At 41.4% G+C, this 71395-nt stretch overlaps 3 protein-coding genes across 7 annotated transcripts in view; all 3 read left to right on the top strand.

Annotated features, from left to right (window-relative positions):
• The window catches only part of PABPC1 (poly(A) binding protein cytoplasmic 1), a 13705-nt gene extending 6398 nt beyond the window's left edge, over positions 1 to 7307 (top strand). For 2 of the 4 annotated variants that reach the window (XM_063299569.1, XM_063299566.1), the window contains exons 5-15: positions 879 to 973; positions 1227 to 1364; positions 1453 to 1548; positions 2746 to 3018; positions 3297 to 3387; positions 3495 to 3605; positions 3969 to 4123; positions 4533 to 4617; positions 5346 to 5476; positions 5576 to 5669; positions 6876 to 7307. In XM_063299569.1, the coding sequence (XP_063155639.1) occupies positions 879 to 973; positions 1227 to 1364; positions 1453 to 1548; positions 2746 to 3018; positions 3297 to 3387; positions 3495 to 3605; positions 3969 to 4123; positions 4533 to 4617; positions 5346 to 5476; positions 5576 to 5668 (1268 nt within the window). In that variant the 3' untranslated portion in view covers position 5669; positions 6876 to 7307. Of the gene's footprint in view, positions 1 to 878; positions 974 to 1226; positions 1365 to 1452; positions 1549 to 2745; positions 3019 to 3296; positions 3388 to 3491; positions 3606 to 3968; positions 4124 to 4532; positions 4618 to 5345; positions 5477 to 5575; positions 5670 to 6875 lie in introns of all 4 variants that reach the window. The other 2 variants (XM_063299567.1, XM_063299565.1) reach the window with 1 other exon arrangement.
• Positions 7308 to 18104: 10797 nt separating this feature from the next.
• On the top strand, positions 18105 to 40448 carry SNX31 (sorting nexin 31). Its single transcript, XM_063299556.1, has 14 exons — positions 18105 to 18239; positions 19706 to 19780; positions 21144 to 21258; positions 21954 to 22018; positions 24854 to 24964; positions 27109 to 27199; positions 28047 to 28134; positions 28916 to 28985; positions 30084 to 30176; positions 32774 to 32977; positions 35092 to 35190; positions 36161 to 36238; positions 38325 to 38381; positions 39564 to 40448. Exons 1-14 carry the CDS (start codon positions 18174 to 18176, stop codon positions 39660 to 39662), a joined length of 1311 nt encoding a protein of 436 aa, XP_063155626.1. The 5' UTR covers positions 18105 to 18173; the 3' UTR covers positions 39663 to 40448.
• Positions 40449 to 49299: 8851 nt separating this feature from the next.
• On the top strand, positions 49300 to 60470 carry ANKRD46 (ankyrin repeat domain 46). 2 transcript variants are annotated; one of them, XM_063299555.1, is made up of 4 exons: positions 49300 to 49668; positions 52947 to 53105; positions 58479 to 58697; positions 60001 to 60470. In XM_063299555.1, exons 1-3 carry the CDS (start codon positions 49358 to 49360, stop codon positions 58693 to 58695), a joined length of 687 nt encoding a protein of 228 aa, XP_063155625.1. In that variant the 5' UTR covers positions 49300 to 49357; the 3' UTR covers positions 58696 to 58697; positions 60001 to 60470. The 2 variants fall into 2 exon arrangements, with proteins under 2 accessions (XP_063155625.1, XP_063155624.1); XM_063299554.1 differs by having other exon boundaries at positions 58479 to 60470.
• The last annotated feature ends 10925 nt before the right edge of the window (positions 60471 to 71395 follow it).

The following is a 71395-nucleotide window of genomic DNA, read 5'->3' as shown; positions in this document are numbered from 1 at the left end:
TATATATTGCCTTTCCACTGAGGACTAATCCTGAAGGCTGATCACAGTAAAAAGAATAAAGTACCATATTTGAACATGCCATATATACTTGTAGATAAGCCGACCCTTGAATTTTTAACCAAAATACCATGAAAAGTACACCACCTGTGACTAACCCAACCCACATTTTTCATGGTATTTTTGTCAAAAACTTGAGGGTCTGCTTATCTATGGATGAGCTTATACATGAGTATATGTGGTACATTCAACTAGTTATGGCACCTAAAATTCTCAGCTTATCCACGAGTAAATACTGTAAATGAAAATTTGTTAAATATTATTAATATTTGCTGTCATAAACAGTAGAACCAGAGCTTTAAAACTAAGGTTCCAGAGTGATTGCAGGTCTTGATTAGTTCAGATACATTAAAATTATACCTAATGAACACTTAACTTCAGAGTAACCCAGAATTGTTTGCCCACAGACCTTTTTCTGACTTTAATACCTTTAAAATAAAAATGCCTGATGGTGCTTCATTAAACAGCCATGTGTTTTTAACATTGGGTACAATAAGTATGTGAGCAACACAGTCTTCCCCAAGCTATATCATAGGTGTCCTGGCTGGGATGCTTGGAGCTTTAATTGAACCCATTTGGAGGGTAGTAGATAGGGAAGGCTCTCTAGCATAATCCTTGAAATAATTTGTTCAGTCCATAATGCTAATGGTCATTTTCTTATGGTTACTATAATGTATAAGAAATCTAAGCAAGACAGATGGGTTTACTGTTGGTCTTCTGATGGTCTCCCAACTGGGAGAATCTTTGTAAACTGTGGGATAGGTTCTCTCTAAATGTGGGTGAATGGCAAATATATGTAACAAATTCTGTGTGCTTTGTAGGACCTGCCTTGAGTGTGAAAGTTATGACTGATGAAAGTGGAAAATCCAAAGGCTTTGGCTTTGTCAGTTTTGAAAGACATGAGGATGCCCAAAAAGTAAGTCTGTGTATCACTTTGTGGAATATCATTGTTGGTGACCAGTTTAGTTTTGGACCCTTTATTGTTCTTTGTTAGTACACATCAAGCTATGTTAAGTCTGTGTTTTTGTGCTTTTATCATTCTGCTTTTACACAATATTGACTCCAACTTCATATATCTAATCTTATATAAAATTGTTTATGCTATTTTAGTGGAAACACGTTCTATATTGAGTTACAGCATTTTAAGATACATTTTTTTATTTATAAAGGCTGTAGATGAGATGAATGGAAAGGAACTCAATGGAAAGCAAATATATGTTGGTCGAGCTCAGAAAAAAGTTGAAAGACAAACAGAACTTAAACGTAAATTTGAACAAATGAAGCAGGATAGGATTACAAGATACCAGGTAAAATTTCAGATAGTTACGTTTTTGCTGGATTTTTACATTCTTCATAGTTTATCACTTGATTCTTTTCTTTTTTTCCCTCCCCAAGGGTGTAAATCTTTATGTGAAAAATTTAGATGATGGAATTGATGATGAACGCCTACGCAAAGAATTTTCACCATTTGGCACAATTACTAGCGCAAAGGTAAACACAGTTGCAAGAAGTTGTGCTTCTGTGGTAATTTGGAGGAAGAGTAAGTTTGTCTAACATTTCCAGAGGAATTGTCCATTGTTTCAGTGAAAAACTGTAGCCAGTGTTTAAATAAAATATGTACATAGGGGCTTTGTGTATGATGCATACATTTAAATTAATTTAAATTTAATTAATTAATTAATAAAAATTAAATTAATGGCACCTCGTGTCCCAGGAACTTGTCATCTTTATTGCTGGATGGGGTCGCACTGCCCCAGACAGATCCAGTGCGTAACTTGGGGGTCCTCTTGGACTCACGACTCCTGCTTGAAGAGCATGTGGCAATCGTGGCCAAGAGGGCCTTTGCGCAACTTTGTGTTGTGCGCCAGTTACACCCTTTCCTGGACCGAGTGGCCCTCTGAACAGTCACTCATGCCCTGGTCATCTCCCATATAGATTACTGTAACACGCTCTACATGGGGCTACCCTTGAAAAATATCCGGAAGCTACAGCTGGTCCAGAATACGGCCGTGCGGACAATCTTGGGTGCTCCAAGATCTGCACACACACCTTTGTTGCGTGAGCTCCACTGGGTCCCAGTTTGCTTCCGGGTCCAATTCAAGGTGTTGGTTATCACCTTTAAAGCCCTACATGGCATGGGACCAGGATATCTGAGGGACCGTCTCATCCCTATTACATCGACCCGCCCCATCCGGTCATGTAGGGAGGGCGTGTTATGGGCCCCAGCTATAAAAGAATTCCATCTAGCAGGGTCTCGGAAGCATGCCTTCTCTGCTGTAGCTCCCGCCTTTTGGAACATCCTTCCCCCAGAGGTGAGGCAAGCCCCCTCGCTCCTGGACTTCCGCAAAAGATTAAAGACGTGGTTTTGCAGGCAGGCTTGGAATGGGAGGGCAAATAATTACACCTGGGGATGGCTAGCACCATGAAGTGATTGGGAGGGACCTACCACACTGAAGGACTGATTAAGATCTCTTCGCCATGTAGATTTTATTATATTTATATTTTTATTGTATGTTGTAATTGTAATGGTTTTATATTTTAATCTTGTTTTATTGTAAGCTGCCCAGAGTCTCCCCCCATTGGGGAGAGATGGGCGGTGAATAAATTTATAAAATAAATAACTTCAGAAGAATTTGTGATGTGGTACTCAGAGATACATTTTTTAAGCTTGTGTGTTTCTTTTGACAGGTCATGATGGAAGGGGGCCGCAGTAAAGGGTTTGGGTTTGTCTGCTTTTCTTCACCAGAAGAAGCAACCAAAGCAGTTACAGAAATGAATGGTAGAATTGTGGCCACCAAACCACTATATGTAGCTTTAGCTCAACGTAAAGAGGAACGCCAAGCTCACCTCACCAACCAATACATGCAGAGAATGGCAAGTGTGAGAGCAGTGCCCAATCCTGTCATCAACCCTTACCAGCCAGCACCTCCTTCAGGTTATTTCATGGCAGCTATCCCACAGGTATGGCTTGAACCTCTCCCTATTACATTTAAATTCATTAAATATACATAGTTGGTATAGCCATAGCTTTGTGCTAGACACATGATAGCTATTTAAATAGTTAAGTCTCTGTCTCTATTGCTTTAGAAAGCCTACACATTTTTTATATAGAACAGTCCAACAGTTAAGCTTGAGTGGAATAATGGTAAATTTCATAATGCTGCAGTGCTGTGTATACTGGCTTGAGCTCCTGAATTAAAAGCAGGATATAAATCAGATAATTGTTTTTTCCCTAACAGACACAAAACCGTGCAGCTTACTATCCTACTAGCCAGATTGCTCAACTTAGACCAAGTCCTCGCTGGGCTGCTCAGGGTGCCAGACCTCATCGTAAGTGACTTCGTTTTCTTACAGAATATAGGGCAATGTGGGCTTGACTAACAAAAGTCTACTTTTGTTAATTTCTAAAACACATACTTAAATTACCTTAAAAGCAGCTTTCCAGAACATGCCAGGTGCCATCCGCCCTACAGCTCCCAGACCACCATTTAGTACCATGAGGCCAGCTTCATCACAAGTTACACGAGTAATGTCAACACAGCGTGTTGGTGAGTTCTGGAGGCTTTTTAACTTTAATTTTTAAACAACAAAGGACAAATAAAGTAAGCAAAGGAAGCAGGGATAGAAAAGTACAAAGAGGTATAGTGAGTGGTGTGCCTAGGTTTTCTTTAATTCCTCTTTTTATTTGTCATGGTTTGTATAATGTTGCTTTTACCAAAAGGGAGTAGCATGATGGATGTGTGTGCACTCTAGTTATATCAGTATAGTTCATTAAATATATGCAGTTCAGTTGTACCTACAAGTTTGAATGTCATATATTTTTAAAAACACTTAAGCAAAAATTATGCATGGAGATCCTCTAGTACTGTTGAAGAGAATTCTCTCTTAGCTTTAAATCATTTTCTTCTCAGCAAACACGTCAACACAGACCATGGGTCCACGTCCAGCAGCAGCAGCTGCTGCAGCCACTCCAGCTGTGCGCACTGTTCCACAGTATAAATATGCTGCAGGTGTTCGCAATCCTCAGCAGCATCTTAATACACAGCCTCAGGTTGCTATGCAGCAGGTAAGCATGAAAACTGGGGCAGCCTTAAAAGTTGGGGTAGCAGCTGGAGCCTTTGCATGGTTAAGAATATCTAAAATATATTGAAATAAATTGTGAAAGCAGGCTATTAGTCTAGTATTACTGAGCAAGACACCAAGAGTGGACTTCTGTTCAAACCATTCAGAATTTCATTGTATTCAAGGAAACGATGAACTTGCTGGCCTTAGATTGAAGTAAATTAGTTTGTCACTAAACACACTTGTATCTCCAAGTAGGGTCTGTTGTACTTTAATGAATTGTTTGACACTCACATGCAACATTCTTGTCTCAGGTATTCAGCTCAGAGTGACTGAATGAGAGTAATGCAGATATAATCAGTATATTGTTTGATGTAAAATTAGTTAACTTACTCATTGTTCTGAAATTCTAGCCTGCTGTCCATGTGCAAGGTCAGGAACCTTTGACTGCTTCCATGTTGGCATCTGCCCCTCCACAAGAACAAAAGCAGATGTTGGGTAAGTTACTATTTGATATCAGGTGAAGATGGGGAGAATGGGGCAGCAGGTTTTGGTGTGTCATGTTGAGAGAGGAAGGCATGGAAGGAAAGCTACAGCAGAATATTTGAATCATACACAGAAGAAGATAACTGCTGGTGGTAAAACCTATTTATCGGTACTCCTGCCTACTTGCATAAAGCATTGCAAGCAGCTCAGTTTTTCCTAATGCATTACCTAGATGTGAGGACTGAAACTGTGTTTCCATAAGCAGAAGTCTTAGATAAGCAGGCATGCACTTTGGATTCAGCCCTCAGAAGCTCTAAAACGTGGGTTGTGGCTCCCTAATGGGATTATTTTAATAGTGCAAATCTATTCCCACTATTACAAGTCCAGTTAACTTAGCTGAGAGTTAGGTAGAGGAAAGAGAATGTGTGTTAGAGGAAGAAGCTGTTCAGAGCGTTTAAGATAGATTTTAGGATGGAGGGAGGATATCAAGAGAAGCAGTTTCTTAATAGTCCAGACAATTTTATTGATAATGGCATTGGCTGTTCAAAACAGCAATGTTTGTTTAAGATACTACTGCTATGTACACTTTTTAGTTTATTCTCTTAACCAGCTCTGGTTCTGCTAAAAGAAAAACTATTTTTAGTATATTAATGGCTGTCTGAGGCTTGTTAAAGTAGTTCCATTTAGGAGAGGTACGCGGATCATTATGCAGTCTTGTAAACCTGTGAATTGTTTTCTAGGAGAACGTCTGTTCCCTCTTATCCAAGCCATGCACCCTACTTTGGCGGGTAAAATAACTGGTATGTTGCTAGAGATTGATAACTCTGAACTTCTTCATATGCTTGAGTCTCCCGAATCTCTTCGTTCGAAGGTAGGCAGTTTCTTCTGGTAGTGTTGGTTTTCCTTTTGGAATCCAGCTTGTTTTACTTTTTAACAGAAACAGCAGTAATTCCATTTTCCCCTTAACTAGGTTGATGAAGCTGTAGCCGTACTGCAAGCCCATCAAGCTAAAGAAGCTGCTCAAAAAGCAGTTAACAATCCAGCAGGAGTTCCAAGTGTCTAATGTGAGTATTTATGAGAACAGGCTTCATAGGTGAAATAAATTGTATTAGGGATTGCGTTTCATTGCCAGCAGTAGGTTTTGCTGCATCATAACAGGCTCTAATGGGAGGCCAGTTAAGAGTTTCATTCATGCTGAATTTCCTTGGCAGCATTACTACTGTATTCATAATCTGAGATCTAGATAACTAGAGATAAGAATTTCCATGTAGAACAATGGGAACCTTCTTACTTGGCAAATGGCAGATTACTTCTATTATTGGATTTCTTCTGTGAGACTAGGATTCAACATGCATTGGTTTTGGGCTCAAGCCTGGGGTTATCAGTGATAGGAATAAGGCCATAGAAATTGCAGTCACAATTTTGTCACTACTGCTGTTCCAGAATTGTAAAGTATACATTGCTATGTATGAAAGCTATAGACTAGTAGGATTAACTCAGAAAACAACATTCAGCAAGCCAGTGGAACGGATTCTGCTTCCAGTCCATTGTTAATGGAAATATTTTAACAGAAATATTGCCAGTTGCCATTTTTGCTTAATTTTTGTTCATGCTTGTTGTTTGCTGTCCAGAGTACATCAGGATTGGAATAGGTTATAAATGTTAAATGAGCCACTCCTCATTTAGCAGCTACATTGTTTAGCAACTATTGGCAAATATGATGATAATAATAAAAAAATTCATTTTCTGACCAATTTGTGCATTTGCAGCCAAATTTCCTGTGCCTGACAACAAAAGCCTTAAGTGTGAAACTGATTAAGATCTGGTCAGCTTCAGGCAGCAGAGGGAGCTAGCAGGAGGGCTCTAATCAGCTCATTAATGTCACGGAGCTGAGCTTGTTAACTTGCAGTTAGCACTTTTTAAGGCTGCGCTGCACTGCTGAGAAAAGCAGCTCCGGAAGAGACAGCTTGTATAAGCAATCTTTCCGCCCTACAAGGGGGCAAAAAAAGGGTGGGAAAAGGGGTCAGGCACAGGGCACTGCACCAGAGAGCTTTATCTGAATGAGACAACAGCAAGCAGTGATCTCTGCAGCCCCCATCACATGTTCACTTAGTGACCATTTTGCTTCCAATTTAAGGAACAGATTGTGGTTGTTAAACAAGGAAAGGGTGTAGAGTGCTTTTGGGGCTCAATAATAAACTTTTTACTAACAATGAAAATGGGCCTCAAAATAATGTTGTTTCTATATTCTTATATTTTCTTGATTGCAGAAGACCCAGGACTACGTATTACAATATCGCTTCACCGAAGAAAAAAATCTAAACATGGAAAAACTACTAAATATTGAGAAAAACATTGCAAAATATAAAATAAATAAAAAAAGGAAAGGAAACTTTGAAGCTTATGTACACAACAAATGCCAGGACTAGCAAAACTGCTAGTCCTAGATTACCTATTGATTTAAAATACAAAAAAAAATAGCAAAAGTTAAAAAACAAATTAATGTTTTATAAACCCGGGGAAAAGAATTTTCAGCACAGTACAAAAAATTTAAAGCATTCCTTTCTTTAATTTTGTAATTTACTGTGGAAAAGCTCAGAATATCACTACTGTTGTAGTTAACAGTAAGGATTGATAGCTGAGCAAAGAACCATAATTTGGATTATAAAGTTCTTGCTTTAATAAAAATTCCTTAAACATTGGCATTTGAATTTTCTTTTTCTTTGTCTAATGAGCTTTTCAGATAATAGCAGGAATTTATAAAGTTCAAATATGTTTATATTATACTATTGGTTAACAGGTTGGCTGTAAGTTTGAAAATGGGCTATAAACAGCTACTTTTATCCTTAATAATTCTGAACCTTAAAGGGAAAAAGCTAGCTGTTCAGTTTATTTAGATAATGGTATTATCTAAAACTGAATGGGCACTCATTGACTATTTCTAATTTAATTAATTTCAGTAATGTGGTTCATACATTTTGCCATTCATATTGGGGGCACACTAAAATGTAATATAAATAGGTTTAAATTAATTCCTCATTGCTATTTTAAAAGGCTACCAGACTTGGAAATCAGAATAGATCGTTCATAACGACAGAAAACCTCACAAAGGAGAACAGATAGATGGGGAAGTAGGGCAGATACTGGCAATGAAGCATACTGCCTGAATTGATTAAATGAGGTAATATACAAATATCTGTAAGAAGTAACAGGGAACTGAACTGAATGCACCGGTTCTTTTTGCAAATCAGTATTTTCCCATTGTTGCATGGTTTACCAAGATGGGATTAAATAATTACTGGCTTATAGAAGCAAAGTAATAGAACATAGTAACTAGACACCCAAAACAATTCTTTGGTATTCATTTGTGAGGCATCAAGCTATGCTATCTGGTGTTTGCTGCTTGGCTGTAGTAAGGATAAATGGCATTTATTTGGTTATCTATCCTGCAGAATGACATAATGTTGTCAATTCTTACGGAAATGGACACACATTTTTAGGTTCAGCAGCAGACATACAGTTAGCATCTAAGTTTTGCTCCCTAATGCATATATTTGTATGCCACTGGGTAGTAGTATAGTCCTGAAAATAGTTATGAAATAATGTTATATAAATAATAGCTGTTAGTTTATTGCTGACCACTCTAATCTTAAATTGTGAAGATTTAGCATGTACTACTTGAGGGGATCGATTCCTGCCTGGGGAAGGAGGAGGGTGGGAGTAGCCTGTAGTGCTCTGGATGTGCTGACTCTGGATTGGCTGAACTCATCCAGAGCTTGTGATGAAGATTCCAGATGTGAAGAATGGAGCAGAAGAACAGTTGACATACAGATGCTTGCACGTTCTGTAGTGGAAAAGTCTATGGTTGGTTAGAAGACTGGCAGTAAGTTGTATCGTTTGAATTGGGTTCCACTTTTTAAGGATAACGCTTCAGTCTCTCCTTGATTCAGGCACCTGCTTATTGGTAGGCTCCTATGGACCCAAATGGGTCTTGTGGAGCGTTTCTGTGGCTGGCAGGCATTATTGGCATATTTTAGAATGATGTTGCCATGTATATTCGTTTATTCATCTTGGGGCTTTTGACAACTACAGCATCTTTGTTTTCCAATAATTAGAAGAAACTACTGCAGCAAAGGTCTTCAGCGTTCTGAGGCTGTTTGGTGTCTGATAAAACAGCACCTTCATAAAATGGAAAATTTTCTCAAGCTATTTAGGAGAGTGGGAATCTGGATTATGCAAGGACCTAAACGTATTATATAAAAGATTGAAAAGCAAAGAGGCTGGTGAACAGCCCTGCTTTGACCCCTTTCCAAGTTGGGATACAATTTAAGTTACTTCAGTAGGTTGTATCTTACTTTGAAGCTTACATATGGAGTTTATATAAAAAGGCCTATATCTGCTTTAAGCCTTAAACTTTTCCCCACAAGATTAGAAAAAGCACACTCATAAAGTTGACAAAGGTGATTTGTAGACTGCTCTGGGTTTACTAAAATATTTTTTAAAAAATATGCTGTAACATCAATACTCGGTCCATAGAAGAATATCCTGCTCTAAAGCCCACACGTTCCTTGACCAGAAGGCTCTAGCCAATCCTGAGGTTTCCAATACAGATGCCTCGCATATAATTCAGGAACTCTGTTCAGGAGGTTACAGGTTGGTAGTTCACTGAATGAAACAATAATAGATATGCTGCAATTATTAGGAATGTCTTGATAAAAGGAACGTCAAGACGAACTCAGTATTCAAAGCTTGCCTTAATGAGCTCAGTGGGTATATGGTTACCTCTTGGGGCCTTGCCAATGCTATCAAATTTTAAGTTTGAGGTGGAAATAGGTAGCCAATGAAGTAGACAACGTGGTCATTAGTAGGAGCCAAAGATTGTCTGATAATTATAGAAGAGTTAAAAATAGGGCACCTACACATTAGAGGAAAACGTTACAGGCAAACCTGCACTGAAATAGTCATTACGGTGCCCAGAAAAGGCTGTATCCCTTAAAGGAACAATCTATATAATCTGTTAGGTTAAGTAACAATCTTGGGGAGAGGGTTTGTTTTTGTTCAAAAGGCATGTCATACAAAGGCTATCAAAAGACTGGACCTGCAAGACTTCTCCATTTCTATAAAACCATTTTTCCCCTCTATACATTCTTGATTAAACCAGCTTTCAGAAGTGAACTTTTGGTAGGACAACTTTAGTTTTTACTTTTAGATGCTCCAGCTTCTGAATAATTGTACTAGAATGATAAGAATGAGATTTCCTGAATGATCCTGCCAAATACAACTATAATTTTCCTGGAAGGCCGAAGAAGCATTTTTTGCTGCTCATTCCACTAGACCTGAGCAAATTCAGAATATACCCGGAAACTGTTGAAAAGGAACAGTCTGAGATCCTCACTAGGAAGCCTGCAATTTAGACTTAGTGGCAAAAGGCTGCTGTTTGACAGAGCTTAACCTCTAAGTGCAGATGTAGTTTACTAGATTGTGAGATGCCAGCAGGTCAATGAGATTGTCATTTTGCATCAAGACCAAAAGGGAAAGTCTCCCAGACTATCATTTCCCATTGTGCCATTTAGAATAATCAAGTCCAGCCAATTAGCCATCTGGGCCAGATTAACCCTATCAAATATTTATCACTTTATAAGAAGCATAATAATCTCTCAATGGCCAGAGGGCAGCTCTGGTGTTTTGCATATAAAGCATTCAGGTCTCTCCAGTACTAAGCTACCCATATGATTAAGCAGTGTTCTAACAGCATGATTTATGTTTGAACACGGGGTTCTGTGGGCTGATACACATTAACAAAAAGATTGTCTAAACTTCATTAATGCTGCAACAGCCCAGTGAACACAGGGTTGGGCTGAAGTGGTAAACTCTGATCTCTTCTTGCAAGCTTGTAGAGAAAAAACTAGGCCAACCCTTCCCAAGTTCTTTCCTGCTTTGAGAGGTATTAACTGAATGCAAGCAGTATCCATCTAACTCAGTTTCTCTAGTGACCAACATCTATACAAACAAGATGTTGAACTAACTAACTAAATTTTAAAGGTGACAGAGCTTTTACCCAGCCAACAATGCTCCATGAAATCAGAAATCTCATGTGCTCTCTGAACATCAATCCACTTTCTTCCTTTGCTGGGTCTTTCTGTGGAACTCAAAAATCGTTGCCTTTTACTCCGACTCAATCCCTCAACTTGATACTGGGCTCCTCCAAAGCTCAAGCTTTTCTATCACTGAACAAGTCTGATAAGGAAGCTTGCTGCACTCACCTTCTCCCTGTATATTATCTGCAACTGGTTGGGTTATGTGACAGGTACCACGGGATTGTACAGCATGCTTATGAGAGCAATTGCTATAAATTTTGTTAATCGGTTTCCGCTTCAACACTATTCTGAAAGTGTCATCTCTTGGCTAGTTTCTCTTTAGCAACAAATATTCCCTAAAATTCTCAATCAGGAGTTAACTTTTTCTCTGTGATGGTCATTTAGTTCTTCACTGCTGTATTTCCCTCCTTGGGTGGGGACTTCATTGTCAGAATGTAACAATTCAAGCCTCTGGTCAGTGATGGAATACATCATTCTGCATCAGTCAGCCTCAGTGCTAGTTACTTGCAGAATTCTCCTCAAATTGGTCCAATCCCCTTTGAGCTTCCACCATTTATTTATTTATTTACAGGATATAAATGGCTACCTATCTCATATAATGACTAGGTGGCTCACAACAATCCATAAACATGGTTAAAAACACACCCTTTCCCCCCACATGCCAAACCAAACATTTTCAACACTAGCTAAAATAATAATCAAGATCTATTGGGAAGAGACATGAATGCTTCTCGTTATTCCAAAGTGGCCTCACCAAGCTATATTTTCTATCTTAATTTTTGCCCATGGGCACCACCACAGTACACCATATCATAGGGACCTTTTCTGAATGGCTCAAGAAGTTCTTCACTATCTAGATTTTCAGGCTTTATCCCCTACAGCATGGAGGATCAATGTGGTCCTCTGACACCAGCCATTTTGGTGTATAGGTCATCCATGTGGAAAAAGGCATTACCTGAAATAAGTTTTCTAAGTTTGCTTCTGCTGAACATTGCTTTATATTTGATGCACAATCATCTTGATCTGTCAGTCTGACAAGCTTCTACCACTTTAAGTATTGGGACTCTTTGAGTAGGATCCTCAGCAACTTCTGCTTGGTCACAGATTTTGACCTACATAAGACCCTATTGCCTAGAAACGGACTGATCTGATGCTAGTTGTCAGACTCCTTTACACAGCTTAGACAGGAAACAGTTAATTCAAGAAACAAGTCTGAAAGATCCTCAGATAAGTGATATTAGAAGGAGGGATATGGCTACAAGACAAGAATTCCAGAATGCTTTACTTTCTAATAAGGTATCTATATGTACACAATTATAATGGTAAAATGCTTGAAATTTTCTCCTGCTGTTATGGTGGCTGGAAAGGGGAGGAGGCCTGATGCTTTTGTAAAGGAAGGGCAGCCGCATCTGCTCTTTGTTTTGATGATTGCCAGTTTCTTTGTCAGCCTGCAAGCAGATGTTCACACAAGGTATGGACTGGCAGTACTGTCATCATTAATCTGCTCACTCCACCTCCAGTAATTACAGCTTGTTCCTCACCCATACATAAGATGCACATAGATCACAGGCAAAGAACAAGATGCTGTAACTGGTTCTTCAAGTGGTCGTTATTTCACACAACCTCCCATCTTTTCTGCATAAACAATCTATCATGCTAGTTTCTGTGTTGGTCTCAGGGAACCGAGGTAGACCACTGAGGGAGCCTGGGGCCTGCTAAGATGCAGCTCAGCCTTAGAATCATCATATGGAATGGTATGTGGGAATGACCTTGGGAGACCGGATGAGACATAACAAAGGGAACAGTCAGATGAAAGGCAGCTTAGCCCACAGCAGGAATGTGGATGGGGCCAGAGGCTCAGAGGAGACCCTCCCTAGTTTTGGGGCCATAAAAGGGATGTGAGGAGAGAACTACTTTCAGATTTGCAAGATTGATGTCAGCCTTACAAGGTAGACCAGACATGAAAAATAACCAGATGAGCTAATTCTATTTTATTGTACAGTTACATAAACAGAAGCATGCTGGCTAGGGGATTTTGGGAGTTGAAGTCCACGTATCTTAAAACTGCCAAGTTTGAAAAACACTGTCCTAGATCTTTCTGCAACTTACAGTATTATTGACCAAGGTATCTTTCTGGACTGCCTGGCAGGTTTCAGAACTGGGGGCACTTTTTTGCAATAGTTCTTTATGTTGGAATGATTCTAGATGGAGATGGCATTGCTACTGGACTAGCAACAACTCCACAAAGTGGGAGCTGGTATATGGAGTCCCTCAAGGCTCCTGATGTTTTTAACTTGCATAAAACCCTTGAGAGCAAGCATCAGGAGATATGCTGATGGCATTCACATCTCTCTTTCTGTGGCAATGTCATCAGGCAATGGTATAGCAACCCTGAATACTTGCCTAAGGACAGCAATGGGTTGGATGAAAGAAAATAACTAAAATAAGATGGAAGAGCTTATTGTAAAAGGTCATAAATCTAGGTCTATGGTTGATCTGCCTATTATGAAGGAGGTCATGCTCATCTTTCCCTTGTCTTTTAATCACTGTTGTGAAAGATCTATGTTGCAAACCCTCCTGCTGCCTTTTATGATGCGCTCAATAATCAGCATTTGTTTTCAGGCTATTAACCCACTTACATTGCCATTCCTGTTCCTTTTTGTTCCATACTTCCAGATCACTGAATTATATTCAAAGAATCCTAATCTGATGGTTCTGGTATTATCTTGTAGATTCTGCATAGACAGACATCAGCTAAGGGTAAAGGTCCAGGATATCCTAGCTACATTTAGTCTTCTCAGCCTTCAGTACCATCAATCATGGCATCCTTCTGGACTGATTCTGAGAGTTGGGCATCAGAGGCCTTCTTCTGCATAGTTCTTCTTCCTGAGTGGACAGTACCAGTTGGAGAGGTTGTCCAGGCAGTTGCTGCTCTCATGTGGGGCACCACAGGATTCATCTCTCTCCTCTATTATTTAACATGACCAATGAAGCTGTTGGAAGCCATTTGTCAGTTTGGGATACAATATCATCAGTATACTAGTCACAACCAATAATACATCACCACCCCAGGCTGGGCTGTAGTGGAAGTCCTGACTCAGGGTCTGGAGGCCGTTAGAGAATCAGAACGGGAAGAAACAAGTTGGGATTGAATCCTGCAAGTGTGTTGTCCATTCAGAAGACGTCTGGCAATTTGCCTGCCCCAGTGATGACTCTGTATGGGGATGCAGTTCTCAGAGAAGCAGGTCTGCAACTAAGGGTTCCTCCTGAACAGGCATTTGAGGCTGAGGCTACGGGGATTTTTTATGCTCGTGGCCCTTCGGGAGCATGTTTCCCTGGCAATGGTGATCCATGCCATGCCCTTACTCTCAAATCAGCTACTGCAATGCCCTTTACCTGGGGCTGCTTTAAAGAATACCCCAAAGCTGGCACTGATGGAGAATGCAGCAGCCTGTCTGCTGGCAGGTAAGCGCTGCTAGTTAGTGTCATATAAAACCAGTGTTGCTGATGCTACATCGGCTTTCAGTACAACTCAAAGTGCTTCTTATGACCTATGAAGTTCTCCAGGAGTCCTTAAAGAGAGCCCTTTATTGCAAGGACACAAGATCTCTTAACACAAAGCAAAACAGGGTCCCGTACCTAGACTTGCATCTGCACAAAATTACCACTGAATTGTTATGCTGAGGTAAGCCTTTGAATAAATTCAGTCGCAAAAGGAGCCCCTGGACTTCCTACTCTTTGCCACCATCAACTAACATGTCTCTCCTCTTCCTCCTCCTCCCCTGGTCAGGTGGGTCTCACAGATCCAGGGCCACATTCTAACCACCATACCAACCCGGTTCCCAAAGTATACTTTCTTATTTTAGGAAATACAGGTTTTACAAAAGCATAACCTGGAGGCCTTCAGCAAAGGATCGTTACCTTGTCGTGGTGCTGAAGCTTGAGCACCTCAATGATGCCATGAGCTAAACCGTGAAGGGCCACCCAAGACGGGAAGGTCATGACAGAGAGGTCAGACTAAATGCGATCCCTGGGGAAGGTAATGGCAACCCACCCCAGTATTCTTGCCGTGAAAACTAAATGGATCAGTACAACCAGAGATATGTTGGTATACCATCGGAAGATGAGACCCCCAGGTTGGAAGATGGTCAAAATGCTACTGGGGAGGAACAGAGGATGAGTTCAGCTAGCCCCAGACGTGATGATGCAGCTACCTCAAAGCCGAAAGGACGGCTAGCGGCCGACGGTGCTGGTGGTGAACGGCGAATCCGATGTTCTAAGGATCAACACACCATTGGAACCTGGAATGTAAGATCTATGAGCCAGGGCAAATTGGATGTGGTTATTGGTGAGATGTCAAGATTAAAGATAGACATTTTGGGCATCAGTGAACTGAAATGGACTGGAATGGGCCACTTCACATCAGATGACCACCAGATCTACTAGTGCGGACAAGAGGACCACAGAAGAAATGGAGTAGCCTTCATAATTAATAGTAAAGTGGCTAAAGCAGTGCTTGGATACAATCCAAAAAACGACAGAATGATCTCAATTCGAATTCAGGGCAAGCCATCTAACATCACAGTGATCCAAATATACGCCCCAACTACAGATGCTGAAGAAGCTGAAGTAGAGCAGTTCTATGAGGATCTGCAGCACCTACTGGACAACACGTCTAAAAGAGATGTTATTTTCATCACGGGAGACGAATGCTAAGGTGGGCAGTCAAATGACACCTGGAATTACAGGTAAGCATGGCCTGGGAGAACAAAACGAAGCAGGACATAGGCTGATAGAATTTTGCCAAGACAACTCACTCTGCATAACAAACACTCTCTTCCAACAACCTAAGAGATGGGTTTATACATGGACTTCCCCAGATGGACAACACTGAAATCAGATTGACTGCATCCTTTGCAGCCAAAGGCGGCGGACATCTATACAGTCAGTAAAAACAAGACCCGGAGCTGACTGTAGTTCAGATCACGAACTTCTTATTGCACAATTTAGGGTCAGACTAAAGAGATTAGGGAAGACCCACAGATCAGCTAGATATGAGCTCACTAATATTCCTAAGGAATACGCAGTGGAGGTGAAGAATCGATTTAAGGGACTAAGTAGATAGGGTCCCGGAAGAACTCTGGACAGAAGTTTGCAACATTGCTCAGGAGGCAGCAACAAAATACATCCCAAAGAGAGAGAAAACCAAGAAGGCAAAATGGCTGTCTGCTGAGACACTAGAAGTAGCCCAAGAAAGAAGGAAAGAAAAAGGCAACAGTGATAGGGGGAGATATGCCCAATTAAATGCAAAATTCCAGAGGTTAGCCAGAAGAGATAAGGAATTATTTTTAAACAAGCAATGCACAGAAGTGGAAGAAGACAATAGAATAGGAAGGACAAGAGACCTCTTCCAGAAAATTAGAAACATTGGAGGTAAATTCCAGGCAAAAATGGACATGATCAAAAACAAAGATGGCAAGGACCTAACAGAAGAAGAAGAGATCAAGAAAAGGTGGCAAGAATATACAGAAGACCTGTATAGGAAGGATAACAATATCGGGGATAGCTTTGACGGTGTGGTCAGTGAGCTAGAGCCAGACATCCTGAAGAGTGAGGTTGAATGGGCCTTTAGAAGCATTGCTAATAACAAGGCAGCAGGAGACGACGGCATCCCAGCTGAACTGTTCAAAATCTTGCGAGATAATGCTGTCAAGGTAATGCATGCTATACGCCAGCAAATTTGGAAAACACAAGAATGGCCATCAGATTGGAAAAAATCAACTTACATCCCCATACCAAAAAAAGGAAACACTAAATGTTCAAACTATCGAACAGTGGCACTCATTTCACATGCCAGTAAGGTAATGCTCAAGATCCTGCAAGGTAGACTTCAGCAATTCATGGAGCGAGAATTGCCAGATGTACAAGCTGGGTTTAGAAAAGGCAGAGGAACTAGGGACCAAATTGCCAATATCCGCTGGATAATGGAAAAAGCCAGGGAGTTTCAGAAAAACATCTATTTCTGTTTTATTGACTCTTCTAAAGCCTTTGACTGTGTGGACCATAACAAATTGTGGCAAGTTCTTAGTAGTATGGGGATACCAAGTCATCTTGTCTGCCTCCTGAGGAATCTGTATAGCGACCAAGTAGCAACAGTAAGAACAGACCACGGAACAACAGACTGGTTTAAGATTGGGAAAGGAGTACGGCAGGGCTGTATACTCTCACCCTACTGATTCAACTTGTACACAGAACACATCATGGGACATGCTGGGCTTGAGGAATCCAAGGCTGGAGTTAAAATCGCTGGAAGAAACATTAACAATCTCAGATATGCAGATGATACCACTTTGATGGCTGAAAGCAAAGAGGAACTGAGGAGCCTTATGATGAAGGTGAAAGAAGAAAGTGGAAAAGCTGGCTTGCAGCTAAACCTCAAAAAAACCAGGATTATGGCAACCAGCTTGATTGATAATTGGCAAATAGAGGGAGAAACTGTAGAAGCAGTGAAAGACTTTGTATTTCTAGGTGCAAAGATTACTGCAGATGCTGACTGCAGTCAGGAAATCAGAAGACGCTTAATCCTTGGGAGAAGAGCAATGACAAATCTCGATAAAATAGTTAAGAGCAGAGACATCACACTGACAACAAAGGTCCACATAGTTAAAGCAATGGTGTTCCCTGTAGTAACATATGGCTGCGAGAGCTGGATCATAAGGAAGGCTGAGAGAAGGAAGATTGATGCTTTGGAACTGTGGTGTTGGAGGAAAATTCTAAGAGTGCCTTGGACTGCCAGAAGATCAAACCAGTCCATCCTCCAGGAAATAAAGCCAGACTGCTCACTTGAGGGAATGGTATTAAAGGCAAAACTGAAATACTTTGGCCACATCATGAGAAGACAGGACACCCTGGAGAAGATGCTGATGCTAGGGAGAGTGGAGGGCAAAAGGAAGAGGGGCCGACCAAGGGCAAGGTGGATGGATGATATTCTAGAGGTGACGGACTCGTCCCTGGGGGAGCTGGGGGTGGTGACGACCGACAGGAAGCTCTGGCGTGGGCTGGTCCATGAAGTCACAAAGAGTTGGAAGCGACTAAACGAATAAACAACAACAACCTGGAGGCGCCATAAACAAAGGTTTGTTCAAGCAGTTGCCCTTAAAAAAAAAAATCGAATGGAAAGCGATTTTTCTTTATCTGACCCCCTAGCTTACTGAAGGCTCCGCCGCGGCTTGCGGCCGCCGCTCCTCCTCCCTCCGGTAGCGTTAAGCGAGGCCACCCCGCGCTCCGCAGGGCCACCTCCACCTGCCGCCGCGCCGCCTCGCTGCCCGCACGCCGAGCGGGGAGGCAACCGCGCCCTCCCCCGTCACGTGGGGCAAACAAATGCTCCGGCGGCCTCCCTGCTCCACTTTCTCGGCCCCGCCAGACGGCTCCCTCGCCTTCCCTCCGGGCGGCCGGGCGGCCGGCCGCGCCATGAAGATGCACTTCAGCATCCCTCTCTCCGAAGAGCTGCTGGAGAAGTTTGGCGGCCGCTACGTGGTGAAGTGGCTTCCCCAAAAGGGAGGGAAGGACGGGTGGATCCCGGCACGAGGGAGGCGGGAAGGGCGAGCTAAGCAGGGGCGCGGCAGCAGCGGCAGACCTTGCCAGGTGCCCAAACGCGCGCCAGGAGGTGCCCCTCGGGACGCGCTGGCGATGCCCCCGCGGGGGGACTGCGCCCCGGGCCCCAGCTGCCCCATCCCGGCGAGACCCTTGTAGGGAAAGGGTGGAGGGAAGCAGAGTGCAGCTGGGGAGGGACGGAGGGGGAGAGTGGCGGGCAAGCAGGTGGATTTGGTCGCCGACAGTCCCGTTAAAGGGGGTTGGGGCTGGCGGCCCTGCTGGGGTTAAGACTCCGACCCCACCGACCGCGGCGATCCGGAGAGTGAGCGCGCCCCACGCATTCACGTAGTAGTCCCGAAAGGAAGGGAAGGCAGGAGAGCAAAGCTGGTTCTGTGGGGCGGGGGCGCAGTTAGTGCCCCCGCGAAGTGTGGGCGGGGCGGCGGGGCAGCGTGGCTGCCGGGGGCAAAGACTTCCCGGAGCGGCGGAGCGAGGTTGTCTGTCGGGCTGGCCTGGACGTGCGTTTCTGCGCCGGAGAGGAGAAGCGTCTGCGAGGGGGGGGAGGAAGGGGGATGGCTGAGAAGGAGCTTCCGAGAGGGAAGGGGGGTGGAGGGAAGGGGAAAGGAGGGAAGGATGGTATTGATTGGATTGGATTGGGTTTGTAACTTCACCAACTTGGCTAGTGCTTAAGGCTGCTGAGGAAATTACACGCATAAACAAGTAATTGGAATGAACACTGAAAGAGGTACTAAAAATCACAACGGAAGTGTCGGAACAAAAGGAGAAAAGACAAGTGTGCTTGTACTGTGCTTGCGACACTCCTTTCAAGTGATCTGTGAAAATTCACAAGCTTTTTTTTTGTTTGTTTGCTTGGCAGGGTGGGATATATTTCACCATTTATTTGTTTAAAATATTCGAGACTGATACCTGAAATAATGGGTACCTCTTCCGGAATGGTAAAGATCTAGTCCAGTGTTACTCAACTGTGGCAACTTTAAGATGGGTGGACTTCAACTCCCAGAATTCCCCAGCCTGCATGGCTGGCTGGGGAATTCTGGAAGTTGAAGTCCACCCATCTTAAAGTTGCTAAGGTTGATAGTCTAAAGGACTAGTCCTCAATAAGAGAAGGTCAAGCTATGCCAAATCTGTGTGCAAGGGTATCCATGGAAGGGGGTCAGAAAAGTCAAGATGGTGGCCAGAACCATGCAATCAAAGTGTTGCCGTTTCATTCATGCCTGGCGTGGTTGTAGCCACCATCATGACTTGTGGGATGCCAGGGCCAATTTAGGCCCACAGGAATGAAGCCCCACATTCTTGGGCAATTGAAATGCAAGGCTGAGAATGACTGATGGGAAGTGGTGAGTTCCTTTAACAATCTTAAAAGGATTTATTTGGAGACTCTGTATTTTCAGCTGTACTCCGTGTATCTGGAGGGCTTCCTTTTTTGCAAGTTACGTTACAGTCAGTTGCACCGCTGGAATGAACAGGTAAGATGAAGAATTCATTCCCCTCCTTTTTTTCCTGCTCAACCACTGCTTTCCCCCCCCCCCCCATTTTCTGTTAGCCTTCCACAAGATATGTTTCACAAGGGGATAGCACCTTCTATAACATGGATGGATGTTTGTTTGGATGTGGTCATCAACATAGCTTGGGCTTAAATTTTGCTGCCTCATTGACATCTTTCTAGCTTTGTATGTGAAAGAAATCATCTATGTTTTAACTGTTTATTGCTGCATGAAACTTTGTGTGTATGCACAGGCATACACATGTCACTAGAGGCTGTCCCTTCTTGTCTTTGGACCATTTTCCCTCCACATATTTTCAGAACTGGAGCTTTCCAGTGAAAGAAGTGAGGACCATTAATATCAAAACTATGTTCAGAAAACAGGTGTTTAGCATAAATAATGCCTGTTTCCTTGAAGCTTTAATTATTCCAATGAAACTATGGACGTAAGAATATCAGCTATAGAGGGAAAGGTTTATATGCCCTTCCACCAAACTGTGTATCTGTGGAGGGAATCAAAACAGTCAAAATTGTGGTTGTGACCATGCAGTGAAAGACTCACTCTTCGTACAGTGAGCCATGTGTGAAAAGGGCCCAGACTTCAGTTGTGTGGTAGCAGCCACTAGCTTGACTTTCTTGACCCCTCCACCAGAGACACTCCTACCTCAGATCTCTTAGAATTGAACAGTTGTGTAAGGGAGGGAGAGAAGAATAAAATGAGTATTATTCAGTGAGTGCACATAGTAATTATACTGCTGCGGGCATATGAGGACCACAGCAATATGGGTTTCCGCCAAAGTTATTTTCCTAATAAATAGAAAATTACTTCGCCTTTCTGTTTTATACCTCAGTACATTTTAATTACTATATCTCATCCTGACTCTATTTGTTACTACTTTTATAAACTGAGACTTTTCTCAAAAAGTGCACTCAGTTCAGTTGTTTTATTCTGCTCCATCTATGCTCCCCAAAATATCTCTATATGGTATATTTTTATGTCACATAGCCTACATATGGTGTCACAAACAGCATTAGTCGTTTTTCTTTCACATACTACTAATTAATCTGCTGCATCATCAAAGTATTCTATTCCAGTACATGATGCTTTCACAACGTCAGATAGGTAGTATCATCAAGGGCATTATAAACCTACCGGCTGCTTTGCTAGGACATCAGATCAGATGTTAAAGAACATAAGAAGAGGCCAGTTCTGATCTCTTGTTAATGACAACATCCTTAGAGGAAATAATCTTTGGGAATTTATGAATGAACATCTTCAAGTAGAAAATATTTATTTGATGTTTGGTAACAGGTTAGTACCATTCAAAGATGATTTATCTTTTCAGCTAAGACAAGTCTTTGGAAAAGGAATTCCTTCATTTCCTCCAAAATTCTACCTTGCAATGACAAAGTCAATGGCTGATGAAAGGAGAACTCAGCTAGAACAGTATCTACAGAATGGTATACTGAATACTACTTTGGCAAATAGCTTTTAATGAGTGTTGAAGCACACATTAAATTTGTGCATGCTATGATTTCATAGGACTAGAAATGACTGAAAGGGATTGGGCAGAAAAAGATGTTTTCTTGGGTGACTTGGACTTTAAAGGAAAATTGTCAGCAGATATAATGGGCTGCAGCTACCTCAGTTCTTAAGGACCAGGAATTCTGCACCACTTCCTTCCTACTGCAGCTCACTGGGCTCTTTGAACAGTCTTTCATGAGGTTTTGGGACTCTCAGAAAATGCTGTGGTAGAATGGGAAATCCAGCAGTGGCTGGAGTGGAAGTACTGACCTCAGATTGGAAAAAGGAGCAAAGAACTCACCTTGTACTAGCATTCTGAAATTAAGCATTAATCTATAGGAAACAGAAGAAAACACTTTATGAAAATCTTAAACTTACTTTGAGTTATATGCCTTCATCAAAACTTTGACTGATAGATTGATTATGTGCCATCAAGTCATTTTCGACTCGTAGTGACCACATAGAGAGATTTTCTGCATGATCATCAAGATTTTAGGATGTATGACAAACTTTTCTGATTCCATTGGTTAGTACATGTATGCACAGTTTTTCCTCTGTGTCTATCTTGACCATCTGTGGAATATGTTAAGATATATTTTCTGTTCTATTGCATTTTTTTTTCCTATTGCAGTTTCCGTTGATCCAAGCATTACGAACAGTGATGTCTTTATTAGTTTCTTTAGGAAATTACAGCAGGTAAGTTTTACTGTTTCAGAGTAAAGTGGTGAGAGAAAAACAATTATCTTTGCTCCTGTCCTTGTAGACTAGAAGCTGGCTAGTTACTGAGGCCTACAACAAAATATGTAAATATGGAGTACTGGTGTTCAGAGTATCAGGCAGCCAGTCACACCTTTTCCACTCCTCTGTTCTTTTTCCCTCTCTTTTTTTCTCTACTCCTCCTCCCACAACAATCAGCCAGCATTTTGTGTCCATTAGTACATTCATCCAGAGTGAGCTGTTCCTAAGTACTTGTCAGGGGAAAGGGTGAAGAACCATGCTGAGCTGGATTTCCAGCTCTAGTTGTTTATTGCTCTTGCCACAAAGCAGAATCTTACCAGACTAAAGGTACTCTAATTCGCCTATGGGTAAATATTCAGCAATGGCTCTAAGTTGGAGTTACCTTGAACCTCTTAACTTTCCCACCAGCAGAACCCGGACTCTGCAATCTTTTATCTCTCTGGAATGTGCCTTCTCCCTCATGGGAAGGAGTACCAGCTCTGAAATCCACCACATTGCTTCCTTCTATATACATAGCGGGTAATGAGTTTGGACTGCTTTGTCTTTTGGGAGGTTATTCTTGAACTTAACCATTTTATCCTTATTCCAGACTAAAAATAGAGTCACGCATTCAGTGATAAATTGCTGCTTTTAAAGCAGCCCAAACACATAGGTACTTTAAAAATAAATCAAATGCTAACACGCTAGGTTTTCAGTTTAATAATGCTCATTATGAGAATAATGTTTTTTTTTCTTGCATGCATGTGACAGGAGGAAGGTTTTGCTGTAAAAGTCCTGATATCTTTCTTGTCCTTACAGGTTTCTCAGGAAACTTTTTGAAAGGTTTATGATAAAGTATGATAAGCTTCTTGACTTCCGGCATTAAGTAAATATTCTGGGCTTGTGTCAGGACAAGAGGCGAGAGGTGTGTTGATGTGAAAATGTCAACATCTCCTTTATTTAACAATGGTGGTGACACTCACCGCCTGATACATACTTGAAGGCTGGAAGCTTAAGTTGTAGCATTTTTGTTTCTGAATTCTCCAGGGCTGAGAGGTTGAAAGGAGTGCGTTTACCTCTCTATGGGGCATTCCAGTAGGGAGGATATTTCCATGGTTGGATAGGTGCCTGCAAAGTTCGGTAATACTTTTGTGCAGAGAAGAAGGATTCGATGGAGGCCCTGCTATATAAGAACATTAGCAGTGCCCTGCTGGATCAGACCCCTCCTAGTCCAGCAGTCTGTTCTCACGGTGGCCAACCAATTGCACAAGAAAGCCCACTAATCTCCCAGCAGATGGCCTTCAGAGGCAGTCATATTGCCATCAAGGTTAATAACTGTTGATCCCCATGACTTCCGTGAATTGGCCCAACTCTTTTTTTGAAGCAGCCAAGCTGCTAGTCAGCACTACAACTCATGGTAGCAAATTCCAAAGTTTAATTACACATTGTGTATATTAAAAAATTCCCTTTGTCCTGATATAATTAGGTTACTGTTTTAACTAACACAGCATTGGAATACCCAGGAGCTTTGCCAGTTAAATTTGGATGGTTGCCAGTTTGCCTGCTAAAATGGGGTGATTCAAATGGGGCAGTGAGACTATGCCAGCACAGAGGAAATGCACCTCACCTTCCAGTGTATAATCACACCCTATCAGTGGTGAATCCTTAGAGCAGGTCTCAATCCCCCAGTGAAGTCGATAGGAGGGGAAAATTATGCTAACTTATGAAAACTATGCTAACTTTTAATTAAGCAGTTGGTGAGTATCCCAAGTATGGGTTTTCATGTTCAAATGTATTTGCCACATTATCTCCCAAAAACTTTGGCCTGGACTTGTGATTTAACTTTTGCATATCTTTCCCTTGCGTGTTAGTGAAATTACTGTACATGCACAGCTAGCATATTCTTTACAATATGTCGCTTGGCTAGCTGGGGCTGATGTGGGCATGCTATGGGTTGTTGTTGTTGTTGTTGTTATTTGTATGGCTGCCCATCTCACTCTGGGCTGCTCACAACAGGTATAAACAAACCAATAAAAACAAGTTAAAAACCTATATGCAGATATATAAAAAAAAGTCCATAATCAATTTCAAAAACAGAAAATTACAATCAGCAGCAGCATTCATTCGACATCAGTTCAATACAGCCATTGTGAGAGCTCCCCATCACAGCTGGATCCCCAGGCCCGGTGGCAGAGCCATGTCTTTAGGGCCGTCCTGAAGGCCAGGAGGGTTGGGGCCAATCTAAAGTCTGGGGGGGATGATATTTCACAGGGTGGCTGCCACAGCAGAAAAGGCTCTCTTCCTGGGTTCCGCTAAAAATATGGCATAAATTTCTGCATATCATTTTCCAGTAGGAAAGCTGATTTGTCGGAAAGATAATAAATTCTATCTAAGCACAATTGCAGTTCATGTACAACAGTCCATTGAAGGCTAAGTGAATATCTAGTCCAATATTAAAGGTACTTATCAAATGTATTTTAATGGAGATGTTCCGATATCCTGGTATACTCTTTTGTAAAACATTTTATAGATTATCTAGGAACTTTGTGTAACATCTGAACACATGGGTAATAAATTGATGAACAAGCCTACTATACCTTTTTCTCCCCTCTATAAAATATCTAGTTTCTGTCTGTACATTATAACTTGAGAAAAATGCCTGGTTTCTTGGATAAAGTGATATAAGCTTAATGATTACTTACCTCCCTTTAGTCTACCACTAAAATACTTTTTCTTGAAATACAACCATGTTTTTAGCATACTGATGAGACCACCCCTCTGTGCATTCCAACCTTAAGCTTTCATGTCTTGCAGGAGACATTTAAAATCCAAACCCAACAAGCTTTTTTGGATGTTTATCTTGCTGATGGAAGGTATCTCAGAATTGATATTCAGACATCAGATACTGCTGAAAGAGTGCTAGAGGCAAGTAATATATACACATTGATTTGGCAGCATCTCATATGAAGTGTGTCCAAGCATATTTAGTGAAGCATATCTAGTAATCTTTCTGTTCACAAATATTTTTGAACTACAGGTAGTCCTCAACTTATAACCATTTGTTCAGTGACCGTTCAAAGTTATGGCGGTGTTGAACGGAGGGACTTATGACTGGTCCCCAAAATCACGGCCATTGCAGCGCCCCTGTAGTCACAGGATCAATATTTGGGCATTTGGCAGCTCGCCCGCACTTATGACTGCAGGGGGGCTTCAGTTCTCACCTTTCTGTCTCCCCCAATCTATACCCTTTTGACCCTGCCATCCTGTGCTCTGCCACCCTGGCTGATCTTCGCCAGCTTCTTTCTCCTCCTCCTGACAAGGGGTGCCCAGCCTGGCCCTTTGCAAGGCAGCTGCTGGCCACACAAGACTTTCTTCCCCAGGTCGCACACAGCAGTTTCCTTGTGAGACCTGGGGAAGATGGCCTCACATGGCCAGCAGTTGCCTTGTAAAGAGCCAGGCTGGGCATATCTTGTCAGCAGCAGGAGCAAGAAGGTGGTGAAGGTCAGCTGGGGTGGCAGAGCGCAGGGTGGCAGGGGCCTTGGCATGGAGGGTGGTGAGGGCAACTGCAGCTGGGACTGGGCTGGGGCGGTTGTGGTTTTGTGCTGGGCTGCTGGGCTGTGCTGGGGCTGGGCTTTGTGCTGCGCTGTGGCTCAGAGGTGCACCATGCCAAGAAGCCCCTTTGCACCATGCTCTTGGGCCATGGTGGAGCTGGGTGCCTAAAGGGGCTTTTTGGTGCGCTGCAACTCTGGGGTTGCAAAAAGCAGCCCCTGAGCCACAGCGTGAAGCCCAGCCCCAGCCTGGCCCAGCAGCTAGGCTGGGCATGCCTCATCAGCAGCGGGAGCAAGAAGACAGTGAAGGGCAGCTGGGGCAGGGTGGCAGGGGTCTCTGAGTGCAAGCAGGCAAGGGAGACTATGACTGGGCTGAGGCTGCTGTGGCTTCCCGGGGCGTGGCAAGCAACCCCAGAGCTGTGCGGTTCTGGAGCTGCTTGCCGCCCTGCAAGGCAGGGTGTAGGGTGGCCAAAAGGGCACAGATGGTGGGGGGAGATTGGCCGGTGGGGGGAGTTGGAGGCAGTTGCTTACCTTACTGAGGTGCAGGGCTGGGAGGGACCAGGTCCAGAATGGCTTAGATTGGGGTGGGTCCTCAGCTAATAACTGGTGGAATTCACTTAATGACAGCAATAGGGAGTGCCGGGATGCCATGCGGTCACGTGACATCTCGTTTTATGACCACATCACTTAGCAACAGAAATTCCGTTCCCAACTGTGGTTGTAAGTTGAGGACTACCTGTATATTGTTACAGATGCCTCATAAAACAGCAAATGGGCTTAGACATGACACAAATGATGGCTTGCTTAATTGTGGTTTGTTGGCTTATTCTGTAAGCCATAAATATTAAAACCCAGCCACTATGGTTTGTACAACACACTTTGATATTACTGTACAGAGCTATCTGCAGAGTATGGTCAAAAAAGTCATATAAAAAACGGGGGGAGCTTCAGTTGCACTGTTGTGGCCACCATCTTGTCTTTATGGACCATACCCTGCAGACACCCCTGTTACAGTACAAACCACAGTGATTGGGTGCTAAAACACAGGCCAATCAAAACAGGTTTAGGATTCAGCTAATTTTCTCAGGTAGACCAGGGTGTGTTGTGGCTACCCAAAGAGCCAGCCTTTAGAAAATATCTGTCAGCCCTGTGAACCTTTTGGTCGGAGGAATCTGACAATATCTCTGCAGGTGCTTATTTCTCCATGACAATATTTGGAGTTTTCACCAGTGAGCACTTGGGAATTTCTTTCTTTAAAAACGATATTCTATTTACTTAAAATATTTTATCCCACTTTTCTATCTGAAAAAGACTCAGGGGAGAAAAAAATGCTTTGTACTCATATTTCCTGCAGGAGAGAATTGGTATATACACGTACACTCAATCAACAGAGGAGTGGGCAAGAGTTTCTTAATAAGAGCTCAGTAATTTTTTTAAAATAGTGCTATGGAACTTGAAATAGTTAATTTGATGACTTAACTCACAGCTGAAGGGGAAAGTGCCTCTTTTGTTTTCCTTCAGGTTATATCATATAAGATTGAACTTTCTAAAGAACTAATAGGATACTTCAGCTTATTTCTTATTCAAGATCACAACAATGGACAAATGTCTGGTAAGAAGTCTTTTGTTTACCACACACTACATTCACGTTGCATCCCATCTGTATAGTTTGGGAAATCCTTATGGCTGACAGCTATGTAAAAATAACATGGTGATACAAATTTAATAAATAAATAAATTTTGACTAGGCTCTGCTCTTGAACATTGCAGCATTTGAGCAACTGTCTTGGGTGTTTCCACAGAATAACTGCTGAAGTGGCATATTTAGTTACCAAAGACTAAGAAACTGAGTACAAGGCAGGTTGCATCTGAGCCCCAAATGCTAAACCATACCTTTAATTCTACAAAACACAACAAAACTTCCGTTTTCCAGAGAGTGGCAATCTGACTGTGCTTGAGCAAACTCATCCTGCAGAAAAGTTCATCCAGCATCTTTCAACATGCATTCAGTACAAAAGACAACTCAAAGTACATTCATTTCCCCCATCCCACCACATTGGCATATCAGACAAACACAGGGGTATGAAAGAACTTCAGGTTCCCTCTCCCAGTACAACACCTATTTCTAACACTTATGGCTATGAAGGTACATTTGAAAGTACATGAGGGAAGCCTGCTAAAATCTTAGAATCTAGACAGGAGAAGTGAATAAACATGAAATAAATGAATAAACGAAAATGGTGTTTATGTTACTCCTTGTTTCTTCCTGTGATCAGCAGGTTTGCATAATTTATAAAGGTCACAAAAGTCAGCTACTCTTGGCACAAAAGCAGAATACTTAGCACTACCAATCTTGTGTTTCATCAGCACCCTGTTTAGATATAAATATACTCCTTTTTAATAGCATTAAAAATCAAAATATCTCTTTTTCCCCTCTCTTCTTACCCATCCTCCTCCAGTGTTGAAAAAACTAGCAGAATTTGAACTTCCTTATGTGAGTCTCCGGAGTGTGAAAGAGTCGGCTTGTAGGATTGGGATCAGAAAGTGGTGAGCAGGAAGCGGAAGTGAAATTGGGAAGATACATTAAAAGATACCAGTGTGCTGGAGGGAAAAGGTCATAGGATCAGTTTTGTGTATGTTATAGCCAGTGGGACAGTAATCTATTCCTCTCTACTTTGACACTTTCCAGATGTATTGGAATGGGAACATTCAGAATTCCCACTGGGTCACTCTGAGAGTTCGGAGCATTGCCTCATCAGCCAATATATCTGAAATATATTGGATAGCATGCCTGAAGTAGAGATCAGACCTGAATTGTCCATTACCATTTAGCATCTAATCTCCGCCCTATGTTTGGCCTGTCCACTGAAGTCTATAGTTAGAGAATTTGGGTAAAGACCCATGTTGAGCCTTTTTAATTGGAATAATTAAAGGACATTTTAAGGATGTGCAGACAGCTATAGCATATTTTTTTCTCCAGCATCTAATGAGTTTTTTTCACTAATTCTGTAAACATACTGTACCATCATAATGGATTCATCAGTAAGTCTGATGAATAAAAACAACGAAATAATCTTGTTCTTCTCCATGTGTATTATGTCTATATGTGGTGCTCTAGGTACATAAGGCAAAAATTACGAAGTGATTTTAAGGGTCATGTACATACAGTATAATATCAAGCATGATCATATCATGTAATAAAATGTGTGAACTGGTTCCTTAAATTCAGTTTATAGTTTTTTACTATTTGGGTTAAATTTGTCTCTGCATGTATGCCACTAGATTAATGGCTTTTCTTTCCTTGTACATTTTTATCCCCATTGGGCAGGTATATGGATCCTTCTCTTGATAAAATGTTGATGGACTGTAGAACTTCAGTGAATTTACTTTACATACAGGTATGTTTAAGAACAAGTGTGGTCTTTTTAAACGTTGCCAGACAAATTTTGAGATGCAACTGATCTGTGGATTATTTAACTTTGCGAGTAAACACAATTTCTCAATTCTATCCTGCTACGAGTCTACAGAAAATAAACATATGAGATGCACAAGAAAAATAAAGGCCAAACTAGCTATGAGATATCCTTTCTAGTATGTAGAACATCAAAAATGAATTGTTGCTTGGAGAAAAGTTCTTGGGAAGAATAGCATCAGTCACTTAAGCAGTGGCTCATGGAGAGAGTTGGTTTTAGAAACTGGATCTGCTGCCATCACTCTCCTGATTAGTGGTTCCACAGACAGGGATCAGGCCAAGCTCTGCCCATAATTAGGTGAGAAGAGTAAGTAGGTCCAACTCAGAGATCAATGCAGTCATTTACTGGCTGCAAGATGTTTTAATAGCAGATATGGTGCAGTATTGTAAAACTGGTTTAAACAAAGATCAAAATGTAACGAAGTCTTATATTGAGTTTCCTCTGGCTTTCTTGGTAGAAAATTGGAATACATATATAAAAATAATTAATGGTTGAATGTTCTCTTCAGCTACCCTTGCTGGGTTGCAATTAATCTGTATACTAAAATAAGTAGAGTTTGGCTCCTTATCATAATACTCATGGCTTTTTATATATAGCAGTTCTACTAATGGTAACTACTTGCATTATAGTAATGCAGGATGTTTTACTGACATTAGCACAACTGCTGGCAACCCAGTATTGTGATCTTAGGGTTAGGAGGAGAGTGAGGATCTGGGTTAATGGGATTTCAAGAAAATCTAACAACCGTCCCCAACCTAATATCCTTGGCGTATGTCAGAAGTGCAGTGACCAAAATTCTTAGCCAGGATACCCAGATCTTCTACAAACTAATGCTCTCCAGATGAACTTCATCCTGCCTCCTCCCAATAATTTTCACCCAGCATGGAATTGCCACTAGAATTGCTGATTGCATAAAGTTCCAAAAGAGTTTGGAGCTTTGCTGTTGCATCAAAAAGAATAAAGAGCAAGTTGTATTCTAGTCTAACATTTACTTGGCTATATGTTTTGCTTTAAAAAAAAAAGGTGGTACAGGAACTAGAGATCAACTGGGTCAAGCCTACTGAGGAACAGAGGCAGAAGCTTCAAATGCTGCAAAAAGCACCAAATAAATTGAAGGTAACATGATATTTAATTCGTGATAGTCCTTTTCAGAACGTATGTTATCGTGTGAAGATGCCAGAGAATGCATCCACTTTTAAAGGCTGGTCTTTTTCTTTAGTTTTGTTTGAGGAAGAATATCAACCCCCTGTCTGTGCTTTTCCAAAATTTTAAATATCAAATTTAGCCATTTAGAACTGAAGGTTGAAACCACCATGCTGCACCATTATTGCTTTAGGGGCTTTACCTGATAGCATGGGGAATTCTGAGAGTTGAAGTCCACACATCTTAAAAGTTGCCAAGTTTGAAAAACACTGATTTAGAGCAAGAGAAATCAGGATTAAGATAAAGAGAGAGAGATTAACTTGTTCTTCTCATATCACAGTCCATGCAAGCTGCATGGAGAGGAAACAGCCACTGAGAGCTGTGGCTATCGGCACCAAATCACCAGTAGCAGCTTGGGCATGATGTTGATCTTTCTGGGTGTGTTTACTACATTTCTATCTCACCTCACTCTTGATCTCCCAACTGCAGGTGCTTGTTTAATAAAATGAAATATTGTCATGCAACAGCAGTCAGTTTACTTATTGTAATAAGTAGCCAGCCATGTTTTTGAAAGTAGATGCATAGAGATTTGGCTCATAGAAACTAGGCATTTCTAGAATGTTACTAATAAAACTGCCATTCTATGCAAATTACTTAACTATTCTCAGTTAATAAAAATCTTGCAAGTTTAGCCAAGTTAAATGCATCTAACATGTATTACAATGAAGTTTATTAGGGAGAATGTTTCCATTTTAGTTTTTAAGCTTTTATCTTAAAGCTAATATTATCAAGCACCCTTTTCTTATGGCAGTGGGATTTCCCCTCGATACCCCTACTCCCATGCCCTGAATCCCCCAAAGTTCCAGTGAACGTGGCAGTTCACAGAGTTGAGTGATTCATTCTTCTGTTATTAAAGCCCCCCTTCCCTTCTTCTTCCGAAGTAATGAAACTAAAGACTTATAAAAGGTATTCAGCATGCAAATACTTTTCTATGAAGCTTCCTCAAATTGCAAATGACTTAAAAACTGAAAAGAAGGCTATTTAAGAAAACACACACATCCTTTGGGGTTGGAATAATTAGAGTATGTTCAGTATAATTGGATTCACATTTGGAAGCTGAGTTCTGTTTTCTTCTTCCAACTGGAATTTGTATATTCATACATGGGTCTGGGCCAGAACTGCATTTAATTATATTTCAAGGATAGCTAGACTTCCATCCGTCTTTCCATCAAACGTGCCTTGAAGTTCATAATTTATTTATAATTCATCCCCCTCCCCCAAATAAGCAAATGTATACCCTGAAATCTATGAGCGTCTCTCTAATCAAAAGAAAGGGGGAATGGCAACTTACAAGAAATAAATTGGAGTACAGAATGCAGAATGTATTCAAACCATTTCTTTTTGAAGTGTTTCTATTTCTATAAAATGCATAGGCTGATCATAGTTAAAATTGTAACTGATTATACAGAAAAGATGGGAACAGATTCCAATCCGTTGGAAGCATTGCCTTTTGGCAAAATACGCGTGTTTCCATCTTGCAGGGATACGGAATCTCTGGTCCGCAGGCATAAGGCCACCTGTCAGGTTAGCAACTCAGGGGCCCCCAGATAAGGCCACTTGCTTCACCTGCATCTCATCCTTCCCTTTCAAGAGGGAAAGGCAGGATGGAGGTGATGCTGACAAGTATATGTTGCCATTGCTTCTATAGCAGCAGCAGCTGGATTGGCTCCGTGTGCCATGGCCCTGTCCTTGTCACTGGAGGGGAAGCAAAGCTATTTGTGCAGGAAGAGGCAGAGGACCAGGGTTGGCAGGAGGAGGAAGGCTCCTGTCCAAAGATTGGAGCTTTCCCTTACATAGTCTGGTACTCAACTTTCTTGGGCTCACCTAAGGAGGTAGAGGCTGAATCCAGCCCTCTGACCAGATTCATGCCTTTTGAAATGATGGTATTCTTCCAATTCCCTTTCCCAGTATGGTATGTACTCAAAGAACCATATGCTATAAACTTAAAAGAGAGGCAGAACTTTGGTACTAGTTCAGGCTAGCCTGGGACTACACTTTTGGAAGAACTGGGATCTAGATCTAGATATACCCAGCAAGGTTACTGATTGCAAATCATATATTATAAGAAAATAAGACTTACTTTTTTAGACACTTCTAGAATATGTGGGTGAATTTTGGATGTTTGGAACTATTCCCCATAGTAGAATTCAACTATTGGGGAGTGTCCTTTCCAGTTCTTCAGCATCTGAAGATGTAGAGAAGGTATGTTTGATACAAGTTACCCACCCAGAGAATTAAATATATTGGTGGGCTGCTCCTGAAATGCACATTTTTCTCAGCAATTAATCATAACATTATGATTAATTGTAACATTTGGCATTTGTATTTTCATTGGGAGAATCACTGCATTGAATCCTGTAGTCCTCAGTTAGCTGGCATTTGGTCATATTGTGTGATAACAATGGACTTTGGAGCCATCTAGACCCTTGTGAAGTTGCTTGTCTTGGATATCTTTGCACATGTTGTGTGTAACCTACTGCTCTCCTTCAGTTGCCATTTCTCTTGCACAGTTTTTAGAGCTGGCTCGAGAGATCCAGCATTACGGATATATACAGCTTGCTCCTTGCTCCTGTGACTACCCTGAAGTTGGTTGTACTGCTGCTATTCATGTGGGAAATAATGAGATTAGCTGCTGCATAAAGTTGCCTAGTAATCAAATCAAAGAGGTCAGTTTCAAGATCAACAGGATAAGGTGCTGGCAGGTCACATTCCTTGTAAGTACCTTTTGTGTAACTTTGCATCTGTCAAGTACGTGTTTAAAGATTATTTTCTGAGGAGGGTGGTGGTGGTGGTGGTTGCCACTGCTGTTGCTCCTCCTCCTCCAGAAGTTCTGTTATATGCATTAAAATTCTGCTTTATATAAACTGTGAAAAATAACACATAGCCCATACATAGATTTTGTGTGTGTGTGGGTTTGATGCATCCTGTACCTCTGGCAAGAAGCTATTTGCACAACCATTGTATGGCATCATTTAGGACAGTCTTCTCCAAACTGATATCCTCCATATGTGCTGAGACTGCAACTCTCAGAATTCCCTTCAGCTGTGTAGGCTGGGAATTCTTGGAGTTGTACTTCAAACGCACTGGAGACTACCAAGTTGGGAAAGACTATTAGGAAATGCCCTCTTTAGCCCAGGTCCCCAACATGACACTTATGGGCACTCCTGTGATCTTTGAGCTACTTGTTGGCACTGGCCAGGCTCCATCTTATTTAAAAAAAATTATTTTAAACACCCGCCCCCCCCAAAAATTAAATGGGAAACTGGCAAATGATTATCCTCAAGCACCTTTATTTCCAAGAGTGCTTGTGGACCCTGCACATACTGCCTAGGCACTCTTGGAAATAAAATTCAGAAGGGCTGCAGCCCAGTGCTTGCTTTGGGAACACGCACAGTGGCCTTGGAAAGGCAGAGGTAAGCTGAGGTAGCAGAGAATATCCTGGGAGGTTAGAGGATCTGGTGGGGAACCACTTCATTAGCTTGTTTTCAGGTGGCAGCCATTTTAGGAGACATCTGTAACATGCTCTCAAAACACCAAAATGTTTTGGATCCCTGTTGTGTAGGCTGCTTGTAAGGTGAAGGAAAATGAACAAGGGTTATGACCATCTTAGTAGTTATTCCTGCACCTAGATGAGCAGGGTAACATGCAAATGGGGGATTGAGAGGTTTCTCCCAAGTGTTTTTTTTTCCTCTGAGAAGTCTTTCAGGCCAGTAGAGCAACTTAAACAGTAGGCCCTAAAGTCTGTTGTGATTTCTGGTACTCACATGGAGTAACAAGAGCTGATGTTGCTTGAAGCACATCAGACATCTTAATGATGGACATGGAGGATCCCTGGGCTGTGTTCAAAAAATGCTAGAGCAGATGTGGTGGGACCTCCAACTGACAAACCAGGTCACCATCTGGCTTGTCAAAGCTTCAAGGGAACCTCCTTGCCTTCCTCAAAACTCCATCCCCAGAGCAGCAGAAAATCAGTTGCGGCAAGTCTCTGCAGAAAGACCTCCCTGAGAACAAACTGGAGTGATTGGCCCATGTCCCTTTTATTACAGAAAGAAAACAGCTGCCAGGAAAGCATTAACAGTCTATCTCCTGTACTCACTCAGGCTGGCAGAATCTGACCCTTAGCATTTTTTTAGGTCCTCCTCCCCTTTACACAGGCCTCCTGGATAATACGGTCATCTAATCACAGCCCAAGAAGAAGACAACAAACAACTTTTAAAAATCAGGGCTCTCACCAATTAACCATGATTTTAACTGTTGGCCATACATGCATGTTTATATATTTTATAAAAGGGCTTGGAAAAGGAAATTTTGTTCTTCAAAATTTTGCAGTTTATCCTCATTCTTTAAAAACTGTGCATGATGGAGTCCTTCATAGGACCTTGATTCAAGCCCCTGAGCCAGGAAGACCTTTTCTGTCTCTGCTATATTATTCAAACTCGGGGCTGCCTGGTGGTGGAAGGTAAATCTTCATACTGTGAAATGGAAAAGTGATCCTTCTACTCCCGTCCTCCTAAAATTTCCCAGTTAAATTCAGGAAAGGGCATTTCTCAGGATCACATTGCCCCAGTCTTAATAGTCTGCAAATACTGATTTTAAACAATTTAGGAACTGCTTTCTTTTATTATTAAGCTTTCCATTTTCTATCTGATAATGCAACATTCCATGTCTCAGTTGTTCTCCACCAATCAGGCCATGTACTTGTTCTTTTCTCCTGCCTTGGCAGAAGTGACTTCTGCCTATAAAAAGAAGCAGCCTGGATGGGAGAATTCAGGATCTTCTGATACGGCTTTTGTTCTTCTTGTTCTTCTTTTCCTTTTTGACTACTCAGGGATCAGTTTTAGGCCACGGACTTGATCAATTCTTGGAACTCAGAATTGAGTACAATGATTCCGATAAGTGGAGATGGATTGTCTTCAAGACAAAGCAGGTTTGTTTGGGTTCATATAAAAGAAGATGCTTGGGTAGTTCCATAATACCTCCACATCAGGGTTACAAATCTCTTCCAGCCCAGGGACATACTGTACTCCTGTTAATGCTGACTCACCTAAGGTTTCAGCAAATCCTGTTTCCCAATTAACTAAATATTTTACAGGCAAACATAAGTTTTACCTCTAAATTACAGTATATCCCTTTTTCCTACCTGGTCACAAGAGAGAATGCCCCAGATGATGATATTATTACACCTTTTTGTTCACATCAGGATGGGTTTGGTAGGCTTCATTTCACATGGAAGTTTAATAAACTGGGGGGGAAAATAACATATGGTGCCACATTTAGCAACCTGCCCAGAAAATGTAAATATCAGCTAGGATTTTTTTTTAAAAAAAAGTTTTTGATTAATAAGAAGCAATTTTTTCTTCAAATAATTACTTGTGAATTGAAATGATCACATTACCTATGAACTGGAGGACTAAGACATCCATTCATTGAGAAGAGGACTGTGGAAAGCAGGTGAATGTGCAGAGCTGCAGATACCTGCTAAAATGGGTGGATGCTTCTGTAGAGTATCCTTTATTTGGGAAGAGATGCTTGCCCAGTGAAATTATATTATCTGAATAGGGCTTTTCCCCATTTTCTTCCTTCCATATTTAGTTTCCACTTCTCTCCTGATCTCCATCCTGTGTTTTTGTGTTTTGGCTTGTTTTGTTGCCTGGGTGGAAGGAGGGAAGATTGGTTTTGGCTGGAGTTGGTAACTCTCGGTTCACAAGGTAGAAAGCTGGGCATTGCACATTTTTATAGTGTTTATCCTCATTTTGGAAATTATGTTTTAAATTCGCTACCACCTTCAGGTAAATATGGTAGGAATCATAGGCCAAGACTAATATAAATTATAAAAAACAATTCAGTAAAAAAGACTTGTAATAGAAACTAAATTCAGTGCTTTTTCATCTTTGCAGGCATTTCTCCTAAGCAGTTGCTTAAAAAAGATAATATCAGAACAGCTGATGACAACAACCAAAGATGATCAAGAGATGGTGAGCAAAGTTGATAATCTAGTTCTACTGAACTTTGATGTTGTTAGCAGTATCGTTGTAATGCAGTGTGATGACCTACTGCATGTACAGTATATTGTGCATTTTCTTGTGGCTTTCTTGCCACAATCTTCCACGTTTCTAAGAGGTCAGATGGAATACCAGGGGGCATCTCCACACGTGGATTTTGAGCTTGTTCCAAATGAACTGTGGACTTGTGTGATTATACAGTGTTGGATCCTTCCAAGAGCTGTGGTGATATTTTTCTGGCTCTGTGCTGGTTATTTGATATCTGACCAAAACTGATGTTTTCTCTGCGAAGCTATGGCTTCTGGTTGGCTCTGTTCCCATTAACAGGATCCCATTGCCTATTTTCCCCTCATTCTCCCACCAGAATTAGGGGATTGCAAAGTCATCAAGTTCCCTCTTTGTTCTCCTCTGCTTCCCTGAGTCCACTTGCATGCTCAACTTTCTTTTGGTGAAACAAGGGAGTAGGAGGGAAGGAATGCAGCAAAGCACTAAGTCCTGGATATGGGGACCAGGTAGAGTGGGAGAGTGAGCAGCCTCTGTTCACAAGCCTTTCATACTGTAATAACAGGTGCAGTGTGCCAGTCACTGCAGGCTCCTTCCTTCAGCCTCTAGGCTCATCGCCTGAGTCTTCTAGTGTTGCACCTGGCTGGTTTTCTGGCTGGCATCCAAACCTTCCTGCCCACCTCTCATTTGCTGGATGCGGTGCCAATTCTGTCAGTCCAGTGCTTGACTGACTACAAGGAGACAACTGTTCCTTTGTTAGAAGGGGAAAACATGGAGAATCATATTAATTTCATTTTACTAATTTATTTGGCCTGGTACTGTCTGCTTCTTTGTTCTGTCTCCACCCTTTTTAAAATATGCCCTTGATGTGCTTGTGAAGCCCCCCCGCCCATTTAGTAAAAGATGGTGCACTCCTAATCTAGATACCTGATGTTATTAAAGAATGCTGTATCCTCTTGTGTAAGAATCTTTTAATTCAAAGTAATTTTAGCTTTCTCCTCCACCCCCCTAGCAACAACCATCTTCTATCTAGTGGTAACAGAATGAAAACAAACAACAAAAAAGTAAAAGACATGATTATATGCACTTTCTGTTAATCGATGCATGAATGCTGTTGATATAAAAGGTTCTTAATAGTAATGATGGTTCACTTACCAGTATGAAAGCATCCTTCACAGTTACCTGTTCAGCCTCATTCAGTTAAAGGGAGGGTATATCTATCCAGATAAGCAGTGCACTACTGAACTTTTAGGAAAAACATCCTAGCATTCAATTGGAATCAGTTTTCCTGCAACTTATTTCTATTATAACTGTCCTCTAGAACAGTGATTCTCAACCTTTTTTCACCTGTGACCCCCTTCCAACCTTTTTTTTTCTCCTGTGGCTCCCTATCCAGGTTCCATTACTGGTAAAAAAGATTGCCACTTACACACTTGGCTTGTAAATAGAATATATGTGTATTCTATTCTGACAGTATTCACAGTATAACACACTTTGCTTTTCTGTGGCTCCCTTGGCACATGCTGTGGCCCCCATTACATGGTTTTCACCTGTGGTCCCCTTGAAATATCCTAGAGCCCCCAAGGGGCCATATGGTCCCCAGCTGAGAACCGCTGCTCTAGAACAGTGTTTCTCAATCTCAGCAACTTTAAGAAGTGTGGACTTCAACTCCTAGCCAGCATCCACACATCTTAAAGTTGCTGAGATTAAGAAACACTGTTCTAGGATCTTGACCTTCTGTGTAGCATCTTTTTAAATAGTTGTGACTGCTATAACATCTACTTTCAATTTTCTCTTCTCAACAAACATGCCTAGCTCCTTCATTTCATAGAGACTAAAGCAAAGTCCTTTGATCATCTTCATTCCCCTTCTCAGACCTGTTCGAGTTTCTCTAAAACTGTAATATGATGCCCAGAACTGGACACAGTACTCAAAGTGGGGTCTGGACAAAGCAAGAACTCAGCTCAAGGAAATAACCTTGACTTACATGCTGGCTACCTGTGTTTTCTTTTTGTGTAATGCCTTTTTCCTTTCCCATTTAACCCATTTATTTTAGCAGATTGCACATCCAGAATCAGATACAGCTAAGAAAGTAAGCATCCGTCCAAGTCAGGTTTGTGAATTAAATTACATAACTTGGGTGGAGAAAATAGTGGGTTGAGTAGGTAAGAACTGACATGACAGTTATGCTTGGAAGTTTGGAGCTGTTAGTAAACCTCATCATCTGGCGTCACAAGTTGCATTAACCCATGGCTTCTTTTGATTGTAGTTTGCTTAATGGTTCATACATACTGTTGCTGGGTTCATACATTATGCCAAGTCACAAACCATAGTGTATGTAAACCTAGCCAGTGTGTTCCTATCTTTCCGGAGAAGAATGACTTAAAGCATACTGTATATGGGCATCCCAGGCTTTAGCAGTGCTTAGCCAGGCAAACCTCATGGGACCTCAGTATTCCTGTTGGGGCAGGTTATTAACAATGGGCAAAGCATGGAGAACAAATCACCATTTCTCAATTCTGATCAGGATTGCAGGTTGAGAATACCAAGAGGGCTCTCCATGGTGATTATTGGCAGTGGTGCCATAGCAGTCTTTCCAAGAGTCACTGGTGTTAATGCAACCGAGAGGGAACATACTAGGTGAAGCATGTATATGACTGTGAGGGAATGGGGCCATTGGACTGCAGCCTGTTGAAGATCATCATCCACTTGGGCAGCCGCCAAGAGTTCTGTGGACATCAATGCAATCCCCAGACCTAAAAAATTTGCCCACGTACCGTGCAGGACAATTACAAATGGCCAGTAGGACTTCCATGCTAACGAAACATAGTGACTGAATTTACTAGGGTATTTCCTGGTTCAGATCAGACCACTGCTCCAAACTTCCTACAGCATCCCAAGTTTTTGTGCCTCATTCACAATTCTTTCTTCTTAATACCAATCCCTATTTGCAGTGATGATTCTGACCTACTTTAGCTTTATTAATTATTTCAACTATATTAATTGCCAAAAGAGGATACTTGAAGCAATCCAAACACGCTGTGTTGTTATATGGATGTTAACTGTTATCTTTGTAGTGTAAGATGATATTGTTTGCTGTGTTTAAATTAAGTTGCTGCACTGATATCCATACAGCATTTGCTGGATCAGAGGCCTGAAAATTCTTTTTTCCTTTGTTACCATTTAAACATAAGCTCAACCCATAATTATTTCTCTTAATCATACATTTGGTGGCACTTTTTTTCTCCCAATGCTTTTATTTTGGTTAACATATCATATCTCTGATTCTCTACAGATATTTCATTCTGGTTTTAAGCCAAGAAAATGGCTGTACACTAGTAGATCAAATGAGGATGACTGTGTATTTGAGAAGATAAGCGAAGAAGATTTGTGACTGGCACTTCAGTTGGTATTTTGAGTTTTAAAATAAGCAATATGAACTATGACCGTACTTTGTCCTCTGTTTAACAGCTGCCTGTTTTTTAACTCACTGGTATAAAGAATATTAGTTCTTGCTGTTTTTAAAACATCACTCAGCCAGGATCCTTACTAGCAACTTACATCATCTAGAGTCCCAGCCATCACTATGTCAAAATCACAACTGAGGACAGGTTTTATATTGTTTTAATAACAGTCGAGTGATACTGGAAGATGCAGTGGAGCATAAGTGCTGGGGATCCTGCTGCAGACAATTTGCTACAGCTAAGAGATTTGTAAATATTTTACCCACGTATTTGGTTTTGTATTGTTTAAAAAGGGCCTTAAAATGAGAAATAGACATATTATTTCTTAGGTCAAAATAACACCTTTTGTTCCCTGGAACTGTCACGAGAAAATGTGCTTAATGTTTGGCCATCTAAATCCTCATTACTTTTCTGTTGTATACAAACTTTCCTAGATGTTTTAATCAGATGATAAATTATACAATGCACTGAATGGTAGCAAGAACTTCCTGTGCAGAAAGTATGTCTCAAAATCTCCTATTTCAGTTGGAATCCACTTCATACAGGCTGAAAATGTATTTGTAAGACTTTTTCACAGCCCTATAACTCTGTATAGGAATTCTTCATTGACAAAACTGTGTGTAGTATGTGTCTGATTAGTCCTCCCCCTTTCCTATGTTTGCACTGACAATTGAAATAAATTGCCCTTGTGACTATTGGAATTATTCCAATACATTCCAATATTGTCAAATCTAGTATTTTTTTGTATAAGAATTTTAAAATAGTAATGTAATATGGGAGGTAGGTAAAGGTAAAGGTTTCCCTTGACATAAAGTCCAGTCGAATCCGACTCTAGGGGGCGGTGCTCATCTCCGTTTCTAAGCCTTGGAGCCGGCGTTGTCATAGACACTTCCGGGTCATGTGGCCAGCATGACGACTCGGAACGCCGTTACCTTCCCGCCGAAGCGGTACCGGGATGGAGCAAGTGATGAACATGTGCTGGGATAGGACCTTCTGCCACCCAGAGCAGCCACCTCAAGCCCCACTGTGCTTGCACTGCGCCTCCCCCACCACTTGTGCTCCCTGTTGCTCCCTTTCCCTCCGGGCAGTAGCCCTTGACCTGCCTGCCGGCCTGCTTGCAAACCTCCTGGGACTTGCAACTTCCTGCCGGTTTCCCCACTGACTTTGGTTGTTGGAAGTGGGCAGGAAGTTGCAAGGCGGTGCTCACTTAATGACCCATGATCCTTGCTTAATGACGGCAGTGGGGACTATAGGGATTGCTGTTCCTAAGCAATGCAGTCACATGACATTGTGCTTTACGACTGCATCACTTAGTGACAGAAATTCTGGACCCAATTGCCGTTGTAACTCAAGGACTACCTGTATTCCAAGTTGCTCAAATGCATCTCCTGTATAGGGTTACCTGATAACTGAACATGCAAAGGAAGACACAGACAATTGGAAAGGAGGACAAATAGGGAGAAAAGGAGGATACACTAACTATTTCACTTTCTTGGCATCCGAGACAAAAATTACAGCAAAAAACTACCAAAAATATACTTAGGCCTAAATGTATATGAAATTACTTTTTCTAGCATCAGAAAGACTGGTTTTTCAATTGCAATGTTCTTCCAACAAATCTTTATTTTCAAGAACATATGCTAGCAGTAATATAGAGTCAACTATTGTTGTTTATTCGTTTAGTCGCTTCCGACTCTTCGTGACTTCATGGACCAGCCCACGCCAGAGCTTCCTGTCGGTCGTCAACACCCCCAGCTCCCCCAGGGACGAGTCTGTCACCTCTAGAATATCATCCATCCATCTTGCCCTTGGTCGGCCCCTCTCCCTTTTGCCCTCCACTCTCCCTAGCATCAGCATCTTCTCCAGGGTGTCCTGTCTTCTCATTATGTGGCCAAAGTATTTCAGTTTTGCCTTTAATATCATCCCCTCAAGTGAGCAGTTTGGCTTTATTTCCTGGAGGATGGACTGGTTTGATCTTCTTGCAGTCCAAGGCACTCTCAGAATTGTCCTCCAACACCAGAGTTCAAAAGCATCTATCTTCCTTCTCTCAGCCTTCCTTACGGTCCAGCTCTCGCAGCCATATGTTACTACGGGGAACACCATTGCTTTAACTATGCGGACCTTTGTTGTCAGTGTGATGTCTCTGCTCTTAACTATTTTATTGAGATTTGTCATTGCTCTTCTCCCAACGATTAAGCGTCTTCTGATTTCCTGACTGCAGTCAGCATCTGCAGTAATCTTCGCACCTAGAAATACAAAGTCTTTCATTGCTTCTACATTTTCTCCCTCTATTTGCCAGTTATCAATCAAGCTGGTTGCCATAATCCTGGTTTTTTTGAGGTTTAGCTGCAAGCCAGCTTTTCCACTTTCTTCTTTCACCTTCATCATAAGGCTCCTCAGTTCCTCTTTGCTTTCAGCCATCAAAGTGGTATCATCTGCATATCTGAGATTGTTAATGTTTCTTCCAGCAATTTTAACTCCAGCCTTGGATTCCTCAAGCCCAGCATGTCGCATGATGTGTTCTGTGTACAAGTTGAATCGGTAGGGTGAGAGTATACAGCCCTGCCATACTCCTTTCCCAATCTTAAACCAGTCCGTTGTTCCATGGTCTGTTCTTACTGTTGCTACTTGGTCGTTATACAGATTCTTCAGGAGGCAGACAAGATGACTTGGTATCCCCATACCACTAAGAACTTGCCACAATTTGTTATGGTCCACACTGTCAAAGGCTTTAGAATAGTCAATAAAACAGAAATAGATGTTTTTCTGAAACTCCCTGGCTTTTTCCATTATCCAGCGGATATTGGCAATTTGGTCCCTAGTTCCTCTGCCTTTTCTAAACCCAGCTTGTAGGTAAAGGTAAAGGTTTCCCTCGACGTAAAGTCCTGTCGTGTCCAACTCTAGGGGGCGGTGTTCATCTCCGTTTCTAAGCCTTGGAGCCGGCGTTGTCCGTAAGGACCCGTCCGTGGTCATGTGGCCGGCATGACGCCACGGAACGCCGTTACCTTCCTGCCGAAGCGGTACCTATTAATCTACTCACATTTGCATGCTTTCGAACTGCTAGGTGAGCACGAGCTGGGACTAGCAACGGGAGCTCACCCTGTCACGCGGATTCGAACCGCCGACCTTCCGATCGGCAAGCTCAGCAGCTCAGCGGTTTAACCCACAGCGCCACCGCGTCCCTTAAACCCAGCTTGTACATCTGGCAATTCTCGCTCCATGAATTGCTGAAGTCTACCTTGCAGGATCTTGAGCATTACCTTACTGGCATGTGAAATGAGTGCCACTGTTCGATAGTTTGAACATTCTTTAGTGTTTCCCTTTTTTGGTATGGGGATATAAGTCGATTTTTTCCAGTCTGATGGCCAGAGCCAACTATGCGCTTTTCAAATTTCATCACAGAAACGGATGACAAGTCATGTGATCTACAAACAACAGTGATCATAGATTTGAAGGGGCTAGATCAGGGTTTCTCAACCAGGCTTCCAGGAAAGGTCACTAGGGGCTCCCTGGGAGATCATGATTTATTTAAAAAGTTATTTCAAATTTGGACAACTTCACATTAAAGAGGTAAGTTTCATTCTTTAGTTTAAGAACACTGTTAATGCATATATGCAGTCTGATACATGAAATGAATATAATAATTTTGTAACTTCTGGCCTATATTTGAGCCTGAATGTGCAGGGGTTCCCCGAGGCCTGAAAAATATTTCAGGGGTTCCTCCAAGGTCAAAAGATTGAGAAAGGCTGGGCTAGATTGAAGCTGACTGCTGGAATCAGGAAATAACATAAATCTCAGCTGTCGAGTCTGTCGACAGATGAGGGAAAGAAAGAAGACAATTTACAAGGTCACCATAACGAAAGTTTGAATGACTACTGTTGTAAAAACAGCCCACCCCCCAAATATTACCACCTCCAAAAGGATACTCAAAAAGCCGGACAATATTTGATTTTAAGTCTGTGTCTGCGGGATGGAGGACAAAAAGGATATGTCCTCCTTTTGCCAGACGTCTGGTAACCCTACTCCCATACGGATGCAATAATGGGATTTTTTTTTCCTGTCCCATTTTCAAACCCAATCTTCTGTTTGGTGGCTTCTCCCACCATACCAAATTTGGTCCTATTCTATTCTGCTTTCAGACAGTTCTGCTGATGGACAGAGTCTCAAGCCTCCGCTTATTTCATTACCCACTTCTCTTTCCAGCAATGCCTCTGGGGCCCTCATAGACCAGAAACCTCTGGTTGCAGCCAAGGCTTTGTCTTCTGGTCTATGGTGCTTTGTGATTGGTCATGGATCCATTTATCCAAATGTGGCTTCTGGCCCACAAACATTGGGGTCCTCAGTGCTAAACTATTATCTTAGCCACATTTTAATGCTATACTGGAAATAAGCCACAATAACTGAGTTCATGCACAACCCAAACCAAATAAATCTTACTATGCTTTGGGATGTTATGAGTCCACAGATTGCAGTAGTCACACCCTATACGTGTATGCACGTAGCGCAGTGTTTCTCAACCTCAGGAACTTCAAGATGTGTGGACTTCAACACCCAGAATTCCCCAGCCAGCCTGTCGTTGGGGGTATTTCAATTCTGGAGTCGCACTTTTGCGAGTTGGGCTGCTCTACCAGTCCTTTCTCAACTTCCAAGATGTGTGGACTTCAACTCCCAGAATTCCCCAGCCAGCATGGCCTTGAAGTCCATACATCTTGAAGTTGCGGAGGTTGAGAAACACTGATCTAGCAGAAGCCTGATGTCATGTCGTGAGGTCATCACACAAATAATGCAAACCGAGTAGATAATTCGTGCCATTTGTGCAGGGATGGATGCAACAGCACTTGTCTCCACTTCCCCACGGGGAGGGAGGCGTCCATGTCAATAGGGCAACGATTGATGTTTACGATCAGATTCATTCTTAAGAGCTGCTTGCTGGGGGAACATCCATGAGCGAAGATGTACGTTCAAGAATTGAACTTTATAGCCTCCATGTGGGAGTTCGGTTTTGTGGGAAGTCTTTAAAATGCTACCAGCTCCTGGTTATTCTGCCATCTAATGGCAGCAATTCTTGCTTAACAAGTGCAGAATCCCGGTAGGATACCAGGAAAAGCGACATCAACCCGTCTGCGCGAGGCGCCACTTGCATCGCCGCTTCGCTGCCCGGATAGAGCGGCGCAGAAGGCAAAGGGGCTGCGGTGTTTGAGTCTTGGTAGACAGAGCATCGGTCCCTTACCGGAACTCCAAGAAGCCTTCGGAATGACTGCACCCGGCCTCCAGCATGGAAAAAACAACAACAAAGTGGCTAAGAAATAAGCTTTTCGTTGCTGCTCTGAATGACGAGTCTTTTTCGAGCATGCAAAAGAAAAAAAAACTGGCAAAAAGGAGTCACCCCCCCCCTCTTAGGGGAAGAGTTTTTGTTCAGCAAGGTTCTATCAGTACACAAAAAAGAGACGGGTCTCCCTATCGTGAGGGAGATCAATTTCAGGCTCAAATTATCCTACTTCGGACATATTATGCAAAGACCGAGTTCTCTGGAAAACGCTCTGATGCTGGGAAAGGTGGAAGGAAAGAGAAGGAGAGGACGACCAGCAGCAAGGCGGATGGACTCAGTTACAGAGGTGATGAGCGCACCGTTGGAAGTCCAGATTAGGGACAGACTATCACGGAGAAAATCTATGTAGAGTCCAAACCGACGTGATGGCACGTAATCAATCAATTGTCAACACCGATCTGATGGCACGTAATCAGTCAATCCCTATCATTAAGCTTCTATGCCCGAGATGTTTCTTTCCCAAGTCTCGCAAACAACCTAATTTCCTTCCCCAAACAAACTCCTGCGTTCCGCTGAGTCCACGCAATCCCGCCACTCACGTGCAAGAGGCGACGAGCTGCGACCAGGAACCGGAAGTGCCGGGTCGGGTGCTGCGAGGAGGCCAGCCGCGCCGCTTCGCTCCACCGGGGCCTGGTTTCGGGAAGGATTTTCGCCGCCGCCGAAGCGACCGGTCCTGAGGAAGTGGGAGAGGCGCCGCGGAATCGCCTGTGGCCTGGGAGGCCGGCCCGGAAGGCCGCTGCCCGGCCGGGGACTCGAGTTGGTTGACGCGGGGCGGCTGCGTTTCCCCGGTTAGATGCGGGTCTACGCTGAGGAGGCGGACGGGGAAGAGGGAGCCGGTGCTGGCGGTTTAGCAAGGCGTGGGGGCGCCAGGGAGAAAAATTCAGTCGCCATTTGGCTTCACCGCCTGCGGGGCTGGCTGGATACGTTTTCTGACAATCGGGGCTCGTGCCAAAAGGATTCCTGCTTGTAGATTGGAAATACTAATATCCGTTTCAAATACGTTCCCGGTGACTCGCCTTGTTTTGTTTTTTTTAAACACCAAGAAATATAAATATCAGATCAGTGTGTGTATGTAACTAGAAATATTCCTTATTAGTGGTTTTTTTAAAATTCATCAGGCAAAACAGCTAATTCTATTTTTTGTTTTTAATAATTCTTATTTAAAAGATTTTAGAGTTACAAAGTTAACAGTGTATTACTGAGACCTCAGTGGGAGAAGTGGGGAGGTTGCCCTTTTGGAAATTTACCCACTCTTGGGTTTGATCCTAGCTATGGTCCCTGGGCAGGGGAGGAGGAGGAGGCTGGCTGTTGTCACCCACAAGACTGTTGTTTTCTGGAGATGCTGTACTGGAAATGCCTGATTTGAGACCTGATTTGTGTGGTTGGGCCAGTTGGGTGTGCTGCTTGTATCCTCCTGCTACACCAGTGTTTCTCCACCTTGGCAACCTGAAGATGTGTGGAGTTCAGCTCCCAGAATTCCCCAGCCAGCATTCACATTTCACTTCGCATAAGTAAAGAAAACTGATGTTTTTAGTTAATTGGTTACAGACTGCTACAAACAACCTGGTTGAACAATATGAAAGAGCTGGCTGATTTTTGAGTTTAGAACACTGTAGTATTATCAGAAAACTGAACATCTTTAACAAGATTCTTCTGTTCTGTTATAGATGCTCATTGGACTGTGAAGTGGGACATAACAGATCTAACAATCCGTGATCGTACTCTGCACCTACTAAAGGCAAGACTTGATCATTTCTGACTGTTACCTGTACTTCATACTTGATGGTGGTTTTAAAGTGATCTTAAAGTGATGAACAGTCTTCTTGTGAGCTTTGAAAGGGGTGGAGTTAATCTTTAGCAGGTTGACAATGGAAGCATTTGAGAGTTTAGTTTACAGTGGCTAAAAAGGGTGCAGGTAATTGTTCGGCTGCACATTTTGATGAGGATGGTGAACGAAGCCTGAGTTGCTTTCATTGAGAAGTTGCCTAGCTGTGCAGCTCATCAGAATTCCATATTGAAGCTGGAAATTAAGGCAGTCTTTCCCACCTTTTTATTGTTCTCTCATACAAGATGGAATTGAAGTTGCAGTAGTACAGTACTCTAGAGGGAGCTGATGTTCTACAGAACCTCTCAGGTCCCATTAGTCAGAGCTCTTCTGTTAAAGGTGATAAGAAGAAAGCAGTTAACTTAGATAAGAAATTGTTTCCAAATACAGGTAACAAAAATGAAAATGGTGACATATTTCAGTTAATATATTTTAAGATTGTACTTGCCATTCTTCTCTCAGTTTAATGTTCTGTATACATTGCAAAGTAGCTGTCTCAAAAAGCTTTGCTTTATTTTTTATTATGATACAAGATAAGAAATGCAGAGCTCTCTGAAATTTTAAAAAGCTGGAACATTTTTAATGTCTTTGTTCTAGTGTTAAGAGAAGTATTTCTTTGCTTCAGTGGTAATGTGCACAGAGAACAGTTTTGAACGGAGAAATAATATTCTCTTAATGGATTAGGGCCACCTAATACCATTAATTCTTATGTAGACAGCATCTCATTTCTCATCCCCTGGCTGAGCAGCCATATTTCAAAGCTTCCATGGACTGAGGTGTTCTTGAAGCTTCTCCCCGTCTGTCTGGCCTAGAAAATCAGGACACACACACACACACACACATACACAGTAGAGTGTTAAAAAGTTATTGTCAAAAATCCTGGCAGGATTTTGCAGTTTTTGGCATCCCTTGCAAACCAAGCCATAAATTATGGTCACCAGGATTCCCTCCTGGTCTCCCTCATCCTCCAGCACTTCTCCAAATAGCAGGAAGCACAGGCAACGGAGGCAGGACACATTTTGGCTTCTGCTTCTGCTAGGCAAGGAATTGGGCAAAGCCTTTATGTCCAGCAATGGCTGGACAAAAATTCTCTTCAGGAAAGAGGAGCATATTGACTTCAATCAGCATTCACGGCATGGCCCTGGGCTCTTGCTAAGCAACAAGTAAAGAAATATTCCCACCGCCATTTATTACCTTTTGTAGGAGTGGAAGGTAAGAACATGCAAGGTTCACTCTGATGATGCTGAACAACTAACAGCCATCCAATAATAGCAAGAGGTTGCCAGGAAAAATTGGGAAGCTTATTGTATAGCTCATAAACTGAGAAGGTGGTTTGTGCTTATCACAGCATAGTACCAAGTTTTCTTTCACTTAAACTGTAACTTCCTCTGCTGCTGTTTGTTTAATAGAGATCATAAATGCATTCTGCCAACCAGAGCTGTTATGCAAACTCTATTAGCTTTTGCAGAGTGTCACCTAAGCTCCTTTTGAAAATGAAAGGGGCTGCATAAATCAAATCTTAGGTGTTTGCTTTTGCTTTCCTGCCTGTACATTGGCTATTTGGTCTATATTAATTGAACAAAATTATTTGTGTAAATAAAAATGTTCAGCGGGAAAAGCAACACTTGTTTTGGCAAGTTTGATGAGATGCATACCAAAAGGATTATCTTTTTAGCAGTGGCTAGTCACCACTGCCTGAATGATGAAGTTCTGATGTAAATAAGGAGCAGTTACATGAGAAATTAATCCCATTAAGACTGGCTTTATTAATAGCAAATACATTTAAAATTTCTGATCTGCATTACCGTCTAGGTTCCTTGAGACAGCCTAGTACAGTGGTGCTTAAAAGTTTATGAACCCTTTTGAATTTTCAATTTTTCTGCATAAATATGACCTAAAATGTGATCTGTTCTCCATACAAGTCCTGAAACCAGATAAAGAGAACCCAATTAAGCAAATGAGTCAAAAACATTATACTTGGTTGTTTATTCATTGAGGAAAATGATCCAAAGGATTATGCAGAAATATTGAAAATTCAAAAGGGTTTATACAATTTTAAGCACCACTGTACCTAGGCTTATGCCTTTTTGACAATTGAAGAAAAGTATATTTCCTTCTCTTTTTTCTGGAATCTGTATATTATTTATAGTTTAAGCTTGGAGATCAGAGTAGGGTATTCTGGAGAATGCTTTGCAACTACCATTGTAGTGACCAGAATCACTTCTCAAAAATTAGAGAATCGCAATACTTACACCATCAAAACAAGAGTACAAGAAATATTTTCTGTTCAGAGAATAATGTGGAGCATCATATGTATACTATTCAATTTTTGGATCTTGCATTTCAACCATAACTTTTCTTATTTTAAAAAAATAATTGTTTAAAGCTTTGGCATTCTTCTTATTAACAAAGGCTCACAATTTCTTCCATTTCATTTTCAACTGCAGGTTGGCTACGTTTCCCACTCAGTCATGTCTTATGTCTTTGTAAATGATTCTTCACAAACAAGTGTGCCTCTGCTACAAGCTTGCATTGATGGAGATTTTAACTATTCAAAAAGGCTGTTGGAGAGTGGCTTTGACCCAAACATCCGGGACAACCGTGGCCGAACAGGTCTTCACTTAGCAGCAGCTCGAGGAAATGTTGATATTGCTCAGTTGTTGCACAAATTTGGGGGTGATCTCTTGGCCACAGATTACCAAGGTAACACAGCCCTTCACCTGTGTGGACATGTTGATACCATTCAATTCCTTGTCTCCAATGGACTCAAGATAGATATTTGGTGAGTTTGTCACTCTACCATATGTCTAAAAATCAATCTTACCTACTTAACTTTGAATATTTCCTGATAATATATTTCAGCCTTCCTCATCCTTTTTCTTCAAAAACTCAGGATTGTGGGAGCTCTAGACAGAAGCATCTCTGACCCACTCTTCATGTTATTTTTATTATGTGCAGGAAGACAGAAAAAAACCTGTATGCTGACTTTTCTGTTGTAATTTTTAGGTAGCACTTAAAACTATGATTCTTTCTGGTTAGGGCAATAATTTCAGCATAGAAATTATCTAACTATTCCTGATAGTGTGTTCTTATCAAGAACATTCTATACAATAATGACCCTATTTCTTGTTGCACTGGAGAAAAAAACAGCAAACAATGGCCATTTCTAGCACTATCCAGGCTGCTACAATTACAGCGAAGCTCTCCAAAGGTTGTTAAAGATTTAACCTTTTCAGTCTTAGCCAGCATGGCCAATGGTGATGAGGATTGAAGTTGCAGTCCAGCAACATTTTGAGGGCACTTGCATTGGTTCATCCAGAGCAAGTGCATAGATGACGTTCTGATTCTGTTGCCAACCCCTAACATGGAGATGAGATATCTCAAAATAATTGACCTCTGTTAACAACTTGAAATATATTTATATGTATATTTGTTCCATTGTAAACAGAAATGTTTCAACATGTCCTTTCTATTTCATTATTTTTCAGTGCTCACCCTACCAGCTCTCAGAATTTGTGAATCAATCTTTCTCTGAAATGTTGTATATTCACTCTCCCAGCATCTGTCATATGCCAGTGCCCAGACAAAAACACTTAGTGTACTGGATAAATAGCTGTTTGACAAACACAATTAACAATAATCCCAGAATTGTTTGTTCTTTGAACTCTCTGTTCATGTATCCTAGTGGTTTGAAACTTAACAATTGCGTTTAAATGATTGATTCTAAGCCTCTGTTCTTTGTTTTATATTTGAGTTGTAGTATTTCACTTGTAGGTGATGACTAAGATGCTTAAAAAGAGGTAAAACTTATGATGTTAGCATATCCTTGTGTGAACTTTGCAGTGGCTTTCATAATTAACTTGGGGATGTATTTCTTGATAATGGAACAGAAGTTGCAAAGAAGAATCAATGCTGTAACTGTTATCACCATACAAGGTTCTTGAATAAAATAAATTCCTGGTGGGACTGCCTTGTCTACAGCCTAGATAGCAAAAACAATGAAGAAAGTGGGAAGTACAAATGTATGCATGTGTGCATGAGTGTGATTTTACACATGAATTTAAAATAAATTAATTACCTAATTTATTTAATTAAATAAACCTAGCCAATTTAGCTCTGAACACTTGTTTCCTAAAAGTTGCTTTTATTTTCCTTTTGTGTCTGTTGTCTCAAATTCAAAAGAACTAGAGTGCTTCAGTAGATAGTACAACTAAGAAGCAAGTATCCATCTCCATTTTCTGTTACAGGTAGTCATCAGTTAACTATGGCAATTGGGACTGGAGTTGCTGTTGCTAAGTGACATGGTCATAAAGCGCGATGTCACGTGACTGCCACTTAGTGTCAGCAATTCTGGCACTCCTGGTTGCCATTGTTAATCAAATCACCACGGGTCATTAAGCAAGGACATCATGTGGTCACCATTTGCAACCTCCTGCCGGCTTCCCTATTGACTTTGCTTGTCAGAAGCCGGCAAAGAAGGTTGCAAATGGCTGCAGGACGCTGCAATGTTGTAATCACAAGCTGGGTGCTGAGCATCCAGATCATGACCACGCTGCAATGGCCAGAACTCCAAGGACTGGTCATAAGTACCACTGGTTCAGTGCCATCGCAGGTCATAAGTTCAAACAGTTGCTGAATGAGTGGCCATTAATCAAGGACCACCTGTAGTGCTTGGTGTATGTAATAAATTGTTTAAAAAAAGCATTTTTATTTTAAGAACAAACACCAAAGTTTTAGGAAAGAGTACAGGTGGTCCTTGTTTAGTGACTGCCTCATACAGCAACCATTCCAGTTATGACTGATGGAAAAGTAACTTTACAACCAGTCCTCCCATTTATGACCTTTACAGATCTGTGAAGCAAAGGAAAGCTGAAGTAAGATTGTAAGCACTGTTGTGATTTCGCTTAGCGACTGCTTCACTTAACAGCCGAGTTGCTGATCACAATTGTGGTTGCTAAACACGGACTGTCTGTAATGGTATTAGGAGGCTGACTGTAAAACTGCAGTAATGGGCTGAACCTTACATGGGAATGCTTGCAAAGTGGCTTCCCTGTAGCAACTCTTAACACTGTTAAATCGGCTTTTTCATGCTTCAGCTGACAAGCATGGAGACTGTGCTAATGTTGTATAGGGCTGTAAGCATAGAACTGTTTGGTAAATTACAATTCAGGTATCACATTTAAAGAGATTACAGTTTTAGAATCCTTGGAGCTTTTTTTTTTTGAACAGTAATAACTATTTGTAATCTCAACACTTTGAAGTTTCAGATAAGTTAGTATCTTCCAAATACCTCTTGTTCTTGAAATCTTAAACCTTAATAAAAAGAAAAGAATGTTCTTATCTCAATTTCAGGCTTTCTCACAAGCTCTTTTTTCGACTATGTACAAAGACTTGTGAGATTTCAGATGGAAACTATACCATTCCAAAGAAGATTATATTTGTATCTTTCTGGATAGAGATTACCTGATAGTGTAATAATCTCCTAGGAAACCTAATCGTTTTACACATAGTCTTGACTTCTAAATCTGATGAAATTGAAGCATATGTAAGATTCAAGTGTCTCTACCTCTAGTTAATTAATTCTGCATTAATACAGTAACTAGATTTATTTACATGTCCGTATTGTTACTAAAGGTTTTTGGTTTTTCATTGAAACAAGGCAACTTCTATAATTTTGTTTGAGAGATCCAGCAATTCCTCAACAGCTTTCTTTTCAAGGAACTCTAACTAAATTACCTTTAGTTTTAAAATCCACAATAATATAACATCCTTGTAACACAGGACATAAAATCAGAGGAACTGTTAAATCAAAGTGCTTGACTTCAAATGTAATCATGTAAATTCAGCCAGACCATTAACATGCTATTAATATTCATAGGATATTGTCTGTAATCACACCCCTATTACTTTAGGCACTTTCAGGCTGCTGAATGAAAAACAATAAGGTGTTGTTTCGATAAACTAAGATAAACTGCTGAATTTTTTTCATACAGTTGGTATGTATGTATTTTTCAGATAGAAACTGTTCTATTAACTTTTTTCTTTTTCCACTTCACATAGCAATCATCAAGGTGCAACACCTCTTGTCCTGGCAAAACGAAGAGGAGTAAATAAAGATGTGATTCGATTGCTTGAATCTTTGGAAGAGCAAGAAGTGAAAGGGTTCAACAGAGGAGCACACTCAAAGCTGGAAACAATGCAGACTGCTGAAAGTGAAAGGTTTGCCCTCCCTCCCCCATTGTTTTGATTCTACTTTACTGGTTAAACATAGTTGGAAAAATTGCCGCATTTGGAGCTTATTCTGCATAATGGAAAAGGTCAAGGCTTATTATGAGACATGTTTCCATAAAATTTTGTACTTGGAGAAGTTCAGACTCTTCGTTGGAAAGAGTTTTAAAGAAGTTGGACTGTCACATGGCCAATGAACTTTAGGAGTCAGCTAAAATGGTATATTCAGACTAAGTCAGTATCTTTGACTTGAAATGTGACTAGACAGTCCCTCGTACAATAAATACTTACACATAGAAAATCCAATTTTGAGGAGGAGGTTCTAGTTTTTCTTTCTCCTTGACATTATTTTCTCTTTGTAGATGGTTTGAATAGAGAAGCCACTGAGCTCCAATCTGCTTTCTGAAGTAGTGTAGCCAAAATGCAACTTGTGGGCTAGTTTTTTCATTCAAAAGACTTGGGTTTCACTGAGTATATCACATGCCTCATAGAAAATACTGTGTATTTCAAAGGAAGTTACACTTTTGTAAATACATTATGAGGCCTTGAAGAGCGGGTAGAAGTTGAACTTAGTGCTTTCCTTGGAATCTGACAGCTGTATGGGGTTAAGCATTCTAAGATGGGGGGTAAAGAAAAGAGCTGCTGCTACTGGCCTTTTGCCTAATTATGCTCACAGCCCCTTCTCTGTTGCTTTGGCATATGTAGATATGTTTGCTGGCTCACATTTATACAAAACAAGTTGGAACATCAATATGTTTGGGTCTTCATTCTGAAGAATATAGGACAGGGTGGAAAGAAGGGGAGGATATCTTCAGTTTCTTTTCTCTTCCAGTGTTGTTATTTGGAGGAGTAGGGACTTTGCTCAAGTTTACAGTCTGTAGTTTCAGTATTTAGAAAGCTTTGTCCTGTTATGAAACAAAAATTTTTTTGAAGGTCACCTCTTTTTTTCTGTCTGAATTTTTGGGTGGCCAAGGACTAGAGGAATAAGACAGTGACATCACTGAAGTGGGCAGGACCAACATTTTCAAGGCTTTGTCTTCCCCCAGATTTTCAAAGTTGGGTTTTTTTTCAGAGGGTTAAGCCTAAATCAAAGCCTGTGTTGGTGTTTTTTCTTTTCCACTGAAGATGGGAGGAAATTGTGTGCCTCTTTCTTGACTGTTTTGCTGCTGGAATTCTATAGGGCTCCCTGTGCTCAGGGACTTAGGAACCACAGCCTGTACAGTGCCCACCTTTGTAGTATACTAAACTAGCTACTGCTAATTAAAATACTTCAGACAAATGATAAATCAACATTGTTTTGGATGAATTCAGTTTTTTTGTATTAAGAATTAATACATGACGAAAATACTGTCTTCGTGAATCTGTTTATTTCTGTGTGACTTACTAGTCGGCGTTTGTACTTACTTACAATTCCAATTTGGGAGTTGATTCAGTGGGTTATAACTAAATATAAATGTAACAAATAAATGCATGCACACATACATCTTCTATTAAGCCTTTTCCTTTATTTGCCATTTTATTACAAGACATGTTATGTTGCTTTGTGGAATGAGACAGTATTTTTTGCTAGATCTCTTAGCCATTTCAATAAAACTTAATCGGTTTCTTTTATTCTATGACAACAAAGAAGTAGTGAGGGTTTTTTTTCTTTTTAAGTTTTTTCTTGATTTGTTTCAAAATCCTCTCAAGTAGGAACTGAACCTAATTTTCCCATTTATAGAAGAACAAACTATCTACCTCCATCATATTTTCAATTCTAATTGAATGTTTGCTTGTAAGTTAACAACATGTATCTAATGAAAGCGTGATTTTTTTAAAAAAAAATTATCTCTTAAAACTAAGCTAACTTTAGATTTACTATGTGACTTGCCAGTAGAAAAATGCCTTATTCTGCTGAAGGTATCTAAGGAAGTCCCTGAAGACCTGGTTCTGCCACCGTGCTTGGGGTGGGGAGAGGGGTAGTCATTCCTGGGGATGACTGGCACCTTAGAATGCTCCCCTCATACTTTCGATCTTTTATAGCCATCTGGATTTTTATTTTTCTATTTTCTATTGTACTGTATTATATTTTATGTATTATTTACGATTACTGTTTTAATGTTGGATTGATTAACTTATTGTGAACCACTCAGACTCCCTCTTGTGGGGGGAGATGGGCAGTAGCAAAAATTTGAGAAATAAATAAATAAAGGTTTCCAATTTCCTTATAAATCAGGTTAAAGTATTTTAAGTATCTTTTTGTATAGAACTTTGCCACTCAGCAGTTCTTATATCTAAGAGTCAAACATAAATCTCCATCTTGTATGCACTGTGGTTGAAGTTGTAATATAAAAAGGAACTCTTACAGGAGGCCATTTTTGCTTGGTTTTCCCTGTTTTTTTGTTCCTCCTGTTCCCATCAAATTAAGTGACCGCTAATTCTCTAATTTAGGTTATAGCTGTTGAAGCTGCGTGCCCACCTGTTATTCTTTACTTCCTGTGATGATGATTATTTTAACTCTGAGGATGTTTTCTGCTTTTGTACCTATCTTTGGAGAGGTCTGCAACTAAAAACCAACCTCTGTGTTGGTAACAGTTTTTAAAAAGCAGCTTGTTTTTCTAACCAGCAGAAAGATCATCAGGAATTTTTTCCACTTCCATATTTTTTCAAAATAGCTGGTATTCCAGTCCTTCTATCACTTTAGTATTTAGAGGTCACTTTGGTGGTAACCCACAGTGACACAGGTAGTTTCTCCAACTTAATTTTTTTGTTTTTTAAAAAAGAGCCCACTTTGTTTTCAATAGCCACATAACCTTTCCACTTAGATTATATTATGCCTTTATTTAACCTCTATAATGGTTATAGATTAAATGTCTGAGTTTTAACAAATATTTCTGTCATGCATCAGTGGATACTTCTCTTTTTTTATATATAAAAAGCTCCCTCCTTATTTGTGTTCTCACAAGAGTGAGACAATTGATTCTGTAGTAACAAACAAATAGCATTCCGGGGAAGAAGATACCGTATTTAAAAACCAAAGTAAGAAGTCCTGGAAATTCCATACACTTTGTGCATATTACATCCCTCACGATAACTCCTGTCTGCATTATGCTCTGCTGCAGCCCCATAGCTGCAACCCCAGTTAATTTTCTGGGATCCTTCCCAAATGTTCAGGTGTCTTTTTTTAAAATAAAAGACTCAGAGGCAGCATTCTGCCAAATTGTTTAACAAGCAGTAAATATATTCCTGCTTACGTATTCTGGTCAGTAGATATTAACCAGGACTGGGCAGATAATTCCCATTCAGATACAGAATTTTCAAGAGGCAGTGACTCCTGTCAGAACTGTTTGAACCATTAAAAGTTGTTAATGTTTCATTGAGGAAAGAGGTGACGCTTGTTGGTCTTAGAAACACAGAGATATGTATTGGTGGAAAACCAATCAAATTTGGGCCTGTGGTTGTTGAAACCAAGCAGTGGCTGTCATTCAATACTTAAGAAAGATTCTGGAGAGAGTGATGGTATGTCAAATCCACACAGTTTTGGAGAGTATTGATTATTGGAGAGATTCCTACCTAGCTTTCAGCCTGGGACTAGAACAGAGATAGCTTTTTTAGAGATAACTTTGTTCATCCTGATGGATGACTTGCAGCATCCTTTGATACCAACTATTGCAATGTTGACCCCACTGGACTGGGACTAATAGCACTGTGTTATGATCATTAGGGTCCTTTCTGGTGGGAGAAGCTTAGTGGAGATAGTTAGTTCAGGACTTTGGGGATGCCACATTTTGTCCCTGGGCTATTTAACATCTAGATCAGTGTTTCTCAACCGTGGCAGCTTGAAGATGTGTGGACTTAAACTCCCAATCTGTGAGCTGAAGTTAGTATGCAGATGATTCACAATTCTACTTGTTAAAAGTTAGTATGTAGATATATGAACTTAGTATGTAGATGATTCACAATTCTACTTGTTTTTGCCAAGGATCAGAACAGAACTTCACCATAAATGTCTGGAGACAATTTTAGAGTAGATGAGGATGAATTAGCTGAAACTAATCCAGATTGATTAACCTGTTTGGTGGTGTTCCACTAACTTCGAATGGAGTTGCAGTTCCTCAGAAGAACCAAATTTGTAGCTTGGGGATAAAGGTGGACCTGATGCTGTTTGGGAAAGCATTGATGGCCACAGTAAATAAAAATGCCTTTTGTCAGTTTGGGATGGTATGCCAGCTGTGAACCTATCTAAGGATGAAGGATTTTATTTTAGTTGCTGTGCCTTGGAAACATTCAGGCTAGAGAACTATAATATATTCCATGTGGGTTTAATTTTTAAAAATGTTTGGAAGTTTCTTGTTTTGCAAATTGCAGCTATCCAGATGTTTGTGGTAGTTTAGCATTCATTAGCATGTCACTCCAGTATGATATTAAATGAACTGTCTGCCTTCCACAGTCAAGCCCAGTTGAAAGTGCTGGTTTTGACCATTAAAGCCTAAAGTGTGTGGAAGCAGGTTATTTGATGGATTACTTCTGTACATTGGAGCTGCTAAAGCCCTACGGTCAGTTTTGGAATCTGGCAGGTGTAATTATATGGTCAGCAATGCAAGATATGGCCTGTTCAGTGGTGGCTCCTCGTTTATAGAAATCTTTTCCGAGAGAGATGTTTTATACACATATGCCCCTTTTCTGTTTTCTTTTAGATAGGCTGAAAACTTTTGTTTGTTTGTTAGTTTCTTCCTTTTTATGCATTATGAGTATTAACAATTGGGGTATTCCTTAATTTTGGAATTACTTTTAATGGGTTTGAGACTATAGCACTGTTTTTTTTTCCTCCAATATATAAATGGTAATTTTTAACTAATTAAACACTGTTTTGCAATGGCTTTGGCCCTACAGATGGCTTAGAAACTTTTCAAATAAGTTAGTTATGCCTTCCTCATAAGATGTCTGTGAAGTACATCAACTGAGAGGTAGGGATTTGGCCATGGCTGCCTGGGAGGCATCACGCTGATTGCTCTGAACACAGCAGTGGTTTACAAATACGAAGGACAGTCTGTGTGTGATGGAGCAATAAAGGCTCCCTAGGTGTGTGTTTGGCATGAAAGAGTTTTATAAAAATTATACTTAGGTATTTCTAGTTAAATAAACTGAATTTCTATAACATGTTTACAACTGGAAATACCACAGAAACATTTGTAATGCTGGCAAACGCAGTTGCCATATAAAGCGAGAAGAGGCTTGATCACCTGAGCCTGGGTTTTCCAACCTTAATGTAGCCCTATTAGTACCCACCTCCTCTTCTTCTGTTCCTTATATACCTAGATCAGGATTAATGTTCTTTGGTTGAGTTATGTCCTCAGTGTCATTCTTATTTCAATTGTTTTACAGTGCCATGGAAAGCCACTCTCTCCTCAACCCCAACCTGCAACAAGGGGAAGGTGTTCTTTCCAGCTTCCGAACAACATGGGAAGAATTTGTAGAGGACCTTGGCTTATGGCGAGTGCTGCTTTTGCTCGTGGTCATTGCTTTGCTGTCTCTTGGAATTGCATACTACGTTAGCGGAGTGCTTCCCTTTGTGGAAAACCAGCCAGAGTTGCTGCATTAAAGGCAGCGTAAATTAATAGTGTTCTTACTACTATTTGTAACTTCTCACTTTGTTCTCTGTTAGGCAGGTGTTGGCAGCTGCATGTAATGTTTGTACACACCACCCCTCCCCACCCCCACACACTATAAAGAAGCCCTTCCAAAAATAAGGATCCATCAGCCTTAGCTACATGTTACTGAGCTAAGGTACTCATGAGCGACATCTAACATTTTCTTGGATTATCATTAGTTGTAATCTCTGCTGATAAAATATGACAGTAGAAAGAAGCGATGGAAAGTTTGTCCTTGATGTGGTAGATATATATGATCAGGAGACCAATTTGTCAAAATCTCTAAAAAAAATTGTTGTTATGGAATCAGGTCTTTCACTGTGGGTCTTTAAAGGTGGTCACTTTTTACCATTACAAGGAATTTCCGAGGAATTTTCTGCAGATAGCTTTCTGCAGAAAAATAAACTAAATTATATTTCCTTACCTATATCCTTTTTTTCAAGAAGCAACACTTGAGAATTTCCATAATTTTCACTTAAAATGTTAACAGTTTTTCATTTCTTTGGAACAAGAGCAATATGTAATTTGGGAAGCATCAGTACTTATTGTTTCAATAAGAACTAAATAAAAAGTTTTTGGAGTTTTAGGGGTTTTTCTTCCAATTGGGGAGAAACTCTCTTTTTCTTACAAGTTAGCAAAAATTATCTTGATGGCTTGAAAATTTGAGTAGAGATATTTTGCAAAACTTGTGAAATGGTTTTCATCCCTGTTCAATAAAAATTAGAAAAAACATATCTCATATTCCATTAGGAGGCATGTTTGTAGAAAGGTTTATATTGCCCTGATATTTAGAAAAAACTGTAAGCTTTGGGATGATTTTTTAAAGTAATCTGAAATTAATTCAGTGTCCTAACATCTTAATGTATGGATTATTGTATATGTAAACTGAGACCTGTCTTGAAACTATACTTTGAAATAAGTTAGTAATATACCTAAATATGAGATCTGGTTAATATACTTGTTAAGATTATCTAACTATGATTGATGTTTCAAGCACATTAATGGTGCAGGAGGCAATGTGTCTAGTTTTCTGCTGAACCAAAAATTCTCTGTGAGAATGCATCCCGATGTACAAGAGCATGCATTGTCTAACAGAGTTGTATTTATATCCAAGCAAGGGAGAAAATTATTGCTGATCTTTCTTCTTCTATATCCCAATAACTAATTAATAAACCATGTTTAAAATCTAGAAACTGAAGCAAATAATTGATTAGTTTATATCACAGTGAGTAAGTTCTTCATATTCATTCTGACAGCTGTCTGAAGAAATGTATCTTTGTGGCAAGTTGTAGTCTTCTGTGTAAAATGTTTTGTGATATATTTTGTTTTTCATTTAACATTGAAGGAAACATTGGAAATGGACTATTTGTACCCCAGTTTTAGAATCTCTTTTAATGTGTTGTATAGGACCAGCCAAAGTTCTAACTTTTTAAATGCGTGTTGATTTACAAGTAATTTAGCATTTCTTTTCTTGAAGATTATAGGATCTTTTTAAAATAATAAACAGCAAATTCAAGAGGACTGCAAACATGAACAGATTAACTACTCAAAAGTTAATTCAGCAGAAATATGATATAAACAGGGGAACTGTAAGTTTTGAGGGTCTTTTTCTAAAACATAAACATCCATGTTATGGTATTTCTTTTCTATTTTGCACTGTATAACTATTAATTATTAACTGTATTCTAAGCATGCCAAGGTGTTCCAAATAAACATGTAGAAGCTATGTGTATGCTTCTCTTTATGTATACAATTTTAAATCAAGAAAACTCTGCAGGTAGTGAAAATCTAGTTCTTCATGGTCCTTTTTTACACAGATCCATCGTAGATTTCTTATCTCTCAGACCCAAGAACATAGTAATTATTGATGCTTATTAAGATTTGTTTTAAAGAAACTTGCAGTTAAATATTGATAGAGCCAGTTTTATTCAGAAGGAATTTATAGTAATTTCTGAATAAATGAATTTTAACTTAGACTATTTGGTCCACACTATAAGCAAAAAAAGACATAAAACGAATATATAGGCAAATTCTAGGAATGCATTGGATTCTTCAGATGATCCGGTTTGGGGTATTTACAGTCTATTTGAAAGAACTGGCAAAAAGTGGTATTGTTTTTGTATTTTGTTTACATTTGGATTTTTTGCCAATCTTCAAGCATAAAGCAAATATTAACCAAGAGGTAAGTAAATGCATAGGTAATCTACAGTCTCCTAAGGAACTTAGTGACAAGGTTACTAAGGTGGTGACTTTGCGCCTTGTGAAGTTTTTTGTTATATCAATTGTAGTTAGAAACCATTGCTTTTATTACGCAGTGAGGCAAGTGTAAACATTTAGAGCACAGTTTCTAAAGTTTACACCAATAGATAATAGGTGGAGAACAAAGAAAGGGGAAGTCAAAAACCAAGCATTTATATTGTTTTTAGGGATGTTTTTCTCTTTTTTGCTTTTCTTTCTAATATTTATAAACAATAATATGGTTGTAATGATTGCCTATCCTAAAACAACATCAGACTCATGAACAGGTTCATAAAGATATCTGATTTATTAAAGAATAGTATACAGGATCACAAAGAAAGCTGAGAATGGAAAAAGCGTGCCAAATGCAAACTAAAAAACCCTCGGTACAAACGAGATCCCTTCCCCTGTAGAATCTTCCCAGGCTCACAATCCCAGGTGCTCCTAACGACTCCTGATGGTCCGCAGGGAAAGTCCTTGAGTAGACCACATAACCCAAACACATCCCACAGATACAGAGCTTGGCACAATGTTTCACAGCAGCTCCCTCCCACCATAAACACGCGTCAGCACCATGGCATGTGAAAGGTTACGATGTACAGTGCACATTGAAACAGTGAACATGACATACCACCCCCCCAAAAGAAAGAAAAGTCTAAGCGGCAGGCTTCAAAGGGTAAGCTAAGTGGAAACGGTTAACTAAGTCAGGAGCATTAACGTGGCAAGCAGGCACCCATTCAGGATGAGGAAAGTGTTTCCAGTGAATCAGGTACTGGAGGGAGCCTCGAAGCTTGCGAGAATCAATGACCTCCTTGACTTCAAAGTGTTGCCTGTCAATCATGATCGGAGCAGGAGGAGGAGGTTGGGGATGCCATTGGGAAGATTGCTGGACAGGCTTGAGCAGGCTGCAATGGAAAACTGGGTGCAAACGTTTCAAATTGTGAGGCAAATCCAACTTAACAGTAACCGGATTGACAATGCCAACAATAGGGAAAGGACCAATGAATTTGGGAGCAAGTTTTTTCGATGGCTGTGGGGACTTTATAAATTTGGTAGAGAGATAAACCTGATCCCCAATATTGAAATCATGTTGCAGAGAACGGCGTTTATCAGCTTGGAATTTGTAAGCAGACTGGGCTTCAGCCAAAGCCTGCTGAATCACCAGCCAGGAATCAGCCAGCTGAGCAGCCCAGTCAGAGGCAGAACAGGACTGGGGAGGTGTTTGTGGCAGCTCAGGGATGGGAACAAAGTCATGACCAGAAACCACACGAAAAGGGGTATGCCCAGTGCTCTGATGGACATCATTGTTGTAAGCCACCTCAGCAAAGGGCAACAAGTCAACCCAGTTGTCTTGATGGTAATTTGTGTATGCCCTTAGGAATTGTTCAAGGGTAGAGTTCAAAACCTCCATAGATCCGTCAGTCTCAGGATACGACGATGTGGACAATGCCTGTTTGGTGCCAATCAATTTTAAAAATGATCTCCAAAATTGGGAAGTGAACTGTGTCCCGTGCTCACTGACCAAATGGGAGGGGCTACCGTGGAGACGGTAGATGTGGATGAGAAAGAGGTGGGCCAATTGTGGGGCCAACGGGATGGACGCACACGGAATGAAATGGGCTTGTTTGGCTTTATGTAATGATTGCCTATCCTAAAACATCAGACTCATGAACAGGTTCATAAAGATATTGATTTATTAAAGAATAGTATGCAGGATCACAAAGAAAGCTGAGAATGGAAAAAGCACACCAAATGCAAACTAAAAAACCCTCGGTACAAACGAGATCCCTCCCCCCGTAGAATCTTCCCAGGCTCACAATCCCAGGTGCTCCTAACAGCTCCTGATGGTCTGCGGGGAAAGTCCTTGAGTAGACCACATAACCCAAACACATTCCACAGATACAGAGCTTGGCACAATGTTTCACAGCAGCTCCCTCCCACCATGAACACGCATCAGCACCATGGCATGTGAAAGGTTACGATGTACAGTGCACATTGAAACAGTGAACATGACAATGGTGGAGACTGAGCTCAAAAAATTTTTTTTTTCTGTTTAGTATTATGAAAACTCAAAGTACTTTAATGTATCTGTAATGTTATATTGAGTTGAGCATCAATTGTACAATCATAAGTATCTGTCCATCTATAGAGACTGTCTTTTTTGAAAATATATCTCTGCTTTAAATAAAAAAATAGAGACCAATACTTTTCAACTAGGTAATAAAATCAGAAGGCTAAAGCAGAGCTGTGGCAGCAAGAGTGTCACTGGAGACTTTAGGTTACCCTCATTATGAAAAGAATCTGAGGAAAAGAAGGTGAGGGGAACTGACAAGGAGAAATGATACAAGGAGACACCAACTTAGAGATAACGCACATCTCATTTCACAATATAATGGATTCAGATAAGAGAAAGGCAACATACCAGTATTACAATGATTTACTTGATTGATTTATTAGATGACCAGCACAACTCTTTGTTGGCAGAGTGCTAGAAAGCATTTGGCCCAGGAGAGATCAGAAAAGTCACACACCAGGCATTTCTATAAAAATAATTTTATTTACAGAAAACAAACATATTTAAAGGCTGTTTGCTGAGAGGAGAGATTTCTCTCAGCTGCATATTCTCTGCAAGCCTACACAGAAGGGAAACTGAAACTAAACAAGTTCAGGCAAGTTCCTCCCTTTAGGCAATGTAACCATTAACATGTGAAAAGGGGACAATTAAATTCAACCTCTTCACCCGGCCAAAATGATTAGTTACCATAGCAACCTTAATCTGTAGTAGTAAAACATATTAATACTCTTAACTAAGAAGGGAAAAGCTATTCCCAAACCCTCACTGTTAGTGGCCAACTCTCTGCTTGGGATCAGAGTAGGACCTTCAGAACCAGGATCTCTCACAGGTGATAGTTTCCTAGGGGCTCCTTCATTTCTCCTGCAAGAATGCAGGCCCAGCTATCTGGTGGTCTGTATTTAAGCAAACCAAAGTCACTCAAATCATATAACACCTTTTTTACAATCACTGTGTGTGTTGCCAGTACGTTTCCAGATACAATTAAAAGTGCTAGTTTTGACTTATAATGCTTTACATGGTTTGACGCTAAGGTACTTACAGGACCACCTTCTCTGCACAGAGGTGGCCTGCCCAATCCATCCAGCGCGAACCTCCCACCATCACCTTTTAATGGACCCGCAGGTAGGAAAGGTGAAGTGGGTGCAAGGCTTACAAGCAATCTTTGTTGCAGTCTTGATGTTATGGAACACCCTCCCCCTTGAGACTAGATTGACACCCTCATTGTTGGCTAGAAACACATAAAGATGGGCTTGTTTTAGTTCCTTCAGAGACTGAATTGTCATCATCACATTTAATGTTTTATTATTGCTTATGCTTTTATTGGCTTTTATGGTTTTACATTGTAAACTGCCAGGAGGAATTTTTGTTGAATCTGGCGGTTTACAAACACAAATGAGCAAAATACATAAATACATTTGCATGTCTATAGGCCTGTTCCTTAAAAAGAAAAAAAATCAGCATTTGGGAGATTTGACTAAAGTAATTGGTCCTTCCCAATTCCTGGTTCAGTGTTTCTCAACCTTAGCAGCTTTAAGGTGTGTGGACTTCATGCTGACTGGGGAGTTCTGGGAGTTGAAATCCACACATCTTACGGTTGCTAAGTTTAAGAAAAACTGAACTAGGGAAAACATGATACTAGGTGCAATTAATATTCTTTTGTGAAAGTGTATTCTGGATTGATCTGAGCTGCAGTTTGCTGCTATTGTATTCTATTATTGTATTGTTATTGTAATATACTGTATCATATTCAGTATGTTGGCTGGGGAATTCTGGGAGTTGAAGTCCACATGTCTTAAAGTTGCTGAGGTTAAGAAACACTGCCCTAGTTTCAACTACTGTAAAAACAGTCTTGTGACACCTTAAATGAGCAAATGTATTATGTGTAAGGTTTCATGGAACTCAGTCCATTTTATGAGTATGTTCACATAACATATTAAACAAAAGTTTTTCTTAGCCATGATGTAGCATAGTAACTGAAGAAAGCAATTCACTTACATGCTTCAGTTTGCAGAACACAAGCCATATGCCAAACCAACCTTCATTTTGACTTTACATATTATTTTGATTCATTCTTTTACATGTATGGCACAAATACACAGAAGCAGTTATCTAATTGCCTATAGATAATGGCTATTAACAAAACAGCATTGGGGCTGTTCAAGCATTGTTGCATCAATTACATTAATTGTCACATCAATGAACTGCAACAAATCAAATGGCTTGTTTAGTTTTTGCTTAGTGTTTAAAGCAATTGAATTCTGGTTTATAAACCATCATTTAGTCCTATGTCAAAACTGGCTTAGCATAATATGCAACCCCAGCTTTGTGTTAACCGTCTTAATGCACTTCTAGTTCTGTTTTATTGCTGTAAGATACCCCAACTTAGAAGAAAATAGCTATCAAGAATGCTAAAGTTTAACCACTATATATTGTCTTCATAACTGTGTTTTTAATCACTCCAATTAAAGCTTTAAATTAGTATTTGTTAGTATGGTAACCAAGGAATTAAGCAGCCCTGTAATACATTAGGCTTTCATTTTTCCATGGAAGTAACAAAGAGGTCTGTTAAATTCAGCTGTAATTCAAGAGTGACTTTACATCATCCTTCACAGTTTTTATAATGGTGCTGCTTTTTCCTTGGAAACTGTTGCTTGACCTTTTGGCTTTACAACACCATATTTATCCTTTAGATTCCTAAGCAATAACTGAAGCATTAATAGTTAATTGCTTGTTTATTGCACAACAATTTCCAAGGAAGTTAGAATATACATGTTTGCTGTGGGAAGTGACTTAAATGAAAAAAATAAGAGTTATTTGAGTCAGAAAAAAATATTGCTTCAACACCAATGGGTATTACAGAACAAATTTCCAAAAATGCATACCTTTTTAAAAAATTAGACTTAGAAGTGAATTATGATACAATATTCCCTAGTTAGGTTACACCAAAAGTGGGGAGATCAGATCATCCACCTTCTTGCTCTGATTATGAACTTCCTGATATCTCTTCCTGTTTATCTCCAACAACTATATGCCACCTGAAATTATAATGATTATTGTTTTACTCCCAGATATCATGACATTGATTCACATTTCTAGCCTGAATTCCCTAAATCAGTGTTTCTCAACCTTTGCAATTTTAAGATGTGTGGACCACCGGCTGGGGAATCTGGGAGTTGAAGTCCACACATCTTAAAGTTGTTGAGGTTGAGAAACACTGCCCTAAATCATAAGATGGTGTTCCAAAAATTTCCAGGGAGTTATTGACAAACTTTCAATTGCTTGAATTAACCAAAGGTGAATCATAAGACTTCAAGTTATATTTTGGGAGGTAGGCATAATTCTTTCAAATAAATTATTTCAAAGGCTGAAGTTGATTCCTCAGGACTTCATCCATGTAGTTTTCTTTATAACAATAGGAAAGTGTTTCCCACTGCCTTTTATTGGGATTTTGTTACAACTTCTCTGTCTAGTCTCAGCAACGGAATTTCCTGGTATTCTCTAGTTTAAGTACTAACCAGGTGTGAGACTGCTTAGCTTTTCAAAGTTGATTAGGTACAGCCAGCTGTTGTACTTACAAATATATTCATTGTAACATATTTACTCTGAAGTAAGCCTCGTTAGGCTCAGTGGGAGTTATTCCCATATAGCTAGAGGACTGTAGCTTTGATCATCCATTTTTAAGTAACCATCTTCAAGCTCTATCAATGGATTCATACCATCATGCTAACTCACTGGGTTCACTCATCACATTTGTTTACATCACATTGTTTAGTGAATAAACCACAACCAGATGAACTAAGCCATAAATTATGATTTATAAACAGTAGTAGCTGGATTTACATGAGAATCTAAACCAAAATGAAACAAATTACATTATGGCTTGACATGTGGTATGGACCAGGCCATTATACCTGGATTTAATTTAGTGAGTTGTGAGAATATAACTGTTATTTATTCAACAACCCATTGTTAAATTACAGTTAATATGACACATGGAATTTTGTGCATATAGCATACATATATGTTACAAATGAAATGAGTTGAAGTGCTAACATATGTAACCAGGAACACCAGTTAATATGTACATTGTTCAATTGTTTTTCACATTAGCCATTCAAAACATTATTCCTAATATTAAAAGGGTATATAGACACCCTAGATATCTTACATTTAAAAAAAAACCCATAACTTCATGGAAGGTTATTTACTGTGTAGTGAAGGGGGGGAAAACACTCCAAGAGGTTCAGATATGAAGAAATGAATCAAAACTATATATGACAGTCAGTGTTTCTCAACCTTGGCAAGTTTAAGATGTGTGGACTTCTGGGAGTGGAAGTGGAATTCTGGGAGTTGAAGTCCACACACCTTAAAGTTGCAGACTAGCCTACTCATGGTGCACTCCAGGCTAAATAGTCTACACATCTGGCTGCTGGATCTCACACGGATTTCCCAGCAAGGAAAAAGCAGCATGAACACCAAACTGCTATGCCATATGATTAAAAAAAAAAAGTTGCTAAGGTTGAGAAAGACTGATCTAGGGAAAACATGACACTAGGTGCAATGAAAATTCTTTTGTGGAAGTGTATTCTGGATTGATGTGAACTGTAGTTTGCTGCTTGCAGATGTGACATCTAAGGGGGGGGGTGCACATTCGTATGCTTTGGGTCTTTGCTGCTGGCAGAAATTCTGATTTTTTCTCCCCACCAATGCCCTTTGAGTGCTAATCTGGTTCCTTATTGTAATGTACATAATAAAAGGTTTGTATCTTCTCAATAAACTGGTATATTAATTCCGGCAGGAAATTTAGCCTACAATCCTTTGTCCTGGAGAACACATCTGTCATGATCACCGTTGCGATGCTTGTGACATCGCAACAGCTCGCATGACAATGCAGGGAAATGGGTACCGGGTGGATTAAGGGAAAAGGCAACTAGCTAACAAAAGAGAGCAACAGGTCCTGGCAACAAAGTATCAACTCTAGCCGGAGGCACAGAAGAGAGAGATACAATGTTGCAAAGAAGGTAATTGACCAGACCAGACCACGAGGTGCGCCCGAACTGTCAAAGAGATTACGAACCTGATCGCCCGGCAATGAACCATCACCGGCCAGGGAAGCAATTAAGGAAATGCCCGGAGCACAGGAGGGGCTCCACGACCCCTCACCTACCAGCAACGGAACCGACGGGGCTCAGGGCGCACCCAAACTAAGAAGGGGTGGAGCGCTGACCGACACAGGCTATTTAAATCCCGTTCCAGCGCACTCCACTCACTCTCAGCTTTTCTTAAGGGGCACACATACTGTTACTCAAATAAAACCAGAACCTAAGCCTACACTAGTGTCTGCGTTTTTACTGGGTAGCAGGCAGAGCCTGACATAAAGCTGAGAGTCACCAAACCAAAGTCGCCAAGCTCCACCGGACGAAAATTTTCTGCGGGAGAGATCAACTGGCGAAAACGGAACCGGGGACAGCAATGGAGCCAGCACTTCGCACCAGAGGCGTGAAGGATGGCCCGCAAGAGGCAGAGGCGACCCGACAGCTGCTGGAGGCGGCGCACCCAGAATGGGACACGGACACCCTCCCTGCCCACACTGCACCCCAGTTCCAGACCTGGAGCTCCAACCCAGACGGGAGAGCCCCAACAGAAGACAAAGTCAGGGACCAGCAACTCCCCACATGGGCCGGCGGAGCAGGACCCTGGACGGGAACACCCTACTCCACCTGGAGGCTCCGCTACCCCTAAACGCCTGAGCAGGAAGGCGCAAGACTACAGATCGGACAGCATCTGGCAGCACCGATGTCGGACAACCAGGACACACCAGACAGGGTCACGGCCCTGGAAGCCAGGGTACGATACCTTGAACACCTGCTCCTGTCCCCAACATCGGCAGACCAGAGCACGCCAAACAAGGACACGGCCCTGGAAGCCAAGGTACGAGACCTGGAACATATGCTCCAGTCCCTGGCAATGATCATAGGTGAGCGCTCCAAGACTGAGGCGGCACAGGGGGCAAGAGGGGATCGAGGCACCATACCTACCCCACCAACAACCCCGAGCAGAAGGGGCCAAGCACGAGACTCTGTCACAGGGCTTCATGGCCCCAGGCCAGTGGGAGCCATCCCTCACCACCCACAGGTAGGGGTCCCGCAAATTGGAAGGTTCGCCAAAGACTTCCCTGTACAATTTGACAGGAACCCTATGAAACTGTCCTTCTTCCTAACAAATGCGAGGGACTACATGGCCCAATACGGCCATTGCTTCAGCACAGAAGCTGCAAAAATCTCAGCAGTGGCCACCAAGCTCCAAGATAGGGCCGCAGACTGGTACGTACAGATGTCCGAGTCCGTAGCCCCAGCCTTAGCCAATTTCCACGACTTCCTAGTCGAGCTGAAGCATTACTTTGAGGACCCCCTGGCGAAGGAAAGGGCCAAGTGCACACTTCAAGCGCTGCGCCAGGGAAGAAAAACGGTGGCCGACTATGCCCTTGAGTTCAGGGTCCTTGCAGGCAAAATCACGGAATGGTCCGAGGCCACCCTGATTGACATGTTCAAGCGTGGCCTCAACCGGGAGGTGCTACAATGGGCACTCTACAGGGACGACCCAGCCTCCCTTCATGGGTGGATTTGCCTAGCCGGGAAAGCGGAGCACGCTCAGCGCATGTTCCTGCTCGCAACTGCAGAGGACAAAATCCCTCCCAGCACCAGAGGACCAGTCCTACAGTCGGACCCGACCTGGCATGCGGACCAACAACGGAGGCTTGCCCGCAGGTGGTGTACCAGGTGTGGTAAGATGGGCCACCGAGCGGCGGACTGTTACAAAAACAGGACAATGGATCGCCCGCCCAGACCCACAACGAAGACGCCGCACAAGCCATCCAACCCGCCCCCCCAGACGCCTGACAGGAGCGTTAGCAACCCCGGACGAGGACGCAGATGCCTACCTCACAGGGGACGCGATCGACGCCCAAGAACAGCCAGCGGAAAACGCTCCCCACATGCTCTAAGCAGCGCCGCTGGGCAGGTGGTGAAGAAGGGGCACAACTACCCCAGGGTGAGTGACGATTGCTCCATCCTGGCAGGGACAATTAAACTCTCTTATGGCCCTAGAGCCATTACGGTCAAAGCTCTGGTGGATTCTGGGTGCTCCAGAAATCTGATCCACCCGGACATTGTTGCCGCACTAAAACTGCCCTGTTCCCCCCTCCCTAAACCACTGGCATTCCAACAACTAGACGGCTCTACAGCGGGGGTGGGGGGAACCGGCCACCCAGAGGACCGGAATGGTCACCCTGGCAATGGGCACCCACAAGGAATCCATAGACTTTGTGGAAACCCAGATAGGGAAACCCATAGTAGTGCTGGGGATCCCCTGGCTAGCATGCAACAACTCACACATAGACTGGAGGACACACTCCATCAAGTTCAAAGACGGGGTCTACCAGGCACCGACACTGGACAAACCATATGCTCCAATGGTGGGGAGGGCAGAAGTCGTCGACCATACCCACGACACCCCCCTCCCCCAGAAGGACTGCCAGAGCAATATGCAGACTTTGTCTTCAGAGAAGAGGAGGTGGACCAATTACCCCCCCCCCCGCAAGACGGACTGCACAATTGAACTGCTCCCAGACGTCCCATTACCCAAGCCCAAGATCTACCCCATGACCCAGAGAGAATTAGCGGCGCTGCGGGAATTCTTGGATAAAAACCTCTCCAGGGGCTTCATAGAACCAGCGAACTCGCCGGTTGGAGCACCCGTCCTATTTCGGGAAAAGAAGGACAGCACCCTGAGACTATGCACTGATTACCGCGGATTAAATTCCGCTTCCCTATCCAACAAATACTCCCTACCCCTCGTAAAGGACATGCTAGCACACCTGTCAAAGGGAAGGGTGTTTTCCAAACTCAACCTCCGCGAGGCGTATTACAGAATCCGCATCAGGGAGGGGGACAAGTGGAAAACAGCATTCAACTGCCCCTTGGGCTCCCTCCAATACAAGGTACTGCCATTCGGTCTTGCGGGGGCCCCGGGGGTCTTCATGCAACTCATCAACGAGGTACTGCATGAACACCTATTCAAGGGCGTACTGGTTTACCTGTATGATGTCCTCATCTACACAAGGACGCAGAGGAAACACGAGAGGTTAGTGAGGCAAGTCCTCACTAAGTTCCGGAAAGCCAAACTCTACGCTAAGCTGTCCAAGTGCGAATTCCACAGGTCGCGCTTGGACTACCTAGGGTACAGAATCTCTGACAAAGGCGTAGAGATGGACCCCGCGAAGGTTCAGGCAGTCTTGAGCTGGGAACGCCCACGCACCAGGTGCCAGCTTCAAAGCTTCC

This window comes from Candoia aspera, chromosome 3, assembly GCF_035149785.1.
Source record: "Candoia aspera isolate rCanAsp1 chromosome 3, rCanAsp1.hap2, whole genome shotgun sequence".
In the NCBI taxonomy this organism is placed as follows: Eukaryota; Metazoa; Chordata; class Lepidosauria; order Squamata; family Boidae; genus Candoia; species Candoia aspera.
This window is presented reverse-complemented; position numbering and strand designations above follow the sequence as displayed.

Excerpts from the sequence above, each read along its gene's own strand:
- SNX31 (XM_063299556.1), top strand. The coding sequence starts at position 18,174 with ATGAAGATGCACTTCAGCATCCCTCTCTCCGAAGAGCTGCTGGAGAAG. Across the intron at positions 27,200-28,046 it reads CAACAATGGACAAATGTCTG|TGTTGAAAAAACTAGCAGAA; the intron begins GTAAGAAGTCTT and ends ATCCTCCTCCAG. Across the intron at positions 30,177-32,773 it reads AAGCACCAAATAAATTGAAG|TTTTTAGAGCTGGCTCGAGA; the intron begins GTAACATGATAT and ends TCTCTTGCACAG.
- ANKRD46 (XM_063299555.1), top strand. The coding sequence starts at position 49,358 with ATGTCTTATGTCTTTGTAAATGATTCTTCACAAACAAGTGTGCCTCTG. Across the intron at positions 49,669-52,946 it reads GGACTCAAGATAGATATTTG|CAATCATCAAGGTGCAACAC; the intron begins GTGAGTTTGTCA and ends CACTTCACATAG. Across the intron at positions 53,106-58,478 it reads CAGACTGCTGAAAGTGAAAG|TGCCATGGAAAGCCACTCTC; the intron begins GTTTGCCCTCCC and ends ATTGTTTTACAG.